The 62,058-nt window shown below is 39.2% G+C and overlaps 4 protein-coding genes across 5 annotated transcripts in view; 3 read left to right on the top strand and 1 right to left on the bottom strand.

Annotated features, from left to right (window-relative positions):
• Positions 1–15,062, top strand: part of arid5a (AT-rich interactive domain 5A) — a 23,843-nt gene extending 8,781 nt beyond the window's left edge. For both annotated transcript variants that reach the window (XM_057832139.1, XM_057832140.1), the window contains exons 3-7: positions 5,562–5,721; positions 5,814–5,866; positions 11,744–11,841; positions 11,907–12,060; positions 12,135–15,062. In XM_057832139.1, coding sequence (XP_057688122.1) covers positions 5,562–5,721; positions 5,814–5,866; positions 11,744–11,841; positions 11,907–12,060; positions 12,135–13,190 — 1,521 coding nt within the window. In that variant the 3' untranslated portion in view covers positions 13,191–15,062. The remainder of the gene's footprint in view (positions 1–5,561; positions 5,722–5,813; positions 5,867–11,743; positions 11,842–11,906; positions 12,061–12,134) is intronic.
• Positions 15,063–19,858: 4,796 nt separating this feature from the next.
• gins4 (GINS complex subunit 4 (Sld5 homolog)) lies at positions 19,859–38,383 on the top strand. The gene is made up of 8 exons (XM_057832560.1): positions 19,859–20,133; positions 20,227–20,313; positions 26,767–26,880; positions 26,965–27,062; positions 27,485–27,573; positions 27,658–27,748; positions 27,836–27,940; positions 35,033–38,383. Exons 1-7 carry the CDS (start codon positions 20,041–20,043, stop codon positions 27,930–27,932), a joined length of 669 nt encoding a protein of 222 aa, XP_057688543.1. The 5' UTR covers positions 19,859–20,040; the 3' UTR covers positions 27,933–27,940; positions 35,033–38,383.
• Positions 38,384–38,482: 99 nt separating this feature from the next.
• On the top strand, positions 38,483–40,089 carry ppp1r3c2b (protein phosphatase 1 regulatory subunit 3C2, duplicate b). The gene is made up of 3 exons (XM_057832558.1): positions 38,483–38,550; positions 38,622–38,691; positions 38,830–40,089. Exons 2-3 carry the CDS (start codon positions 38,636–38,638, stop codon positions 39,662–39,664), a joined length of 891 nt encoding a protein of 296 aa, XP_057688541.1. The 5' UTR covers positions 38,483–38,550; positions 38,622–38,635; the 3' UTR covers positions 39,665–40,089.
• Positions 40,090–40,223: 134 nt separating this feature from the next.
• LOC130913736 (phytanoyl-CoA hydroxylase-interacting protein) lies at positions 40,224–56,355 on the bottom strand. Its single transcript, XM_057832557.1, has 5 exons — positions 56,209–56,355; positions 48,402–48,571; positions 42,298–42,472; positions 42,000–42,117; positions 40,224–41,923 (listed from the first exon to the last, which is right to left on the bottom strand). The coding sequence occupies exons 1-5, from the start codon at positions 56,333–56,335 to the stop codon at positions 41,377–41,379; spliced, it is 1,137 nt and encodes a 378-aa protein (XP_057688540.1). The 5' UTR covers positions 56,336–56,355; the 3' UTR covers positions 40,224–41,376.
• Positions 56,356–62,058: the final 5,703 nt, after the last annotated feature.

A 62,058-nucleotide genomic window follows, 5' to 3' on the forward strand; every position in this document is an offset into this window, starting at 1 on the left:
ATACTTATAAAGTGTACCAAACTGCACTGCAAAACTTATCTACTTAAAACCATAGGCAGAGTTTGAGTTTTGGGGCAGGGGGGGGCACAACATGTTGATGACCCCGAAACGCTGTGTCAGCAATAAAATTAACTTACAGAATATTTATAATAATAAGTTGAAAATGAGCGTTGTTTTTTTTTTTTGTTTGTTTCCCATCATTCTTGAGGGGAATTCTAAATTAAGCTGCTTAGGCAATACTTTTCGCCAAGATTGTCATCCATTGAAGATGGTAGGCCCGCTGGTGTCGTGCCAAAGTAGTTGCCTCAGTCAAAAATTGTATCCCCTGGGCGGAGCCATACAGTATGAAGGTAGATTTGTGTCTTTTATGTGTCATTATTCGATCCAAAAAAAAAAAGTTGCTTCAATCAAAAAAATGTGTTTGAGTGCAAAAATAAATTTGAAATTCAAAAAATAAATTTCAAAGTTATTTGTATTTGATTTTTTTTTGGATTGAAGTCAATATTTTTTTTTTTTTTTTTTTTAAATTGAAGCAACTTTTTTGATTGAAGTAATGTTGATTTGTGTTTGGGCCACGCTTTGTGTCTTTATTATTCAATCAAAAAAATTGTTTCATACAAATATATATATATTTTCATAAGAAAAATCACTTCAGTCAAAAAAAGAAAAATTTCAATCATAGACAAAACATTTTTGAATGCGAAAAAATATTTGAGACTCAAAAATTTGCATTTGAACACATACATTTTCATTAAAAAAAGTTTCGATTTTAGCAATCATTTTTGTGTTTGGGCCATATTATGGGTAGGACATTTGTGTCTAAATCATTCAATCCCCAAAAAAGTTGCTTCAATCATAAAAAATATTTTCAATGAAAGAAAAAAATCATTTGAAAAATAAAATTGCCCTCCCCTATTTTTTTATTTTTTATTTTTCAAAAACAATATGCAAAGCAAATGACCGAATAAGGTGCTAGTCACATGATCTGTTTGAAAAATAATTTTTATCCATTATAAAATTATCTTTTTTTGTTCATTTCATTCATTTTTGTTGTGTGTTTTCTTGCTTAACAACTTTTATATACCGTATTGGCCCGAATATAAGATGGCCTGATTATAAGACGACCCCCTCTTTTTCAAGACTCAAGTTTGAAAAAAAAGACTTTTTGAACACCAAATTAATTTTTATACAGAAAATAATTACAGTACATCCGAAAATAATGATTATAACAATATATTTGAGCGAAAAAGCATGTTATTTTGCCTCATTCAAATCTTAATATTTGAAGATTTAAATATGTAAACTAAAGTGCAATCACATTCGTAAATGAATGGCTTCTGGTTATTGAAATGTAAATAAACCAATCTATTGTGATAAAACAACAAAATTGCAATAACTGCATTAACCATCAAAGTGAAGTCTAACTGTAACTGTAGTCTTGAAACAAATCTGAATAAGGAAAAACATTGCAATAAATTAATGCAAACTGGTAAACTAAAAAGAGTAGCTGAGATCTGTCATGACAGAACATTGCTTAAATGATATCTGGCGCCATCTAGCGTTGTGAATGGGTATAATGTCTAGATCGCAAATATAAGACTTTTTCAGTGTTATTTCAATGCAAAAAAACATTGTCTTATATTCGGGCCAATACGGTATATAGGAAAGTCAATTACATGCAATGACACTTTTTGGCCCCCTTAAACTCCGCTTATGCTTAAAATTATTTAAATTCCCTGGTTTTCAGGAGACATCTACTAGAAATAAGTGAAATTATCTGCCAGTACTTCAAGTAAATTTTACTTGGATTTCTTGAAATCAGAAAAATCGCAGTCTTATTTTAAGTATTAAATTAGTATATTTAATCTTAAAGAACAGCTTGTTTGTCAGAAATGTACTGAATTCAATTTAAAGTTAGCGGAATAATCTGTTAACCAGTCTTTAACACTTGAAACAAGATCGAGAAAATTATTTGACTAGATTTAAGAAAAATAATCTGATTAAGACATTATAAATTTGCGTGCTTGCTTGAGTACAAGCATAAAAGCAGAAGGCACTGGATGCCAAGTTTTGTGCGACGCTTTCATAGGTACAGACAACTTTCATTTCGGATCACAAAGAGGCTGTATTTGAACACGTAGACCACCGATGCGTTCAAATAGATAAACGGAAAAGCTGGAAGGAGCAGTGCCGGGCAGATAAAGGGTGAGTCAGTTGGGGCTCGCCTGGAGGCCCGCACCTTCACTATTACTCACTATGCTGGCCGACTTCTCGGAACCAGGAACCACAGAGAGGAACTTGATTCAACATGAAACTACCTTGAGCTGTTTGTTATAGAACGGCCGCCATTACATTTTTTTTTTTAGGGAAAAAAAAGCATCTTCATGTGTTGAGTCAAATGAATATATCAACTGCGTCCATTGTGGTTTTTCTTATACTTTCAATCTAGTCAAAGAGATGGTCTGATTGTCAATGTGAGGTTTCATGTTTGAATATTTGCCCTGACTCATTATTATCCTTTAAAAAGGAGCAACTGCTTACTTCAGCTAGCATTTATCTGCCCGCTAACAATAGTTCACACTCAATGTCATGTGCACATAAAATACTTTTAATAGCAGCTTCTCTTCTTCAGCATGCCACTCAACTTCTCTATATTAGACACATTTATGCAAACGCTCATTGTTTCATTTCTGCATGCTTGCAAATAGCCAATAGTGACATTATCCATTTTGAAATATCAGAAAGGTGTCAAATATGCAATAACCATTTGTGAAATATTTCCTAGAATCATTTTTAAAGCATTGTTGATCCATTTTCAAGAATTGTGAAGTACTTTAGATATTTCTGTCCTTTAAAAAAGAAATGAGTGCAGACTTGCATTTCTACCACCAATGTCGTCATTAACGCAATACTAAGTAACGTGTTACTCTAATCTGATTGCTTTCTTTCAGTAATGAGTAACCTAACACGTTGATTTTTCCAAACCACTCATTTGAATAAAGTTAGTTTCCTTAGTGTCTCCGCGTTACTATTTTGTTTTTGCCCCATAATGTATGTAGAATGAAGAATATTGTAGACATGTTCTTGTCCATAGTAACCGCTCATTGTTACTTCCTGTTTTGGGCTTGAGTCACAAGCGCTAAGTGTTTTGTGACTGAGAAAGGCGTGTGCCAGCGGGGGTGCACATTTGAGCCACCTGTTGAGATGTGTGAGAGAATGTTGATCTGTGTGCGTCCATGAATGAACGTATTTTTCCTTGATTCTGGAGAGTTCCAGCGATAGAATGGAACCCCTATATGCGCGGCCGTTTCGTAGCTTAGCGGTAGCAAAAGCAGGTAGTCGTCGCTCCCGCTCGTCCTCGCGAAGTTGGCGACCATTGTTTACATCATATTCGTATTGCACAATAATGCCGTGAGGTGACATGTTAGTTAAGCATCTTTGGGATGTGTTGTAAGTCCGACTGAGTGTAAAGTGCTTAATTGCGGCCATGTTTTGTGGCCAAATGGAAAGTGTGTGTGTTCAGTGTACTTCCGGGTTGTGCACGCGCATCTGCGCTCGCCGCCAGCCCCCATGTTTGTGTTTATTGCCATGTGCAATTCATTTGTGCCTTGTTGATTATTGTGCAGTCAATTGGCATTGTTTTACATTGGCACTGATATGCTGTTAACCCAGGGGTCAGCAACCCACGGCTCTGGAGCCACATGCGGCACTTTGATTCCTCTGATGCGGCTCAGTTTTAAAAATAAAACATGAGTATTTTGTTGAAACATATTATGGCGCTTTCGAGATTTAACAAAGGAATTTAGCTTCCCTAAAGTTGGCAGAACAAGTCAGACTCACTTTCTTTGTACGTTCAGAGTGCCACCATGACTTTACATAGTTGGGGATTCCATACAACTCCATGACTATTTTGTAAATAAAGGTGTATAAAAAATTAAGCCTGACTTGTTCTGCTAATTTCCTTTGTTAAATCTCACAAGCACCACAATGTACAGTTGGGAAGATAAGTATTTAGTCAACCACCAATTGTGCAAGTTCTCCTACTTGAAAAGATTAAAGAGGCCTGTAATTGTCAAAATGGGTAAACCGCAACCATGAGAGACAGAATGTGGAAAAAAAAAAAAAAAACAGAAAATCACATTGTTTGATTTTTAAAGAATTTATTTCCAAATTAGAGTGGAAAATAAGTATTTGGTCAAATACAAACAAGATTTCTGGCTGTCAAAGAGGTCTAACTTCTTCTAATAAGGTCTAACGAGGCTCCAGTCATTACCTGTATTAATGGCACCTGTTTTAACTCATTATCGGTATAAAAGACACCTGTCCACAACCTCAGTCAGTCACACCCCAAACTCCACTATGGCCAAGACCAAAGAGCTGTCGAAGGACACCAGAGACAAAATTGTAGACCTGCACCAGGCTGGGAAGACTGAATCTGCAATAGGTAAAACACTTGGTGTAAAGAAATCAACTGTGGGAGCAATTATTAGAAAATGGAAGACATACAAGACCACTGATTATCTCCCTCGATCTGGGGCTCGTCCAGGCCCGTCTGTGGTTCGCTAGAGAGCATTTGGATGATCCAGAAGAGGACTGGGAGAATGTGTCATGGTCAGATGAAACCAAAATAGAACTTTTTGGTAGAAACACAGGTTCTGGTGTTTGGAGGAGAAAGAATACTGAATTGCATCCGAAGAACACATTACCCACTGTGAAGCATGGGGGTGGAAACATCATGCTTTGGGGCTGTTTTTCTGCAAAGGGACCAGGACGACTGATCTGTGTAAAGGAAAGAATGAATGGGGCCATGTATCGAGAGATTTTGAGTGAAAATCTCCTTCCATCAGCAAGGGCATTGAAGATTAGACGTGGCTGGGTCTCTCAGCATGACAACGATCCCAAACACACAGCCAGGGTAACAAAGGAGTGGCTTCGTAAGAAGCATTTCAAGGTCCTGGAGTGGCCTAGCCGGTCTCCAGATCTCAACCCCATAGAAAATCTGTGGAGGGAGTTGAAAGTCCATGTTGCCCAACGACAGCCTCAAAACATCACTGCTCTAGAGGGGATCTGCATGGAGGAATGGGCCAAAATACCAGCAACAGTGTGTGAAAAGCTTGTGAAGTTACAGAAAACGTTTTGCCTCCGTTATTGCCAGCAAAGGGTACATAACAAAGTATTGAGATGAACTTTTGGTATTGACCAAATACTTATTTTCCACCATGATTTGCAAATAAATTCTTTAAAAATCAAACAATGTGATTTTCTGTTTTTTTTTTCTCCCCACATTCTGTCTCTCATGGTTGAGGTTTACCCATGTTGACAATTACAGGCCTCTCTAATATTTTCAAGTGGGAGAACTTGCACAATTAGTGGTGGACTAAATACTTATTTGCCCCACTGTATATTATACAATAATGGATTATAGTGTAGGTTGTGTTAAGAGAAATGAATACATTTGAATATGAATAATATTGGAGATGTCCAGCCTTTGGTTTACCTTAAACAGTTACCCTCAAAAATCTATGTACATGCCTCACTGTCCATATTGTTATATACATTAGGCACCTCTTTCAGTCACTGAGGTCCAGGACAACGGCAAGGAAGGATTGCAAGTCAGCCTGCTTCATTTGAACGAGAAGTCATTTCTATCAAGTCTTCACTCCTTCATGAAGGAAAGGGGCACTCCCATTGAAAGGATCCCACATTTGGGCTTCAAGCAGAGTGAGTATTTTGCTTCTTGGCACTGTAAAAAAATATAATGACTTGCTGTCAATGTACTTTAGTTCTGACATGTGCCTTTGTTTTCCTACCAGTTGACCTTTGGATGATCTTCAAGGCAGTTGAAAAATTGGGTGGATACAATTCAGTAAGTAAATCTACTTCATGAAACTATTCATTATTCATTTTTTTGTGCAAGTAATTGATATTTATCAAATGTAATAGAATCATTTGGCACATCTACTTCAGTATGAGCTGTGCAATTCATTGTCATTATTTGCTGACCTGTTTGTATAATAACAATTTTATTTTTGTCAGTTACTTCACCATTATTTTGTAGTCAAACTGACCTACATAGAACATGAGAATATGCGCCGCATGCAGGAAATCAATTTAAATTAGCTTTTTTTCCCCCTCAGGCAGTTCTTCAAATGAGTCAGCATTTTTGTAATTATATTGAAGACTTGATAACATCATTATTTTCTGACTACAACAGAATAATAGTCTAACAGCTTATTCCTACTGACTTCATGATGCTTGTATCACGCATGAAACAAATACAGCTACTTTTGGTTCTTGAGTACAGTGCAATGATGCAAAAGGTTACCAGGGTGAACTGAACTTTTGTAATAATAAATGTTTGTTCATCAAAGTGAAAACGCTTATCATTATGATAGTTTCACATAATTATCAAGAGTTATTTAGACAAGTTGAGAAACAGATAGAAATCAGTAAGTGACATATTTTGATACACGCACTTCCGTAACATTACTACGAATTCACAATGTCCAGTCACTTGTGGCCTACCTGACATGGGGGGCACCTGGTTCTTGAGTGGTGACCCCTGTTCTGAAGCAACTTTTGACAAGAGCATCAAACTTATTATTGTCTCAGGCCGCATCATTGTTATGGTTGCCCTCAGAATGCCGTTCGCAAACCATGTAAATGTATACGTAATCACCTCATTATATTATTACATAATTGCTCTTCCATTTGGTTATTATTATATCCTAGTCCAGACATGTCCAAAGTCCGGCCCGGGGGCCAAATGCGGCCCGTGGTCAAATTTCATCCGGCCCCCAGCCTCTGTCATAAAATCAATAACGTCTGGCCCGCACGCAGACTTGATAAATTGGTCAGCAGTACTGCTACCAGCATATGAAGTTGCTTACACACTAAATGCTGCTCCTCATTTACCCACTAAAAGGCAGCAGCACTCTGAGCAACATCACCCCATGTGACCCTTTACTTCCAATTTTCTAAAATGGCGACAATCAAAAAAAAAAAAAAAAAAGTTGACTGCGACGGCCAACGCTACAAGGATAGGTGGAAATTGGACTATTTCTTCACGAAAACACGCAACAACTGTGTCTGCCTCATTTGCAAAAAAGGCAGTCGCCGTTTTTAAAGAGTTCAATGTAAGGCGATATTACCAAACAAGACACGCTGACATGTACGACAAGATTACAGGGAAGATAAGCAACGAGAAATTGAAGTAACTTGAAGATAGTTTAACTTCACAACAGCAGTATTTTGCAAGAGCCCGAGAGTCGAAAGAGAATGCCACAAAGGCTTGTTGCGAGATTGTTAAAATTATTAATTTATTTAAAAAATAAATAAAGCAAATTTGGCACCCAGAATGGCTTGCTAAAATTTGCTTAAATATATTGTTCTACGTAAAGGACATCAGTCAAGGTCGACCCCCCACATTTTTACCACATCAAATCTGGCCCCCTTTGCAAAAAGTTTGGACACCCCTGTCCTAGTCCTTCTAAAAAAATTAGCATGTTGTTATGAAGTTCATTATTTTCTGTAATGTACAGATAAACATTAGACTTTCATATATTTTAGATTCATTACACACAACTGAAGTAGTTCAAGCCTTTTATTGTTTTAATATTTGATGCTTTTGGCAAAAAAAAAAAGTCAAGAAAATCTAAAAATCCCTATCTCAAAAAATTTGCATATTTCATCCGACCAACACAATGGTTTTGGCAAAAAAAAAAAAAGTCAAGACAAACTAAAAATCCCTATCTCAAAAAATTTGCATATTTCATCCGACCAAAACAAAAAAGTGTTTTTTAATACAAAAAAAGTCAGCCTTCAATTAATTATGTCAGCTATGCACTCAATACTTGGTCGGGAATCCTTTTGCAGAAATGACTGCTTCAATGCGGAGTGGCATGGAGGCAATCAGCCTGTGGCACTGCTGAGGTGTTATGGAGGCCCAGGATGCCGGGCTTAACCTCATCCACGGTGTTGGGTCTGGTGTCTCTCAACTTTCTTCACAATATCTCACAGATTCTCTATAGGGTTTATGTCAGGAGAGTTGGCAGGCCAATTGAGCACAGTAATGCCATGGATCAGTAAACCATTTACCAGTGGTTTTGGCACTGTGAGCAGGTGCCAGGTCGTGCTGAAAAATGAAATCTTCATCTCCATAAAGCTTTTCAGCAGGTGGAAGCATGAAGTGCTCCAAAATCTGATAGCTAGCTGCATTGACTCTGCCCTTGATAAAACGCGATAGACCAACACCAGCAGCTGACATGGCACCCCAGACCATCACTGAATGTGGGTACTTGACACTGGACTTCAGGCATTTTGGCATTTCCTTCTCTCCAGTCTTCCTCCAAACTCTGGCACCTTGATTTCTGAATGACATGCAAAATTTGCTTTCATCTGAAAAAAGTACTTTGGACCACTGAGCAACAGTCCAGTGCTGCTTCTCTGTAGCCCAGGTCAGGCACTTATGCCGCTGTTTCAGGTTGAAAAGTGGCTTGACTTGGGGAATGCTGCACCTGTAGCCCATTTCCATTTCCACCACTCCAGACTCAGTCAACTGTTTCTGCAGGTCCCCCAAGGTCTGGAATGGGCCCTTCTCCACAATCTTTCTCAGGGTGCGGTCACCTCTTCTGGTTGTGCAGCGTTTCCTGCCACACTTTTTTCTCCCCACAGACTTCCCACTGAGGTGCCTTGATACAGCACTCTGGGAACAGTCTATTCGCTCAAAAATTTCTTTCTGTGTCTTAGCCTCTTGCTTGAGGGTGTCAATGATGGCCTTCTGGACAACAGTCAGGTCGGCAGTCTTACCCATGATTGATGTTTTGAGTAATGAACCAGTCTGGGAGTTTTTGAAAGCCTCAGGAATCTTTCGCAGGTGTTTCGAGCTAATTCCTTGATTCAGATGATTAGGTTAGTAGCTTTTAGAGAGTACCTTTTCATGATATGCTAATTTTATGAGATGGGGATTTTTGTTTTTTTCTTGACTTTTTTGCCAAAATCATCAATTTTAAAACAATAAAAGGCTTGAACTAATTCAGTTGTGTGTCATGAATCTAAAATATATGAAAGTCTAATGTTTATCAGTACATTACAGAAATGCTATGATACAGATATGCTAATTTTTTGGGGAGGACTAGTACTTTAAAAACAAAAAAAAAACTATTTATACTTCAATATTGTAAGATTAGAAAAAAGAAGGTGAAGAGAATTGCAACGTTGGTGCAGATTTTTGGTCCAAAATATATGCTACCTGAATTAAAAATTATATCAATACCCTCGTCTACCTACTGGTGACGGAGCACCAGGAGCAACGTGGGGTTCAGTGTCTTGCTTAAGGATACTTACACAAGTTCATCAAGATGGGGAATCGAACTTGCAACCTCTGGGTTGGGGGCGACTACTCAGTCGCTGAACCACACACAGCCTCAAATGCACTGTTTTCGATGTGACGTTGGACATAAATGAAAAGCAACTTAAGAACAAGCTTGTAGCAGCAATGACACAACTATATTTCATTTTCCTTCATTTAATCATTTATGTTTTTGGCGCAAAATTTTCGGTCTAATATTTTTTTTTTTTTTACAATGTGTAAACCAGATGTGTTATTGAATTGATTGTATTCAGTTATATTAAATGAGTCGACCAGCGGTGAGGGATGCCGTCAAGCTGAAGAAGGAGGCCTACCAGGCCTTTTTGGCCTGTGGGACTCCTGAGGCAGCTGACAAGTACCGGCTGGTCAAGCGGACTTCAGCTTCAGCGGTCGCCGAGGCAAAAACTCGGACATGGGAAGAGTTTGGCGAGGCCATGGAAAAGGACTACCAGACGGCTTCGAGGAAATTCTGGTCCAACATCCGGCGTCTGAGGACAGGAAAGCAGTAAACCATTAACACTCTGTATAGTGGAAATAGGGTACTGCTGACCTCGACTCGGGATGTCGTGAGTCGGTGGGGAGAATACTTCGAAGATCTCCTCAATTCCACCGACATGCATTCCTTTGAGGAAGCACTGTCTGGGGACTCTGAGCCGGGCTCTCCTATCTCTGGGGTCAAAGTCACTGAGGTGATTGGAAAGCTCCTCAGTGGCAACTGGCAAGGCCCTGGGGATCAATGAGACCTGTCAAGAGTTCCTAAAGGCTCTGGATGTTGTGGGGCTGTCGTGGTTGACACGCCTCTATAACATTTTGTGGACATCGGGGACAGTACCTCTGGATTGGCGGACCGGGGTGGTGGTCCTCCTTTTTAAGAATGGGGACCAGAGGTTGTGTTCCAATTATAGAGGGATCACACTCCTCAGCCTCCCCGGTAAAGTCTATTCAGGGGTGATGGACAGGGAGGGTCTGTCACGAAGTTGAATGTCGGATTCAGGAGGAGCAGTGTGGTCTTTTCGTCCCAGCTGTGGAATAGTGGACCTGCTCTACACCCGCAGCAGGATCCTCGAGGGTGCATGGGAGTTCGCTCAGTCAGTCTACATGTGTTTTGTGGACTTGGAGAAGGCATTCGACTGTGTGCCTCGGGGAGTCCTGTGGGGGGTGCTCCGGGAGTACGAGGTTCCAAGCCCCTTGGTAAGGGCTGTTTGGTCCCTGTTCGACCGGTGTCAGAGTTTGGTCCGTATTGCCGGTAGTAAGTCGAATTCGTTCCCAGTGAGGGTTGGACTCCACTAAGGCTGCCCTTTGTCACCAATTCTGTTCATAATTTTTATGGACAGAATTTCTAGGCGCAGCCAAAGCATTGAGGGTGTCGGGTTTGGTGGCTTCAGCATTGCATCTGTTGGCTTCATCAAGCCGTGACCTCCAACTCTCACTGGAGCGGTTCGCAGCCGAGTGTGAAGCGGTTGGGATGAAGATCAGCACCTCCAAATCCGAGACCATGGTCCTCAGCCAGAAAAGGGTGGCGTGCCCTCTCCGGGTCGGGCATGAGATTCTGCCCCAAGTGGATGAGTTCAAGAATCTTGGGGTGTTGTTCACGAGTGAGGATAGGAGCGAGCGGGAGATTGACAGGCGGATCGGTGCAGTGTCTGCAGTGATGCGGACTCCTCATCGGTCCGTAGTGGTGAAGAAGGAGCTGAGCCGAAAGGCGAAGCTCTGGATTTACCAGTCGATCTCAGGCCTCCTATGATCACGAGCTGTGGGTCGTGACCGAAAAAACAAGATCCTGGATACAAGCGGCCGAAATGAGTTTCCTCCGCAGGGTGTCCGGGGTCTCCTTTGGAGATAGGGTAAGAAGCTCGGTAATCGGGGAGGGACTTGTTGTTGAGCTGCTACTGCTCCTCGTTGAGAGGAGCCAGTTGAGGAGGCTCTGGCATCTGGTTCGGATGCCTCCTGGACGCCTCCCTGGAGAGGTGTTACGGGCATATCCCACCGGCGGGAGGCCACGGGGACAACCCAGGGCACACTGAAGGGACCATATCTCTTAGGCTAACCTGGAAATGCGTTCGGATCCCGCCGGAGGAGCTGGTTGAAGTGGCTGGGCAGAAGGAAGTCTGGGCTTCCCTGCTAAAGCTGTTGCCCCTGCGACCCGACCCCGGATTAAGCGGCAGATGATGGATGAATGGATGGATGGATGGATTATATGAAATGCTCACTGTGAGCATTCATTCCCACGAGATAAATTTGAGAAAACCACTCTGGTCTCGATTGTTGCTGATTCCCTTCTTAGATATGTAAATGGGACATGAATAAGATCTCATCTTATATTTTGCTTTGCCATGGGAAATGTGTAATGTTACAAAGTGACATTGTCAACAGGTGACAACACGCCGCCTGTGGAAGAAAGTGTACGATGAACTGGGAGGGAGTCCCGGAAGCACCAGTGCTGCAACTTGTACTCGCAGACACTACGAGAGGTAGAGCCGTTCATCACATCAGGTATCAATCGATGCTTAGGCTTACAATGTGGCTCATGTTACAGGCTTGTGTTGCCCTACGAAAGACATCTAAAAGGAGAAAATGATAAGCCTCTTCCTCTCAGCAAACCAAGGAAGCCTTATAAGCGCACTTCAGAGGGGAAGATGAACAAGGCGGAGTGGAAAGGGAAAAGGAGCAAGTCGGAGAAAGATTCGGAGGTATGACATCATGCTGGATAAAAGCAGCTTCCTACATTGATTATTCAGATTTAAAATGTTTTTTTTCTTTGCAGAGGCTGCTTTCAGGGGCTGATATTCAGATTGAAGCAGCGATGCTTCCTGGTTCCGCTCTCTGGTCTAGTACCACTGACAGGCAGCAGCCACAGGGGCCAACGGCTCCTGACCTATATGCATATTCTCACATGCTGCATAGCCCGGCAGTAACGCCTTGGCCAGTGAAAATCTCCTCAGCTGTCGGAGAGGTCATCTCTCCTCTGGAGAAAAAGAAGCGCGTCGCACAGGCGAGCCTCCGCGGTAGCTCTCAAGTTAAGGAGAGAGACAGGCCTTCTGTTATTCGCCGCTCCGTCTCTCCGGCTTCCGGCAGCCACAAATGCGACTCTTCTGAAAGCTCGCCTCGCCCTCTCTCTTCCTGCTCCATCTCCTCCAGGAGCGCATCCCCGGCCTCCATCTCATCAGAGGACGACAATAACTCAGAACTGAACTCAGACTTAACGACCAACTGTTTCAACCAAAATGGTAACACACCAATGAGGGAAATTTCAAAAGAACAAGCCGTGGAGTACAAAAACAGAGATCAAGTCAACCTCTTAGATGCTAATAGGAAGCCCAAAGTTGCATGCAAAGACCTCACACATCCTGTTCATTCTTCTACCAAATTTAAATCTGACTGTGTCCCAACATCTTCCTCTGGTTTCGTCAAAGTTCCTACAAAATCTGCACAGCTTTTGCGGCCCGCTCCAATCCGGCCAGGTCACAGGATCCAATATTTGACGCATAACAGCAAATCTTTCAAAGATCCCCCTTCGCACCCATCACCTTGGGAAACATTAAGGTCCCTGCCAGCAAAGTTTCCTCCCACCCAGCAGAGGCCAAGCCACGAGCAATCGTATAACCTTTCAGGTAGAGACTCTCATCTACGGAGCATGTCGCAGCAACAGGTGCTCCTCCCCAGAATGAGAATACCACAATCTCAGCTAACGTATCACCATTTTCCTTTCAGTACAGTTCACTCTGCGCTTGTCTACCCAAACCCTTACTCCGTCCCTATGTGGGGTCCTGCATACACAATCCCCACTGTAAGCACGTTTTATACTCCAGACAAACTGTGATTTCTCAAATGTATCTCTAGTTGTCTGCAATCTACGTTTATAGATTTTATTACCTTTTTATGAACTGCAAAACCGTTCGACATTGTAATATTACAAAAAATAATGAATCTTTGTTCATCTATCTATGGCGGCCATGTATAGTGACAGATACAAAAAATAAGTCTTTCAGTGCCATTGATGATCATAGTGGTCCAATCATGTATCAATTTTGAATCCTTCTGCTGTGAATTAAAATGAGATTGTCACTAGTAGACGTTCAATCCATTTGAAGTGGGAGGGCTCACAGCAAATGAACATTCTCGAATGGAGTGGCATCTGTCGCTGTGACTGGCAGTCGATGAGTTAAATGCCCTTCCAACAGATGGCAGAAGGGACAATTAAACCATGTATCCACCTGATGCAATCCATACGTCATAATAGTTTTGCCACTATAAAGTATATGGCGGAAAACACTCAAGTGACTTGAAGTTTCTCTCTGAGACCCCCAATTTGGCCAAATTTCAAAATTGTCCGATATGCATGTGTGATACATCATTGGAAAGCTTAAAATCTCAATTTTCTGGGGGAAGAAATTTTTTGAACAGGAGAGCATTTAAAAAAAAAAAATTAAACCGCAAAACCCTATCTGAAGGTGAGAGCACGCGAGAGCAGAATTACAGACACCGTGACTTTAACGTGATATTATCGCGTACTTACCTTGTTTTGAGCCAAAAACTCCATGTAGTATGTATCACCGAGTGTCAAGACATAGCTGTGAATGGCCAGAGCCGTTTTTTGGGGGAATTTTATGGGTGAAACATGGTAATATAACAAGGGTCTCGATGCAGAAATCACAGACATCAAGGAGTGGTCGAGATTTTCTTTTTCATATATTTACCCTTTTAAACATGTTTTTTTTTTTTTTTCATTTTTAATTTGTTTGGATCGATTATTTAGCATCTAAAATATCGGGGAAAATGCGACAGTAACAAAAAAAATACCATCAAGCGATAGTTATGAGGTAGATATCCTTGACTTATTTACAGACACCATTTTTTTCATTGTGACGTAATTTGTTTAAAAGTTTAAAATATGCGACTGAATAATTTTTTAAAGTTTTTTTTTTTTTTTTTTAACTAAATATTAGGCATCAATTAATGATTCCAAGCTAAAAATGAAAGACATTTTGAATAATAACTATAATTAATTACCTTCTTTTTATGGCTGGGTTGAAACAAAAGCGGTTGTGCTACGTCTGTAAACGGGGGTTTCTTGGGTAAAACGAACAAATTAAAAAGAAGAAAAATAAAAATAAAAAAAGAATATGCTATGGCAGCATATAGACATATTGTTCTGTCAAACACAACAGTTATTTTGGCTTAAAATACAGCAGTTTATTTTAAAGAGGGGTGCAAGAGCAGAAACTGCTTTTTCAGCCTTGTCTGTGTTTTCCGCCATATACTTTCTGTGACATTTTTGTTGGCAGTGGACCATGATATATTTATCGTGAAAATGTATGTCTTGGCTCAATAATGGCAGGTGTCACATTTGTAAAACAAAAATAAATTGTTCCACCTATCATTCACACACTTTTTCCTGATTTTCGTCACAGCCTGAAGCATATCACATTTGCTTTTGAGTGAGAAGCAGGCAGGCTGGTTGCATTTTGTAGACAATCAACCAATCACTCATGCTTGCATTCACAACTGAATCTGTTCTAGAGTCCTTTACTTAACTAAAATACAGTGGGGCAAATAAGTATTTAGTCAACCACTAATTGAGCAAGTTCTCCCACTTGAAAATATTAGAGCGGCCTGTAATTGTCAACATGGGTAAACCTCAACCATGAGAGACAGAATGTGGAAAAAAAAAACAAAATCACATTGTTTGATTTTTAAAGAATTTATTTGCAAATCATGGTGGAAAATAAATATTTGGTCTATACCAAAAGTTCATCTGAATACTTTGTTATGTACCCTTTGTTGGCAATAACGGAGGCCAAACGTTTTCTGTAACTCTTCGTCGTTTTTTTGTTTTTGTTTTTTTAAATATCAACTTTTTTTTTTTGTGATGCATGCTTTTATTTTGGCACAGGAATCGTAGAACAGGAAGTGAGTGCATGTACAGATGCGCCTGCCCACCCCAAGCACGCACACACAGAGCAGCCGAGTGACAGAGGAAACAGCCTGCGCGCACATTTGTTGCTTGTGAAGCATCCAGAGGCGATGGCTGTATCTAACCCCTTTTGAACTGTTTATTGTGCGTTTTCAATTGTGGTTGAATACTTGGGGCGAGTTTATGTGATTGTTTTTGATAATGTGCGGATGCCAACTGATACATGCTAACCCCAAGGGCGTAGGTTTGCATAACACTACCAACTTTTCAGGAAGCTCAAATCGTCCCCACCATCTTTTAAGCCACCTTATTTGCATTATACCATGAGTTCAGTTACAGTATATGAGTAATTTTGATTGTCTTCCGGTATGTTGTAAGGATAGAATAGACCCTAGCAATATTAAGTGAATTATTTTCATTATGTTGAGACTTACATTTATCCCTTTTCTCTTGCTGAATGTGCCGGTCCTTTTTTTCCCCCTCAAACACACGTTTGATTGCCTAATGCAGGGGTGTCCAAACATTTTGCAAAGGGGTTCAGATTTGATGTGGTAAAAATGTGGGGGGCCGACCTTGACTGATGTCCTTTACGTAGAACAATATATTTAAGCAAATTTTAGCAAGCCATTCTGGGTGCCAAATTTGCTTTATTTATTTATTTTTTTTAATTAATAATTTTAACAATCTCGCAACAAGCCTTTGTGGCGTTCTCTTTCGACTCTCGGGCTCTTGCAAAACATTGCTGTTGTAAAGTTAAACTATCTTCAGGTTACTTCAATTTCTCGTTGCTTATCTTCCCTGTAATCTTGTCGTACATGTCAGAGTGTCTTGTTTGGTAATATTGCCTTACATTGAACTCTTTAAAAACGGCTACTGCCTTTTTTGCAAATGAGGCAGACACAGTTGTTGCGTGTTTTAGTGAAGAAATAGTCCAATTTCCACCTATCCTTGTAGCGTCGGCCGTCGCAGTCAACTTTTTTTTTTTTTTTTTTTTTTTTTTTTTGATTGTCGCCATTTTAGAAAATTGGAAGTAAAGGGTCACATGGGGTGATGTTGCTCAGAGTGCTGCTGCCTTTTAGTGGGTAAATGACGAGCAGCATTTAGTGTGTAAGCAACTTCATATGCTGGTAGCAGTACTGCTGACCAATTTATCAAGTCTGTGTGCGGGCCAGACGTTATTGATTTTATGACAGAGGCTGGGGGCCGGATGAAATTTGACCACGGGCCGCATTTGGCCCCCGGGCCGGACTTTGGACATGTCTGGCCTAATGACTTGACAGCCCGCTTCCTCATCCCGCCAAACAGACACACTCAGACTCACACAACCTTGCCGACGGAAATCCAACATGCCGCCTCCCCCACCCCCTTCGAAGATGAGGGATATGAGAAGTTTTTTTTTTTTTCGGCCAGTACAAGCCACTATAAGTAATATAAAAAGTCTTCAATGTTGTGGAGGTTGGGGAAACACCACTAATTTTGAAACTAAAAGTCTGACCTGTATCAGAGTTAGCATAGCATTAATCTGTGTGAATGTGATAACCTACAAAACAACTGTGGGCAGACCAGCCTCCACAAGGAACAATCTATGGGCGCTCCAGTGTCCCCCAGAAGTTGACTTATTCTTGGATAGCTCCTCGTTTATTTATTTATTTATTTCAATCAAGGCACTTCAAAATGTTTCTTTAGTAGTTTTTGAAAACAAAGGTCTTGTTAATGTCCCATTCCCAGCAAAAAGTATACATGCAGGTTATACTGTTATATCGTCCCTACCAATTTTGAGACCAAACCTATGCCCTTGTGCTAATCCTTTGTTATTGCTGTATCAGCAGCTACTTGTAAACTCAAATTTGAATTGCTGTTATTGAAGATGAGACTGATTTAATTTATTTTATTTCAGTTTCATTCTGCAAGTGTTGATGTCATGAGCAGCTGAATAAAGTCAAACTTTTGGAGCTTAGCTCACTGTCTAGCTAGGACTTAGCTCCAACGTCTTGGCAAGGACCCTACAATGAAGTATAATACATGTTTTTGGATAGTTTTTTTTTTTAGGGCGTTTTGAGGTATTTAAAGGGTTAATTCCGATTTACGCGGAAATTCGGGTTACATTGCCAGGGCAGGAACGGAACTCGTTCGTAAACCAGGGACTACCTATATACAAACACGGACGGAATTTACGGGTGTGTGACTGCACCCAGGCCTAATTTGGGAATTATCGGGAGAGGGGAGGGTCAAACAGAAAGGTAAGATAATGTGTGGAACAGTAATAAAGTATTTAAGTGTTAAAGGTGCACAATGTAGGATTTGCACTTAAATTATTCATGAAATGGCCATTATATTACAATAAACACCAAAGAATGAGTTTTTAAAATACTTCTAAAATGGTTCTCAATGGTTAAGCAGAGCTTTTCCCATTTGAAAAGACAATTTGCGCATCACAAATTTGGTTCTCTTTTGCTTCTGTGTTCATCATCAGCCAATCACGAGACCAGTTTCCAGTCTTCATCCAGGTTGCTGCACCCCCCCCCCCCCCCCCCACACACACACACTTGGCAGGTTGTCTGGAGGGCCTGCAAAAAAAAAAAAAAAACTCACTCACAGTGCACACTGGATGGTCATCTTGAGGGGCCCTCGAAAGTGTGGATGGTCCCTTGAACAGGGGTGAAAGTGGCTAGAATTTCTTGCCGGAACTCCCTGATGTGAAGCCATGGAGCCAGAAATTGTATTTATGTATTTGTGTATGGGGGTGGGGGTCAAACCTCTTGAACTACTGAAATGCAAAGAAAACTTTTAGCAGTTATTTCTATAACACATACAAAAACTGATTTTCATTCAAAATTGTATTTTTTTTCAATGATTTGCAAAATAAAAGTTGACGAAAACAGCAAAAACCCCAACCTCCAACTCCTAATTTTAAATTTCCCTCAAATTAAAGTTAATGTAAACATTTCCTTTTTTTTTTTTTTTTTATAACCAAGATATATATATGTAACATACATTCAGATAAATAAGTACAAATGACATATTATGCAGAGTGAAATGGAATATATTTTGAAGCTCGCGCAAACATTGACTTTTTTTTTTTAAATCATAAGGAAATGAATAATTAGCCTAACATAAATGAACAGTCCAAAGTGCACATTGACAGCGACAGCTAAGATGTACTGAACCTCCCCATCAGAGCAAATAAAACTAAATATGATAAATAAGCATCCTCAATTATTTCGTTGCTCTTAAAAATTTGATCCATTTTCTGTTGCATTGCTTTTGTTTTTTTTGCTGTATCAGAAAACATGCACATTTGAACCAACCAGAGCTAACTATCTCTGCTGATCACATGTCAGCATGTCATCCAATTGAACGTATAAATGAGTCCAGGCGTTTTGCTTTGCTGCATGCATTCGCACATTAACGTGACTCATCATCGTCAGACTCGGATAACTGCAGCAGCTGGGGAAACTTCCACGCCGTCCATGGAATAAAATAAATAATAAATATTGGTGGAAAAAGATGACTCTAAACAAGCACTTTATTATGCTTGTTGTTAACACTTGTGTATGTAAATCTGATGTTGGTTGATTGTTTTCTTCTTGGAGATGAAATGCATGTGTGGCAGCTAAGCATTTAAAAAAATATATATAGCTTTTTGACAGTTGGCGTCATAATTTCGGAATCAAAGCACCATGTACCGGAACAGCATTCCGGCCCTGAATCTTATGCCGGAACTACGTTCTGGCCCTGAATCTGGCCCACTTTCACCCCTGCTCGTGAATAATTGTCACCTTGCACCCCCACCCTGTTAGACGGTCCACTCGGGGTGGGGGGTCCCGTTTATGCTCATCGCAACCGGGCTCTGTTCACATTTGTTCAGCCACTGTATACAAAACAACACATGACTAATAACTCTGCACATATCCAAGAGAAGGAGAAGGACAGAGAGAATACAGATTGTAGTCAGGTCAGATGAAAGTCTTTTGGGAAGAGGCGAGGGATGAGCTTTGGGCTCATGCCAAGCAAGGTTTGGGATAACAATACAGAGATTAGTGGCAATCTTACAGGGCATTAGACATTTATTTTGTTTGTTTGAATATTAAAAGGGTTAGTAGTTTGGGCCTGAACATCAGGTGCCAATCGCCATAAACTCGAAAAAGAAGCCTTTGTTTTGGTATTTTATGTTCCCGGAGTTTTATTTTTCTGTACATATGCGTTTAAATGTGCGGAAATAAAAAAAACGTAATCTGATAATTATTAAAATCCCCAAATCCCCCAAATATGACAGGCAAAATTATGCGTTGACGCACATGGTAAAACTGGAAGTTACAATTTATGCAGTGGCCGGCGAGGAAATAGCTTAAACCCTGGTCTATGACTTTCAGGGATAATTATCTCCCACAACAACTGAGAATAAGGACATTTCCAACAATTATTTCAAACACTTGTTTTAAAATTGCTGTTAAATAATGAGTTACACCATAAATTCCAAAATACAAGTTAAGAATCGTAGATAAACGGAACAAGCTCTGCCTTGCAGTCAAACTTAGGGTGATTATAAACCTAATATCTCGCGAGAAAAGAAGCCGCAGTGGCGCGAATTAACAAGTGGCTTTTCGTCATTTTGTTATTAGCTAACTAAACAAGTATCGTAAATTTACGTGGATATTCTGTCACTAGCGTTCGGATTGATAATTCGGTCCGACAACACACGGTTTACCGTTAGGATATCTTCATTTTGGGGACATCTTCGCCTGGAGGAAAAATAATGTCGGACTCGCTGTCTGAGAACGACATCAGCCGAGAAGAATGTCAGGAGGATGACATGACCCCGGCCGATTTAATCGCCAAACTGGAGGAAGTGAGATCGCTTTTTTTGTGGTATAATGTATAGTGCAACACTGTACGAATAATGCACTTATTGCCCCACTCGTAACATATCTGTCGATTGCAGGCTTGGCTAAATGAAAAGTTCTCACCGGAGTTGTTGCCCAACCAGTCAGAAGTGGTGGAGTGTGTCATGGAGCAACTCGCACACATGGTACACTGACACCCCAGACTACTTTCAAAGAATATAAATAAACAACAACACCACGGAGGATATCCTCTAAAATGTAACTTTTTACACATTTTGACTCAACGATGTAACCGTGGTAACCAGTGTCCACTCCAAATCAAAGTCCAAATCTACTTCCAACGTGACAGTGTTTAGTTTGCAGATACACTCAAACTATTATGACTTTGTTGACGATTGCCCCATCGTATTATCAATCACCTTTATTTACACACTCGAGGTTCAGGTGTAAACAAACAATACACAAGCTAAACCAACGCATTTTTGATTTATTAAACACATTCAGCAAATCCATCAGGAAAAGCTGTATGATGCCTTAACATACGTACACATGCAAATATATCGTGTAAGTATTGGCAAGATACTAAAATTTTCAACTCTATATCAATACTCAAAAAAACTTGTTATATTTTTGATACTACATTAAAACATATCAATATTTATTATTTACTAGGACAACACTGTGGTTAGTGGGTTGCATGTCCGCTTCACCGTTCTGACATTGAGGGTTCGATCCCGGAGTCTGGCCTTCCTGTGTCGCGGTTGCTTTTGTTTGCGTGAGTTTTTTCCTTGTTCCCCAGTTTCTAGTAACGGCCAAATGAAACTTCATGAAGCAATTGAGCATTGCAGGCAATAGCGTACCACATGTAACATGTCACCTTTGCTCATTAATATCCATGACGTTAGCAACTGTTGCTAGGGGGGTCAAACTCGCGTTTGTCGCTCATGCTAGATGCATGTAAATAGTGTACGAACGTGATGTTTACTGAGCTCACCCTACCAATTCTGTACGAAAATGATGTCCCTGGTGCCAAATTCACTGGTAAAGATTAGGGTTTGGAATCTCTGGCATGAAGCCGATTCGATATGTATCTAGATACACAGGTTACGATTCGATTCAAAAACGATAAATTTTTATGGCCGAGCGATTCCATATGATCCGATACAGTTTAAGAACGATACGGGTCGATACAGAGTGAAAACGATACGATAGTAAACATTTGTTGTGTGTGTTCGTACAGTATTTTAAACATATAAAAAAGACCACATTTCAAATAGCAAAATTAGACAACAAAATTTCGTACCAATGTTATGTTTTATATTTCTATGAAAAAAAAATTAAGGCCTACTATATGACCGTCATTTTGTTGGATGGGATTGATAATAAAACTCCAGTGACAGACAACAAAGTGCAGTAATTCAATTACTGTATTTCCTGGTGTTTTGAACACAAGAGGTAAGTAATTTAAGTGCAAACTTTCAACGTAAACATCTTACAAACAAAAAATACTAATTATATGCAGCAGCTCTAGAAAAAAAGAATTAAACCTGCTAGTGTTACCATAAATAAATAATAAATTATGCTTTACCACTGGTATAATTGGGGGAATAAAAATATGGAATTTTAGACAGACAGGTCAATAATCATTACTTTAACCTTATACACAGCAAAGTCTTTCACTTATGCCTGTGTTTCCACATTTTTTACTCCTCATCACTGTCCATATATTTTTTGAAGGGCAGATTTCTTCTTGAGGAAGATCAACTAATCCACAAGTTCATGTTTAAGTAGACTGCACTTCGTGGGAAAAAAAATCTCCAGAGGGTCGTGCTGCCCTTTCCACCATTGCAGTGGGTTATTTTTCAGGGTTAAAAACTCACGATCTCTGTACCGCTCCACACTTCACACTAGCTCTGCCCCATGCGAACAGATCTGGCTGCCTTCATCACTTCAAAGTCCGACTTTTGTTTTCCTGGGTGCGTTGAAAATCAGTTGCTGGACGTCGCTGGCGTCGGTGCTCAAACTGTCTATTGTTTTAGCATGTTGCTTCGTTGCCACTACTAGTTTCGTTTTGGGCTGTGAAGAAAACGCTATGGAGCGTGCGTTACAGTGGTTTTGTTAGCTCTCGCGTTGTTATGACACGCCCGTGACAATCGGGTAATGACGGCGACTAGTAGCGGTTCTGCCGAAATGCATTGGAAGTTGAGGCAACCACGACCTTGAGTTGTGTTTGTCCGTATTATATTATTCGTACGGTCTTAATCTAAGTGTGCTGTGTACTGAATGACACGAGCGCAGCATATGAGGTAAAAGCTAAATTATTATCATACTAAGCAATGCATTGAACCAGGCATTAGAAGCTGATTCTTGTGCTCGCGATAGCCGAATTCTACTATCGGTTCATTAAATATTTAATGGATAATTACTGTCGAATGGTGACTTTACTATCGATACAGCTGTATCTCCCACCTGTAAAACAGGATATCCGGTCGTATCGGTTTATCGTTCTCAAGCTTAGTAAAGATGTGGAAGAACATACAAATGTTGAGTTGCCTTACGCCACTGACAATGATATTCTCCTGTTTCAACAAGCTATCCTTTACCAGAATATGCCCTGTCTTTCTTATATATTATATCCTCTGGTTGTCTTACGTCTCTGACCGTTCTTGGGGGTAATATATGTTGCTGTTTTTGAGTAGTGATCGCAAATGCTACTCAGTGACAGCCAACGAACACTTAATTTTTTCATTAATAACAAATATTGATTATATTTATTTACACTTCCCCCTTACTAAGGTTGTTTCTTTACAACAGAAAAGGTAAAGCTGTTAAATCTAGAGCCTACCTGTAGGTATGAACAGGCTTGCTACAAAAAGACCAAGGCAAAACATAGCTAATTTATTTAAATATCCAAATTTTAAAAGAATAGGCCTACATGACTGTTGTGATATATAAATAAGATTGTAATTTTTTTCAGGTCATTCATTGTCAGACAGTAGCAGCATGGCAAAACACCACAGTAAAAAATAAGTAAACATATCAAAATGGCTTACCTCTTCAGGGCAGACTGGCAGGCAATGATCAGGATTGTCATCTGTAGGACAATGGTCCCCAACAAAATGTTTACTCCATATGAAGGTGAATGGCTTCACCTTGGTGGCGTTAAACTGGTCTTTTGGATGTCTGCACAAGTTGATCCATTGTTCACATTTTTTCCTCTGAGTTTTTGGCCTCGGGAAACGTATGAAGAAAGCATCCTTCATGTGTGGGCGGTCGTAATGTCTAGAGTCGTTTCTACAAGTTCCATAGCAGCAGTGTTTAATCGGCTATGTTGACCCGCTTCCGGTTTACGATGGTGATATCACGCAGCCTTGTGGTCTAAGAATAGCTTTCGTGCGGTACGCTATTGATTTGTACTTGGTTTAAAGCTTCATGGTGCTTCATTTGCTCTATGGCGCCATCAGTTGGTCTAAAAAACCAAGGGGTCAAGAGCGTTGAGAAGAGTGACTATTTGTTTAAGACAGTGATATGAATGTGCTGTGTTACTATATGAAACAGATGCAACAAGTACTATCAGGAAAAGGTTTTATCCATTTTTATTTTGAAATAATGGCTTTCCCATAGTGTTTGGCTTTAAACGTTTTTTTTTTTTAATTTATTATTTTTTATTTTTATTTTTTATAAATAGTCTTTCACAGCCCGATATCCACAATATGTGAGATGACAGGCCATCACCATGGTGTTTTGCAGCCATGTTATACTGTGGTCTGTACTGTATTTGCCAAGAGTTGTTTTTCGGAATTAATAATTGTCAACCCAAAAAAATAATTGCTAGATTATATAAAAAAAAATTGTTAGACTAATTGACGAATCGTAAGGAAAGCCAATAGATTCGTCGGGAGAAAACTAATTGTTTGGGAAAAGCTCTACATTCAATATAAAATATCTATACTTGGTGTAGGATTTTATAAAAATATTCCTCACCAAAATGTGACTCATTCCATTGCAACTTATGTTTTTTCGAGGTATGTCCCGTTCGTTTACTTTTGCATCAGAGGCGAGTTACCTGATTTTGAGAATCTGCTGATACCCCGAGTCCCGATCTGATACTGAAAAAAAAGTTTTTTTTTTTTGTTTTTTTTTTTGTTTTTTTTTTGTTTTTTTTTTGAGAAAAGTTTTAAACATGTTACTGTCCTACCGTGCCGCCTTCAAAATGTGAATTATTTAAAAAAAAATAATGTAGAAAAATGCTTGTCTTTATTTAATGCTTGATTGAGTGAGTCCACTTAAATCCACTTACGCTGCTGCGAACAGCCTCTCACTTACACAGTGAGTTGCCACAGCAAACTACCACTAGTGTGTAACAAGCTAAACGATGATTGACAGATTTGCGCCTTTGATCCTAAAGGTACCAAGCTTCTCTGGCAAGATTAAAGCTACAAACCTGTCAATCATCGCTGCTGTAATTTTTGCACTATAAAGCGCACCTGACTATAAGCTGCCACCCACCAAATTTGACACGAAAATGGCATTTGTTCATAGATAAGCCGCACTGGACTATAAGCCTCAGCTGTTCTCAGTGTATTATGAGATATTTACACCAAAAGATATCTACCGGTAACACTTTATTTGACAACGGCATCATAAGACTGTGATAAAACCAAATTAACCACCATAAATTGCTTCAAGAAGCTTCAATTTGGCCATCACTGTTCTCTTGGAGGAGACAGTCAACCTCCGCTGCCACCTCCTGTCAACACTGTTGTCGTCCAACATGCCTCCTAGCATGCATTGCAGCGCTACGGATGTACGGTATTGGCCGAATATAAGACAGTGTTTTTTTGCATTGAAATAAGACTGAAAAAGTGGGGGTCGTCTTATATTCATGGTCTAGACATTATACCCATTCACGACACTAGATGGCGCCAGATATCAGCGAAGCAATGTTCTGTCATGAGTCACAGATCTCAGCTACTCTCAAGTTTAACCAGTTTGCATTATTTTATTGCAATGTTTTTCCTTATTCAGATTTGTTTCAAGACTACAGTTACAGTTAGACTTCACTTTGATGGTTAATTTTGTTGTTTTATCACAATAGATTGGTTTATTTACATTTAAAAAACCAGAAGCTATTCATTTCCGAATGTGATTGCACTTTAGTTTACATATTTAAATGTTCAGATATTAAGATTTGAATGAGGCAAAATAACATGCTTTTTTCTCAAATATATTGTTATAATCATTTGTTTCAGATGTACTGTAATTATTTTCTGTATAAAAATTAATTTGGTGTTCAAAAAGTCTTTTTTTCAAACTTGAGTCTTGAAAAAGAGGGGGTCGTCTTATAATTAGGGCCGTCTTATATTCGGGCCAATACGGTAAATGACAAATCAAAATTCATGTTTTGTGCCTATTATTTTTTCAGTTACTGTTCTAGTTGGTTCATTAATTGCTAGTTATGGAATTTGGTAACATTTTTTTGACAGTGGTGCCATAAAACTGTCATAAGCCCATCATAATTATGACATGACACTGCCATGCGCATTAATGAATGCTTATGAAAATTATGAATTACTTCCATTTTGAATGAATGTAAAAGATCCAAGCTGGACATAAATGAAGTTTGTGACATAATTTGCCGGATGACACCGTATGACATCTGTCATAAGCATTCATTAATGTTCATGATAATGTCATGTCATAATTAAGACGGTCTTATGACGACGCTGTCAAATAAAGTGTTACCTATTAACGCAAATAAATCAGCAAATAAGCCGCGCTGGACTATAAGCCACAGGATTCAAAATGAGGGGAAAAAGTAACTGCATTAGTCCAAAAATTATGATAACTAAGTAGCTAACTCCAGGGCACTGCTGACCAAGAAAAGCAGCAGGAAGGAGAGTGGGAGGCTGTACGAGCATGAAGCAGAAAAACATATATTTGTCTAATAAAAAACCCGATCCTTTTCACCCGATTCCGATCCTCTGAAAAATGGCGCGATCGGCCTGATTTCCGATCACGTGATCAGATCGGGACATCCCTAATGGTTTCTCCTTTCTCCCATTGCAATTTATAGTCCGAAAAATGCGGTACTTAAAAGATTTTGAAAACAAATGTCTTTGAAAAGACATGAAAAACATACTAAAAAGTATACGAATCCTGATCTAAACTTAACTGTATTTGGAATTAAACAGATATGTGCTTTAGGGCTGTCATGATTAATTGACTATTAGACAAATAATTGGGGAACAAATTAGTTGACAACTATTTTAGTAATTGTTTTGAAACATTGTTTTACTTAAAAAAAAAAAAAAAAGAAATCTAAATCCTCTTCTTCAAGCCTCTTAATTATGATTTCTGTAGTACTTGATAGCAGAACATCAAAATAAGATACTTGTAAACATCTTGCGTATGTATTTAAAAACTGGTCATTGCTATTCAACCACATACCATTTTTTTCATGATTGAAATTTAGTTTTTTTCAGTCAGGTTGGTGAGGTTGTTGGTGAGAATGATGGAACGAGTTACAAAATGATCTTAATCTCTGGCATTTGGCATTAGGTGTTCAGACTTTATATCCACAGTATTTTAACTCATTGTATTCTTCACTCAGTCAATTTGTCCCTTCCTTTCACTAGGAAGCAAACCTGCTGAGGGTGAAGAAAGGCGACGCCAAGGCCAGCATCCACCGCATGGAGATTGACCGCATCCGTTTTGTGCTGTGCAGCTACCTGCGCTCGCGCCTTTTGAAGGTCAGGCAGTTCATCAAATGTTAGTGCACCTCCGTGTTGGTTCATAAAGTTTGACACCTTAGCCTTGTGTTTGTTTGGGTTTAGATTGAAAAGTTCTTTCCTCATGTCCTTGAGAGGGAAAAGTCTCGCAGTGATGGAGAACCGTCTCTGCTGTCACCTGAGGAGTTTGCCTTTGCCAAAGAGTAAGCAGAGTCACCTGCATTGGAACTTGTGAAGTACTTGCATTCGTATTCTAGATTGAATACTATGACATGCAATATTCGTTTACTATAGTTTTATCATTAGCGTGTGCAGTAGTAATGTTTAAATTAGTTTTCATGTTGGGTTACAGTAAAATGCGTTTTGATAAACACTTTGGTAACAAAATGGTAAAGTATTTGGTACATGGTGTAAAAACATTGATAGCTATACGTTTACTATCCTGTATGTTGAAATTGGACCTACATTAGTACCCGTGGCATTAATACTTTTTATGGCTTATGTTACTGCCATCATTTTTAATGACTAAAATCGTTTGAAAATATGAAGTCTACTTGCTTCCCAGAACACATTTTGTTGGGGTGCAATTCTATTGTATGTATGTACTGTATGTGTGCGTTGTCAGGTATGCTGCAAACACAGAAGGCCACATAAAGTCTGTCGCGCTGAATCACATGCCCCCCATCCTCCAAACACTTGACATGCTCAAAGCAGGTGCAGTCCTCTTAACATGATCTAGTGCTCAGAGCCTCCAGACTCTCGTGAATACTGATTCCATTCATTCTTATGGAAACTCAGTACCGACCCCCTGCCTAGACTCCTTTGTGTTCCTGAGGGTGAAGGAGAGCCAAGAAAACATCTTAGTAGAGCCCGAAACAGACGATCAGAGGTATTTCACATTTCCTTGCAAGTCAGAACTTGATTTTTATTGTTGTTACATCAGCACCAACACTGATGAGCTCATCTCTTGTCCCAGAGAATACGTCGTGGATCTTGAAGAGGGCTCTCAGCATCTCATGCGCTATCGAACCATAGCGCCACTTATTTCAAGTGGAGCTGTGCAGTTGATTTAAATGTCAAGGTAAGTAAGCCTCAAGTCCACGCTGGCCCTCAAGCCCATGCACAAAGTCGCCTTTTTCCCTGCACGTCTTATGTAAGCAACTGCTTTGTATTGTCATCTTGATTATTTTTAGCTCTGAGATTTATTCCCGCATAGTTTCTTGGCAACAGTTTGAGAATGTGGTCTAATTAGTGCAGCACAGTGGCCTAGTGCTTTGCATATTTGCTTCACAGTTTAAATGTTCAGGGTTCAAACTAGGGCTGGGCGAGATGGCCTTAAGTACTTATCACGGTAAATTGAGCAGATTTACCTCGATACCGATAAATGACGATAAATTCGCCCAAGCCGACTGTTATATAATTTGAAAATCTGAAGCAATGCATGAAATATAAATTAAGCGTTACCCGTTGATTTACCAGCTTTTTAACAATTGTACATGCAGTGTAAACATTAAGCATAGACTTCAAAATATATATTGATGCGACACGGGGCACGGGGCCGATTAATAGGGGGGCCTATCTCCGTCAAAGCTGGCCTAGTAAAGACACGGACAAAGCTTTTTACGTTGAAAATTCTTGTGAATAAATGCTTAAATCCCTGAATTCTTTATAGATATGGACGTAAAACAGTCTCGATTCTTGGTTAAAAGGAAAAAAAAAAAACGGGCAATTAGCATTTATTTTACGTAAATACGTTGAATGTGCTGCTAGTCTTTAAGCCACTGTGGCGCCGCCTTATCACCACAAAGAGCTTTTTACATTGAAAATTCTTGTGAATAAATGCTTAAATCACTAAACTCTTTATAGATATTAAGGGTGTAACGGTACATGTAATAGTATTGAACCGTTTCGGTACGTGGTAGTCGGTTTCTGAACGGACGCGTACCGAACGAGTTTCTGACGTAATATAACCCTTACTTTTCGAGGCTGAGTCGATCGGGTTACAGTTTCTTTGTGTAGATTATATTTACTCCGTCTTCTCTACTATAATGAGGACCAACACTGTAGGACAGTCCAGAAACGTCAACAGCGCGACAACGTGGCCGCCGTGAGAATGCTGTGAAACGCGGGCGTTAGAGTCAATCAGCCAATGCACACCAGTCGCAGTGGGGCCGCGTGTTAGATGCGTCCCAGAAGCGGCTCAACGCGACGCATGCGAAAAGAACGGCAGTTTATTATTTGACGCGAGACGCGGCCCTCCTGCGTCAATACTACTAGCTAGGATCGGGCCGGACGTCACTCATGTAATAATACGGTGGATCCGGTCGATTTTCAAACTAATATGCAATCGTAACCTACTTTTTGAGTCCATCAGATCTCTTGAGTGGTAGATCGGGGTGCAGTTGACTTGTCTTTGTTATTTACTGCTGTCTTCTCTGCTATAATAATAACCAACACGGCCCCGTGTTCAATACAGAACCATCCTATCACAACAAAACAAGTAGGAACTAATATTTACATTGAAACTAAAGTTATACAACATAAAATATACAATATAAATGAATACTACATCATATTTGTAAAATATGAACATATAATAAAATAAATAATAGCCCATTTAAATAAAATAAATTGAAATGAGCTAAAACACCTGTAATTAAATAATAAGAATAATACACACATCCTGCTTACACGATTAAATGTATTAATTTCTGTGTGGCGCTTTAACTTGAGAAAATCCACCAATAAAGCTTTTGAAAACCGTTCATAAGAAAAAAAAATGCTTCATTGAGGCATTTCATTTGTAAAATACATGGTAAAATCTTTGTCATTGGGATTGCTTTTCTCTTTAGCACAGGGCTTCTTCTTTCTTTCAGAAAGAAAGCTGACGAATACGCGGGGTCTGAAAGGCAAATTGTTGTTGGATTATCTTTAAATACCCGCTACTTTTTGAGCAGAATTCTAGCTTTGTATAGGCTAATGTTCCTATTGTTGAAAGCACAAAAGTGTGTAATAAACAACTAGCACATTTGTATTTTGCATTTTGTTTTTTTACTGTACCGAAAATGAACCGAACCGTGACCTCAAAACCGAGGTACGTACCGAACCGAGATTTTTGTGTACCGTTACACCCCTTAATAGATATATACGTAAAACGGTCTTGATTCTTGGTTAAAAGCAAAAAAAACAGGCAAATACCATTTATTTTAGGTAAATATTGCGAATTATGACGCCAATGCCACAGCGGTCAATTTCTCCAATTGATTTTTTTCCCACAATGTTTCAAAATGCAGGCATGGTACGAAAAATATAATTAACTTGAATCCTTGAACAAATCACTCCTGAGACAATCCTTCCTGTTTGTATGCGCTACAGCTTTCGTACTTTTTCAACCTAAATCTGGTGTTGGATCGCTGCATGTGTTTGAGAATAACTGCGACCGACTAAAGCGGAGTGTGGGACGGCCCCCTACTTGAAGGCGTGGCGCAGTGTCTGGGTAATGTGTCCCGTCAATATCATGATGAAGTCTATGCATTAAGTGTATAAAAATATCTTGTAAACAATAAGAAATCAAGTATAAACATTTATAGCTGCTTGTATGACTTAAACAATGTAAAACATTATAAATATCAATATGACCACTGTGCAAAAATGTCACTGTAACACAAATGACCTAAAGCAGGAGGGGCTTGAACAGTACACTTCAAACAGAGGACCGAGTATCAGACAACTTATTGTTAATGGCTGCTGTGACACGATTACTCAACACAAGTGTTTACTTCAAGGTTTCAGGCCCTCCCCCCCAAGAGCATTTTGTGAAATACACGCACGTACACATGCACCCTCCCCACACACACACATTAAGCTATACTGCTCTAACTCTTATGCCAATGAAACAAACATTTAAGATTTTATGATGGCAGTAATGACACAGAATAAAGCAAGCACATACATAAAAAAATCACTGTGGCCATTAAACGGTCATATTATAGGTTACACTATTGGACACTCCTTTATGCTGACTGCTGTACCATAACGCAACACACTGATTGCTAGATGCAGTCCGTGCCCAATCTACTCATTAAGTTCAGCTGCTTCGACAAGGTTAGAGCCGCTGTCACAGGTGGTGGTGGCGACTTCTTCTTTCTCGAATCCAAAATTTTTCCAGACATCCAACGTCAAGTTCTTTCTTGGCAACAACACCACACTATGAGCGTCGACTAATGCTTTACTTGAAATGCCTGTGGCCTAACAGTATCCGTTTCACTATTATCTGACTCCATCACGTTCACTTGTAGCGTTAGCTGCTAACATTAGCGTGACTTCCCACGTAAGCACACTGGCTGCTTTCTTAAAGGTGAATAAGCATAGCCAAACAACACATACTCAAAGCGGACTGAAAAGACTTAATTTTTTCGTTTCCTTAAAAGACCGAATTTACCGACATGGTTAAAATTTTGTTTGGCATCGTGAGCCATCTCGTTAACTGTAAATATTCGGTAAACCGCCCGGCTCTAGTTCAAACCTGAGTGAAGTTTGCATTTTTTTTTTCTCTCTGGGTTTTCTAGGTTCCTCCTACATTCCCGAAACATGCACGTTATGTTTACAGAAGACTCAAAATAACCCATTAGTGGAAAAGTAAATGTTTGACTAAAGTCAGCTAGGATAGGATGTAGCACAGTCAAAAGCCTAATATGGAAAAGCTATGAATGTATGTTCCAAGGTGGACTTGTATGGGGCTAGATCAGCCAACAAATACGCATTGTACGATTCGTAAACACATATCACACAAAACAAAACACGCACACATTCATCAAATGTGTGGCTTATTATTAATTGTCTTACGCTCATTTATAATCAGTGTAGTTAATAACGGCGTTAGAATATAACGGCGTTACTAACGGCGTTATTTTTTTCAGTAGTGAGTAATCTAATTAATTACTTTTCTCATCTTGGCAACGCCATTACCGTTACTGAGGATGGAAAGGTGTGCGTTATATATTGGTTGTATATTGGTTGTATGACGCGATAAAAGTCTGAGGGAGATTGACTCACCGAGACGACAGAGCAGCGCAGGAGTGGGGAGGAGGCAAAAAAGTTGTGACGCAGAGCAAACGCGGTGCTAGGTGGCTCAAATGATACCTGACTATAGCCGATAGCCTACAAACTACGCCCACATGATATGGTAGATATGATAGACATGGTAGATATCACATATATATAGAACTAGATGTGAATTGACAGCCACTGGGGCGTTAGCAACATGTACAGTATATGAACTAGATGCCTTAGTAAACAGCCGCCATCTTAAAGCAGTAGACTTCTTAGGAAGGCTCTGTTGTAGAGAACCTTCCTACCGAACCTAAGTAACTTTTTATCTAAAATACTCCTAAATCAGCAAAATCGTGACTTGAATTTAACTTTCAATGATGAAACAGTTTTATAACTTCCACATGTCAAAAGTCGACAGAAGGGAACTAATGCAATAATGCGAGCAATTTTAACAACTTTTAACGGTTGATTCAGGGTAAAGGGTAAATTAAGGTAAAGAATTGGGCTAGGGCCAATTGTCCCAAAAACCTTTTCCACTTCACATAGTATGACCCTTTTTTTTTTTTTTTTTGAGGGAAAAAAAAACATGAAAATTATCACCAGTTACTTTGCCAAGTAACTAATTACTCTTACATTCAGGTAACTGGGTTACTAACGCAATTATTTTTTGGGAGAAGTAATTTGTACCTATAATTAGTTACTTTTTTAAAGTACGATTAACAACACTTTATAATGTGCATTTATTTTGAAATTCCCACTCATGAGTGTGTTGATCTTTTTGAGACTCATTTCGCATAGCCGAGAAACACACTTGCATTTTTTCTAAACGGAGCTCGTCTGCAGACAATCAGAAGTCTCCCTCTTCAACAACCAATCACCCCGGCTGGGCTGTTTTGTTACGTCACTGCTGTGCACCTTCGAGCTCAGCACGAGAAACTGTGTCTGGCTGGCAACTTCGGTGAGGTTAGCCGCGTTTTCTAAATAAGTGGTCGAGCCAGCCGCATTTTATTTTCAGTCGTGTTTACCTTTCAATTTTTATAAGCCTGAGACAGACATTGCATGAAAATCATCACCTAGTTGTTATCTGGTAGTGTGGTCCAGTGGTATGAGCAGTTGACTGTCACCCAGGAAGCGTCTGTTTGAATTCCGTTACAGACTATTTTCATTTACTTGTATTTTCCGCAATAAAAAACATGAATTATGGCTACCCGACAATTAAAAACAATATCATTCATTTATGTTATCATTCAAATAGCCACTCATTTTACATTTTTCCTGTAAATATTAGTACAAATTTATTATAATCTGTCAATATACTTGAGACAATTATACGAAATGTGTGCATAATTCCCTTGCTCAGCAATGTTTTTAAAAGTCAGGCAGCCGTAATTCATGTTTTTATTGAGGAAAATACAAGTAAATGAAAATAGTCTCTTACTGGACTCGAACCGAAAGCTTCCTATGTGACACTTAACTGCTTTACCACTGGACGATACTTACTTTAAGAGGGACAGGTCTGGTTGGCTGCAGACGGGCTCCGTAGAAAATATGCGTGTGTTTCTCGGCTGCGCGAAATGAGTCTCAAAACGATCAACACACTCTTGAGTGGGAATTATAAATTAAAAGCACGTTATAAATGTGCGTAAGACAATTCACACACACGTTTGATGAATGTGTTTGTGTTTCGTGTGATATGTGTTTAGGAATCGTACGATGTGTGCGTGTTTCGTGTTAGATGCGTGTGTTCATTATGAGACTGATCTAGCCCCATAGACTTGCAGTTTCCTTAATTTCACTAAATTATCATTGGGGTGTAACGGTACACAAAAGTCTCGGTTCGGTACGTACCTTTGTTTTGAGGTCACGGTTCGGTTCATTTTCGGTACAGTAAGAAAACAAAATGGAAAATATAAATGTGCTAGTTTTTTATTACACACTTTTGTGCCTCAACAATAGGATGATTAGCCTATACAAAGCTAGAATTCTGCTCAAAAGTAGCGGGTATTTAAAGATAATCCAACAACAATTTCCCTTTCAGACCTCGCATATTGGTCAGCTTTCTTTCTGAAAGAAAGAAAGAAAAAAGAAGTCCTGTGCTAAAGAGAAAAGCAATCCCAATGACAAAGATTTTAACATGTATTTTACAAATGAAATTCCTCAATGAAACATTTTTTTTCATATGAACAGTTTTCAAAAGCTTTATTGGTGGATTTTCTCAAATTAAAGCGGCACACAGAAATTAATGAATTTAATTGTGTAAGCAGGATGTGTGTATTATTCTTATTATTTAATTACAGGTGTTTTAGGTCATTTCAATTTATTTTAATTAAATGGGCTATTATTTATTTTATTATGTGTTTATATTTTACAAATGTGATGTAGTATTCATTTATATTGTATATTTTATGTTGTATAACTTTAGTTCCTATGTGAATATTAGTTCCTACTTGTTTTGTTTTGGTAGGAGGGTTTTGTATTGAACACAGGGCCGTGTTGGTTATTATTATAGCAGAGAAGACAGCAGTAAACAACAAAGACAAGTCAACTGTGCCCCGATCTACCACTCAAGAGATCTGATGGACTCAAAAAGTAGGTTACGATTGCATATTAGTTCGAAAATCGACTGGATCCACTGTATTTTTACATGAGTGACTTCCGGTCTGCCCGATCCTAGCTACTGGTAGTAGTATTGACGCAGGAGGGCGCGTCTCGTGTCAAATAATAAACTCTGCCGTTCTTTTCGTGTGTGTCGCTTTGAGCCGCTTCTGGGACGCACTGTGACTGGTTGGCATTGGCTGATTTACTCTAACGCCCGCATTTCACTGCGTTCTCGCGGCGGCCACGTTGTAGTGCCGTTGACGTTTTTGGGTACTGTCCTACCGTGTTGGTCCTCATTATAGTAGAGAAGATGGAGGAAATATAATCTACACAAAGAAACTATTACCCAATCGACTCACAGCCTCGAAAAGTAAGGGTTATATTATGTCAGAAACTCGTTCGGTACGCGTCCGTTCCGAACCGAGCACCACGGACCGAAACGGTTCAATACTATTACATGTACCGTTACACCCTTAATTATCATAGAATGTTGCTAATACACAGTATATTTTGTGTGTTTCAGGCTTGTTTCCTTTCAGGGTTCTTTGGCCTCCAACAGGCCATGAAAAAGCAGCAGGCCGTTTAACATGTCTGGGCACAATTCAAAACTCGTGCCCACCGCGTGATTCGTGACCCACTAATGGCTCATACACACGGAGGCCCATCTAATCTCTTAATATTGATTCCTGTTGTTGCGTTCGAATGATGAAAAGGATTGGACAGTTTCCTCTGCTGCATTGAAAGCCTTTCAAGGTAAACTTACCATGGTGTTTACTAGTCCAAAGTACAAACACGGCACGTTTGTGACAGATGTTTGTTTTGAATGGAGTAGTCTGATGCTGTTATTTTTCCCTTTGCAGTGCTATTGCAAAGATTTACGATTAGATTTTTCATAATGTTTAGTCTGTATTAAAAAAGTGACTCCTGCCTATATACGGTATATGCCTCTTAATTGATGAGAACAGCTAGAGAATCTATTATTGTTTATTTGCTAGGTGTTTTTTTTGTCTAGTGGTTTAGACATTTTATTTTAAACAAATGAATTGGTGGAAGAAATACAAACTTCATCATGCATTTCTTTCTTTTTCAAATCTTTTCACATACACACACCACTGAGTTGAATTTACTATATTTTTGAGGAGTCACGTGTGGAATATGTGTGTTCTTGTCATTTTTGCCCTCTAAACGCTGCGTTTCCATGTCTTCCCTGGAACATAATTGTTCTAGCAGTCTAGTTATGTAATTTGCAACGAGAGCAATTTCATCGGGTGCACTCGCTCTAATTGCCGAATAATTAGACCTGATAAGGGAGCAGTTCTTATTAAACTCAACTGAAAGCCATTATCCTTCTAATAAATCAATGCAATTATCCAGTGTGGTCATATTATCGTATTCATAATGGTAAATGTTTACTCCAAACAAGAAGATCACTTATGTGAATATAAAATATGACTATAAATACCATACTGTACATGAATGATAATGCCCTCACACCATTGCCTTCAGATTCTTCTCACTACCTGCATATTTTAAGGTCGTTTAATTTCCTCTTGCAGTTAACTTGAAAGCTCAGGATAGCTGCAATGGAAATGTTTATTTTTGTCCGAACGTGTCGGCACGTGTTTGGTTGTTGCTACACACTTTCACCCACTTACTGCAGTCAAGGCTGACAAGTTACATGACAGACGTGCTGAGAGTGGCTTGTAATCCTGCGTCACAGATGCCAACATAGTCTCACACAACCATCCCTTCAGGACACGAGCCAGCTAGCAGAGTGCTGCATTTTACAGATGACACATGTTGGCTCCTTTACCACTTCCCCAGCAACTCTTTAGAAGGGGGTCGGTATGCTACGATTTATGATTGTATCTTTGATATCCTGTTTAAGGTCTATGTTCTGGAACACTTTGTGCTCATTAGTAGGGACATAAATCACCAATATCATGACAATACATTGGACAACGATGCAATATAGGTATTTGCTGATATAGTCCTCCACAACTTGATTAGATTCATGGGCTTTTGATTGATTTAACACAATGAATTACATTTCACCTAAAGCAATAACAATGTAAAGTAATTTTAATGTTTTTGACAATTCTGTAGATCAAACATTTCATACAATTGAATGGGGGGAAAAAACTATTCTTAACCAAATGGCATACTAGAAGATGTTGATTGTTGTTTTGTGTTGATTTGATTGGATTGTTGCTTAACCAATCAATGTATCAATCAAGATCAATGTATTGTTACACCCTTTGCATTGAAAGCCTATCAAGGTAAACTTACCTTGGTGTTTACTACTCCAAAGTACAAACAGCACGTTCGTGATAGAGGGAATATATAAACATGAATAATTGTACGTATTCATTCATTGCTGTTCTGTTACGGTGTAAAAGAATTGCTCATTTAATATAAAATTCAACCCCACTTGGCATTTGACGCCGTTCCCCAGAGAAGCCTTTTTCTCTGATTCCACCGATGATGGAGAGTGAGGCCCAGCAGACTTACAATTGGACTTCCTAAAATGATTCTTTCCTGTCTTATTGTTCTCATTTAATTTGATACACGTTTTATCCAGATTTCTCATTTTACTTTATGAATTGTGTGTCATCCTCTGTTCACTGAAGAGAATTAAAAAACCTGTAAAAAGAGAAAATCGACTTTTTTCTTTAACCATTACTCTTTAGTAAGACAATTAAGTTAAAGCCTTTCTCAAAAATCTTGAATCTCCTGAATTTTGAACGAAACTGTCAATGAACTTTCAACATTTATTGGATGTCTTTAGTATTAATCTTAATTCATTGGCTCCAATGATTGTCCAATCAATTTCAACTGTGAGTTCTTGCTGTAAATGATCATGTTTCAGCGCCGCTGACGATTTAGATGTACTATCCATTTTAAACTGGACGGGGCTGGCTGCTGGCATCACTGATCACATTTTTGCCATACAAGTAATGTAGTTGTGAAAAAAATGTTTGTAATAATTCAGTGCTTGTGCATTGAGTTGACCTAATAGTGACGACACTGAGCACACGAATAAATGACTATAAAAATGACTAAACTCAAATACGAAATTTAGTCACAGGCAAAGGCTAAACATTCCATTCCTCACTTGAATGCTAGGGCGTAGGTTATGTCTCAACATTGGTAGGGACGATGTTATCGTAATGCACATAATGCAAACAATGATCCAAATAAGGGACGGCTAGCTTGACTTCGTTGTTACTTGTGGAGGCTGTCCTGACCGCAGTAGTTTTGCAGGTTAGCAAGTTTTATGTTATACTAACCAATGCAGGTGGGACTTTCAGTAGCAAAATTTGTGGCGTTTCCTCCACTTTCACAACATTCACACCTTTTTACATTACTTAAAGTGGCTGCTGCTGGCCCGAAAAAAACTTCTAATATCCCTTCTCTCTAAGGGGACGGAGGAGGTGGCATGTTGTCGACATGAATTTGTCAGGATGTGTGAGTATGTGGGTGCATGTGTGCGTCTTTGTGCTGGGACAGGGAGCTTCAAGTCATCAGCCAACCAAATATTCGTTTGAGGGGGGGAATGGAGCGGGCCATTCAGCAAGTGAAAAGGGATAAATGTAAGTCTGAACATAATGAAAATAATTCACTTAATAATTGTAAGGTCTATTCTGCCATTGCAACATATGGGAAGACAATCTAAATTACCTATATAACTGAACTCTTTACATAATGCAAATAAGGGTGCTTAAAAGTTTGTGGGGACAATTTGAGCGTCCTGAAAAGTTGGTAGTGTTATGTCCCTACCGTCCCTATGCAAACCAGTGTTATGTCCCTACCGCCCCTATGCAGACCTACACCCTTGCTTGAATGTAACACCTCAGTGGCAGTTAGTGCAAAATTGTTGGGGGGTTGGGGGGGGGGTTGCCACCAACAAACTGGTCAGTAGAGCAGAGGGGGCGGAGTACAAGAAGATAGCTGGGAGAGTATAAATAGAAGCTCACACAAGACTGCTGTGGGTGAGGGGAACACAAGCACCTCGCAGGAGCACTGGCTGTCCACCATTTTGTAAGTAAGATGGGATGTTGTAAAGTTTGATGTTTACTAACACTGTACTCACGGTTTTCCTCTTGTTTAAGCCGTGTTCGCACACATGGGTACTTTGAATCCCTCATTCTGCACCACCAACATGGAGACATCCGGCACAACGTAAGAACTTAATATGGAATATATGCATGCACTTGTGAAAATGGAATTGCAATTAATTTGGGGTGATATCGTCTAACTGCATGTAGAGAAAATCTTGATCATTATGCCATTTTTTTTTTTTTTTTTTACAATTTTCAGTTTCCTACCCATATTTGGCCTTGGCTCAATGGCACAGTCTGCGGGACTAGTAGAGATTGCGGTCAGGCTGTGTTTGAACCAACGTAAACAATTGTGTCCACATGTTTGGGTGCCCATCCTGAAACCTCTGCGACCTTGCATCCGCTCTGCACTACCAAAACACGAGTCATCTGTCATCCTGAGCCAAGTCAGCTCAAGTTTCCTTGAGGATTTGGATTTTGATGACGATGACGTTGTGGCCCCAATCAAGAACAAGCATGTGGTTTTCGCTGACTCCAAGGGGCGCTCTCTGGCAGATGTTCGAGTCTTTTCCGACGAAGAAGACCATTCCGACCTGGAGCCCCTGCCGTCCCTCCAGGGTCTTGTCAGTACGACAGAAGCCGGTTACAGCTGCACGGTCAGCACCTGCTGCCCAGGAACACAGCTCACGCTTGGCTTTCCACAGCCCTCAGCTAATTTCCAAGCCTTTCGTGCCAAGCTTGCTGAGAACATGGTCATCTTGGAGAACTGCACGGTCACTGAGCAAGCCCTCAGAGGCACCGTCCGAGTCCAAAACATCAGCTTCCAAAAAGATGTGTGTGTGCGTATCACCTTTGACTCCTGGCAGAGTTACAGAGATGAGCCTTGCACGCACCTGCAGCAACGCTTTGGAGGGCCACAAACCGACATCTTTGAGTTTGACATAGACATTCCAAAAGTGCTTGATGCAAAGAGGAAGATTGAATTCTGCTTAAGATATTCACCAGGTGGGCAGAGTAATACTTTTTGGGACAACAACAATGGGCAGAACTACGCAATTGATGTGTGTGTGAGCTCACATCTTTGTCACAGATAGGGAGGTTGAAAAATGTAATTGCAGCTAATTTTATGTAAAGCAGAAACCATTTGAAATGATTCTTTTGTTTTAATGAGTGTTGTGCTTCTCTCTGTCTTTGCTGTATTATAATAATAAAAGAACTCATCGTTAGTTTTCACTGGACACCAGTCTTTTATTTGTGTGTCGACACTACACACTTCATTTTTTGTTTTATTAAACTCATTCATCACTGTTGTATAACGGAGAGTGTGGGATTTCTTTTACTTTGGGCATCTCTGGGATTCACAAATAGGTCACAGATTATCGTCAGGGACAAATCCAGGCCCCGAAGCGGGATACAGGCTAATCTTAGCTCAGGCCTGTTGAAGTAAACTGAAGTAAACTCTGACTGATGATAACAGGGGACTTTACGAACCCATTGTTCTTATCACATCTGTAATTGGTAATCAAACGTCTAGTCTGATGTCTAGAAACACATTTTCAGACAAGGGAAGGACTCGCAAAATTAAACACAAAGGTAGGCTACACGTTCAGTTAATTAACAAAAACTGTAGAGTGGGCCAGGGCTATCAGTCCCTTTTTTTTTTTTTTTTTTTTTAATTAGTGTCTTCCACCAGTGCAGTATTTCTTAATAGGGCCACCTTACTTCAGTACCAAAACATTTTCTTACTAGTCTATGTGACAGGTCACGAGGCCAACAAATGAAGCCCAACATTGTAGCTCACATAGCTGGCTTTTGCCAGGACCTTGGCTGGAGGGTGGCAACATGAGTACATGAGAGTTAAATTATAGGGAAAGGTCAAATGGGACAGCCAACATTGTCAAGGTGCCTGTTGCTACTCAAAATGACGAGTGCCACTATGAATTCTACCTACTCATTTTATGTAGTAGTAGTTGTAATTTGAGACACATTAGCTAAAGCCAATTCGAGCTAACTGGAAATATGCTGTAGATCAGGAGCGGGCAAACCGCAAACTGGTCCTCAAGGGCTGCTGTAGGCCCTGGTCTTTGTTACAACTGATCCAGCACAGGCGGTTTAACCAATGAGGGGTCTAGGGAAACAAGAAACACTTCACTGCAATCAACTGATTGCACTTGTAAGACATCAGATTGGTGAAAAGGTGTCCTCATGATGTGCTGCAACAAAAACCCGCACCCACTGTAGCCCTTTGTGGAATAGTTTACCCACTCCTGCTGTTGATGAACAATTGTTCATCACATTTGTACCTCTGGTCAAATTACAGCCTTCAGTTGTCCTGACATGCATATTTTGGGAGTCCAGGAGGAAACTGGATTAAACACATAAGCGGGAAACATGCTATAACTCCACAACGGAAGGCCAAAAATGAAACCCCAAAATGTTATAACCAGTAGTCCATTGAGCTCATGTACTATTTATATTTTAATGCTGTATTTTATAATTTTGAATTGAAATTCTAAGTAAGCACCTGAAATGTCTGCACCATTTTTACCATGACAGTACACCACTAACTAAAACATACAAAATACTATCAAGAAACCAGGGATATGTAGTCTTTTCCACAGCTGTGAATATAAATAAATTTTCGACTGCCCATAATAGACATCTGTGGTTATATTTCTACTCTAGCCAGGGAGGGAGGGAGAAGCGAAAGCAGCATGCACACTCCCGTCAAGTGTTTTCCTTTGAGTTTTGGCCGACACGCTGAGCTGCGTGTCTTTTAGCCTCGGACATGAGCTTATCAGCTGCCTCAGCGGCCCACACTGATGTTACACACTTTGCAGCTCGGGTCTTTCTTGGCATTGGCTGTGGTCAAACTCATGAGCTGGTGGTGTCCACTGATTTGCTCCACGGTTCCCTGATCCAAACTGACCGGCTCTGTGAAAAGCACCTCGAGGATGACGTCGCTGGCATGGCAGTACAGCGGCTCCTCTCCCGGTCTCTGGGGAGCGGTGTATGTCAAGAAAGGGTTGTTCGCCAAGTCTAACATGGGGAGGCGGGTTCTGCAGAAGTGGTCTCCCTCTGTGCCTATGGGGGCCAGCACCAGAACCACATAGTGGTAGGCTGTGTACATGCAATAAAAGTCAGCAAAGTACAGGGAGATGTTGGGGTTGAGCAGGTGTCCAGCCGGGATCTGGAAGCGGAGGGGTCCGTATGGAGAGTCTTTTGGGGGGAGTCCTGTATCGAACTCAGTGTTGCAGCTAAAGAAGACTCCCAGCAGTTTGCCATTTATAGGAGAACCATGACTCCCACTCGTGTCTTTAAGGGCAGGACGCATCACACCGGCACACTCCTTTCTAAAAAATCAACCCGACAGAAAGCATACTATTACCATCAGTACTGTTCCATTAGTCATTCTTATGCCCTACATACCTGACGCATTCAAAGTAATTTGGATGCTGATTGCGATAAAACGTAGAAAATTTCAGAAGCCTTCCTGCAGAGCCTTTGGCCTTGTCGAGAAGCTGCTGAAGGTGTTCTATGGCGTAGTCTGCAAAGTTAAAAGGAACTTAATAATCATTTCAAAACTGCGGTGCTTTCAAATGCTAATGACCATATGCCCAAAGAGAATTGTTTTTTATGCAACTTCACACATCAGTTTTTTTTTGTCTTCGCTTATGTAACTTCTCATGGCATACATTAGCATCACTTGAGATGTCAGATGCCTCACCTCCCGTGCAGAACTCCACCACTTGGCTCCACTCTGACACGAGGTATTCGCCATCCAGCTGTCGGACTGCAGTTTGCACGGCCACACAATACTCCGTGCAGGGGCTGAGGAACCAGTGTCCTCGAACAGCCATGGGCAGGGGCACAGCCTTTGCCACCAGTTTGGTTGGTACATCCTGGAGTGTGAAGCAACAATAATAAATGGATCCTCTTCAATTCATTAGCATTTCAAAGGAAATTTTAATGGCTTTGCAAATCACGCCCTACCCTCTTTAGGATTTGCATCATTACCATGATATTGCTTTAAAACCTAAGCGGCTGTAACTAAGAGACGCTCGAACTGGCTGCTTTGTTTTGACCAAGGTGTCTAAGAAGTTCCGCTAAACACTCAAGAGGCTCACATAGCCATGGTAACACGATGCTGTAACTGTTTTGCTCTTTTATCTCTGTCCAATGAAAATTCCTAATCCGTTGTCACTTTACAAAAAAACGTGAAGTTCAGCGTGACCCCTTTTGCCAAATTAACAATTTATTACAACATGATAATGCTGCATGGTTAGTACATTGAATCATATCAGGGCAATTGTTAACATTACAGTACAAATGTTTTAGTTGCTGGTAAGGAAGAAATACCAATATGATTCAATCTTTTGTTCATGCAACAACTGATTTACTGTGAAATTGGTGCTTTGACTTACATGTGGTCCAATTTATCATATTCCTAAGTTTTGGGATGTGGCTTTTAAGCAGGGGTGAAAGTGGCTGGAATTTCTTGCCGGAACTCCCCGACGTGAAGGTCGCCACGGAGCCAGAAATTTTGTAAGTTTATTTATTTATTTATTTATTTTCATTTTTTGGGGGGTCAAACAGCCTTAAACTACTGAAATGCAAAGACAACTGTTTTGGCACAGTTATTTCTGTGACACATACAAAAACTGATTTTCATTCAAAATTGTATTTTTTTAATGATTTGCAAAGTAAAAGTTAACAAAAACAGCAATAACGCAAACCTCCATCTCCTAATTTTTATTTTCCCTCATTTGCTCACATACTAAATGCCAAATCTCAATTTTAACTGCTTAAGAACATAGGATGTATAATAAAATTGAAGTTAATGTAAACATTTACATTTTTTAAATAATAAAGATATAAGTAACATACATTCAGAAAAATAAGTACAAATGACGTATTTTATGCAGAGTGAAATGGAATATATTTAGAAGATTGCGCAAACATTGACTTTTTTTTAAATCGTAAGGAAATGAACAAGTAGCCTAACATAAATGAACAAATATAAGTCCAAAGTGCACATTGACAGCTAAGATGTTCTGAACCTCTGCATGAGAGCAAATAAAACTAAATATGATAAACCTCCTCAACTATTTCCCTGCTCTTAAAGATTTGATCCATTTTCTGTTGCATTGCCCTTTTTTGTCACATCAATTCAACAAACTTTTTTTTTTTTTTTGTGCTGTTCCAGAAAACATGCACATTTGAACCAATCAGAGCTAATTATCTCTGCTGATCACATGTCACTATGTCAGCCAAATGAACGGAAAAATGAGTCCAGGCGTTTTGCTTTGCTGCGTGCATTCGCACATTGACGTGACTCATCGTCAGACTCAGATAACTGCAGCAGCTGGGGAAACCTCCATGCCGTCCGTGGAATAAAATAAATAATAAATATCGGTGGAAACGGATTACGCTACACAAGCACTTTATTACGCTTGTTGTTAATACTTGTGTACGTAAATCTGATGTTGGTAGATTGTTTTCTTATTGGAGATGAAATGCATGTGTGGCAGCTTAGCATTTAAAAAAAACATTTTTTTTACATAGCGTTTTGACAGTTGCCGTCATATTTTCGGAATCAAAGCACCGTGTACCAGAACAGCATTCCAGCCCTGAATCTTATACCGGAACTACATTGCGGCCCTGAATCTTATACCGGAACTGCGTTCCTGACCATTCTGGCTCACTTTCAACACTGCTTTTAAACCAACGTTTGGGTTATGAGCAATCTTTAGACATGCTCGTTGCTCAATAAAGTGAAAGAAAATAGTGTAATTGAAGTAGTGGAATGCCCTCGCATGTTAGTAAGAAAAGCTACAGTTTACATTTACTTGCACTAGAGGGAGACGGTATACCTGCACACACTCTAAAGAACACAAATTTAATCCCAATAAATTAGAGTACAATTATGCTGTTGATTTTCCTTGGCAACCTGCCATATTTATAGTGATTTAGTTAGCAATCACTTATATATATATTTTAAAAAATCTAAACTGGTTCTTTCAATCAATGGGACTAATTTGTTACTGTGCCTAAGGACACACTTGATTACTTTATATCGTGTCCTATTTTTAGTGATTTTAGGTCATTTCTTGACAGGGGCGCTGGAAGTCACTCACAGCAGGGGGTGCTGGGGATGTATTTTAGTTTTCACATCCAAAAATAGCCATTTTGGTCCAAATTTGTCATGCTCGCACGTTTTCTCCATACAAGGCGTGCACGATGGCAGTACACACGCATGACAGATAGTTTACTTACTACTACTACTAGGCTACTACAAAAACAGAGTTCTATTTCACCTACTGTGTGTGTTGGATTTCTGGTATTGGAAATAAAAGTGCCGTGTATTATAATGCAAATCCCCGCAGCTAGGCGGCGCAAGGACACACGAACACATGTGAAAACTGAAAGGTCCAGTAAGCCTCGGTTTAACACCCCCTTTTCACAACACTAAAATAAATTGCACCCGAATAACCAACAGCGCTCTGCTCGGTGGAAGCTCAACAGCAATAAAAATCAAAATAAACAGCAATAATAATATGGCTACAAAACATATCCTACCTATTTGAAGACACCAAAGATAGATTTCCTTTCTGGACTCCACAGTCTAAATCTGCCGCTAACTTTTCCTCACTGGGCACTATTGTAGAACTATCATCATAAGCATTTTTATTTTCGGCCTCGAATTTCACTGTTTTTGGAGAGAAAAAAATCGTTTTTGCGCCATGGTAATGCCTCCTCTGTCAACAGTTAAATTTTCCGTTCCAATAGCGCCTTATTCATTGTGACCTGTGTAGCAAGCAAGGTGCCAGGTGGTGACCATGTTATACCAAAAACATTTTCAACACATAAATCTCCAAAGTTAATTACACAAACATTTCAGTGTGTTTTATTCACAGTGATCCCTCGTTTTTCGCGGTTAATGGGGACCAGAATCCACCGCGATAAGTGAAAACCCGCCAGGTAGTGCCCCCCCCACCCCCAAAAAAATTTGGGAGGGGTTTTTGGTGTGTGTTCAATGTCTTTATTCATATTTAGCATTGGAAAGAGATACATATAAGACATGTTTTTTCACTTTTTTCCCCAAAGCATAATTAAAATAAAAACTTTTATGTATAAAGGGTACCCGCGGGTTATTAAAAGTATTAAAAAAGCATGGAATTTAGTTTTCCATTACTATAGGTATTAAAAGTATTAAATTAGCTGTCGTAATTCTGGAATTTTTTCACCGTGGTTTTAATTTTGAAGAACATCTCAGTGCAACCTAAATTATATCCGTGACAAAGTTGTTGTTTTTTTTTCATCCATAACGAAGATGACGCGTAGAATTTTTATGATGCACTGCACTACAAATCATAATGCACCTCGTGCGTGCGCGCTGTTAGCACCATTAGCATCAACATCACAACAGCAGGCAATTGCACAGTACTGTGTGCTAACGTAAGGAACTGCTCTGATGCCTTAGTTGTTATGTTCGACGAAAGCTTTAACAAGACAACCAAGTCCAAACAGTTGGACCAGCATGTGAGGATTTGGATCGGCGAGCAAGTCGCATCCAGATACTTTGGGTCGCAGTTTATGGGTCATGCGAAGGCAGTGGACCTGCTTAACATTTCAAAGTAAGTTGCCAATTTCTCCAATTAAAATGTGTTAGATGCAGTAATGTATTTCTGCACGGTTTGCCTTTCGAATGAATGTGAATTTCGTAGTTTTAACTCAAGAGTTAGCCATGTATTGGCAGGTGCACTAGCCTTAGCATGGATAAACCGGAGTCGTAGATCCACCATCACCCTCTGATACACAACTCGGATGACACTATTATTGGAACGAGTGCGGGGTAACTTTGATCTGAATAACATGGCATGGTGATAGGCAAATTATAATGTAGGTGATAGTAAAACACCTCCTGGTTTATTTAAATGTTTTTCTTGATTGAATAAGAGTATGGATTTTCTCTGTCTGATTAAAAGAAATGTCTTCAATAGCTAACAAAGGATCAACATGAGTTTTGTGTACTTCTTGTAATGTGATTAGAAAAAAACAATTGCCAAGGGAAATGGTCATGTGTAGCTTTTTTAATTTGTGGTAATTAATTGTAAACGACTGCCATTTAGTGGCTGTTTTTTAAACTTTCACTGCCAATTGCAAGATTTTCCCAAGTACTTCACAGTTAAGGTGACCAACTTGACAGTCACCAGTTAAGGTGACCAACTTGACCAATCAGCAACCTACCACCTTGGCTAGGTCCTCTTAAAAGGGAAACCTGTTGTATTGCAAATGTAATTTCTGAAGTTGCTTTACAAAAATAGTGTAAAATCCATTTTATCCTGGGAAAAAAAAATCTGAAAGACCTTATATTTAAATGTGTTTTAATTTTATCTTCAGTAAATGTGCATTCTTTTGTCAAACACACTTAGTAATTGAGGTTAAATTTGATGTTCAGTGCTTTATATTTTATTAATATGATCCAATATTATCTAAATAATGGGTGCGAGAAAAGTATTAATTTTCAGTTGAAATGGCATTAAAAAAGGTCTCAAAGTCTTGAATTTAGATTTATCAATCCTGGGGGCACCCTGGTATATGTATATTTTAATAAATGGTTTTCAAGAATTTCAAATGTAATAATTATTAGTTTTAAACATGTTACTGACCCACTGAATTATTTGAAAACAAGAATAAAGTATAAAAATGCATGTCTTTATTAAATGCTTCATTGAGTGAGTCCACTCAAATCCGCTCCATCTCCTCACTTACACACAATGAGTTGCCACAGCAACTGTTTAACAAGTTAAACAATGATTGACCCATGCACCGCTTTGAAGCTTTGGCTCTGCGGCAAGATAAAACCCGAACATCTGTCAACATCGTTAACTTTAATAAACAACTCCAGTGCAGTGCCTGACGTAGAAAGAGGGAGCGGGAGGGAAGGAGGGAGTGAGTGAGAGTGAGACTCGCGATCGGCTCGGGAAAGCTCGTCTGTATTTATTAATTTTTTTAATAGAAAAAAAATAATAATGGACTGAGGGATCACTGTATTTAGATATTTTTAACAAAAATTATATACCAAAATGTTTTTTCTCCCCAACACCAGTGGGTGCTGCAGCACCCTTAGAACCCCACTTCCCGCGCCACTGTTTTTTGACCGATATTAGTTCTTCCTTGTTGTTCCTTGTTCTTCCTCTGACCAAAATGCACCCTCCCAGCAAGTTTGACAACCGTATAATTAATAGTTTCCTAGTAAAGCCAGAGAGACAGATTCTGGCAAATTATAGCAACGATTATGTTTTGTAAAATCCAGTGAAGGACGAGGAGCAGCAAAAGTGTTTAGATTTTCAATTGATGTCGAATTTGAATGCATTTAGCAAATAACATTTTCTGTAAGGATTTTTGTGTATGGCCTGGCCAACATTCATATTAATAACATTTCCATGTCTTGCCAACTTGGTGACTAGATCTGCCTAAAATTAGTTAATGGTGTGCATTAGAAGTAATTACCACAATAACTGGTCTGTGTTACTGGTTAGAATAATGATATTTAAAAAAAATAAATAAAAAAAAAGAACAAGTGAGTCAGAGGCCCAGAGCTCTTGAGTCACACGCTCATTTTCCCTTTTGCTTCAATTGGAACAGACTGAAAGGGCACAGCCGCTACTTTCCGCACTTAGATTAGTCCAGAATTTATGTTAACCTTACCAGACCCTTTTGAATTTTGACTTCTTATTTAAGCCTTTTGCTGTCATCTCAAAGGAGTTGTATGCAAACAGTTTCTCCCAGGTAATAGAAACACAGGGTGTTTCGTGGTTGTCTCACCCTGTGTTTAAAGCGGTTGGGATCTCTGCATTCCTTGCGACTCAGGTCAATGAAGAAGTGTGTGGCTCTGGCCGTGTCCTCGGGAGTCATGTCCCACACGATGCGGAACGAATCGCACGTCACCTCACATATTTGGATGTTGCACGGGGTGGCGAGAGGAGTGTCCATTTCTGTCGGGGGATAAAACAGGACATTTGAAAGCCAAATGACAGCATATCCTTTTTGAAAATACTTCCATTAAAATCACTGTCACTTGCAAAACATAATCTCTTGAGCCTTGTGAATATTTTAATGTGCAAATAACCAAGCTCTATATATAGAGTCCAGTAAATGCAAATAAATACACTATTTGCTGATGTAGTAGGGAACTTTAAACACTAGTTGGAATCTTATCAATTACCTGATGAGTTATTAATTTACCGCTTTTTAATGCATTTGACCAAACACATTATTCATTTAACGTCTTGCTAACCTAATACACAGATCAAGCTGTTTCTTTTATTAATACATGCATGATAAATAGTCAAGGATTAAGGGTGTAATGATACATCGATCTGAATCGATACATCGGTTGGTTAAGTAGCAATCATATTTGAGCTTGTAACTGAACACAATTAAAGTAGTTTGATCCTAGGTACTTAATAATATTTCTTTGTTCTTTATAAAATGTTAAACTGAAATATGGAACAGGAACTTTAGTGCATCATATCATGATGGAGATACAAAGATATTATTGAAAAGGTACTAAAAACTAACACGATAATATCTCTAAAGCAGAGACAAATTAAACTTTCATTCATGGCTCATCTTTCATTTTGTCCCCAAGTCTCTTTCCCCTTCTATTTGGTGGCCTTATCTGACATTACCCATCATTATGCAACATGAGACGCTCCCAGATGACTCCATGCCTTTTATAATCACCTCCATCAGTCTCCCAGCAACCATGTGTCACTAGCATCCCTCCATCTCCTCAATTCTAAAACATATTTTGTACCGCTCATCCTCACGAAGGTCATGGGTGTATTGGAACTTATCCCAGTTTATATGTGCTTCCAAGGAGCATATACAGTGAGGAGCAGAAGTATTTGCACCCCTTGTGATGCAAGTTCACCCAATTACGTAGAAAATAGGTAGAGGTCTGAAATCTCAATCATAGATGCATTTCCACTCATAGAGACATAATCTAAAAAAACAAAAAACAAAAAAAAAAACAGAAATTGTATGTTTTTTAATCAATTTATTGCTAATTTAGTGGGGTTCATCAGTATTTGTAACCTTGAGAAAACGAGTGCTAGTATTTAGTGCAAAAGCCTTTGTTTGCAATTACTGAGGTCAGATGCTTTCTGTAGTTCTTCACCAGGGTTTCACATATGGAAACAGGGTTTTTGACCCATTCCTCCACACAGATCTTCCCTAGGTCTGTCAGGTTTTGGGGCTGTCGTTGAGAAACATGAAATTCCAGCTCCATCCAAAGATTTTCGGTTGGATTGAAGTCTGGAGACTGGCAAGGGCACTTCAGAACCTTGATATGCGTTTTACGCAGCCGCTCCTTGGTCAGCTTGACTGTGTGCTTCGGATCATTGTCATGTTGGAAGATCCACCAAGGACTCATCTTCTAGTCTCTGACAGAGGGAAAGATATTGTGGCTCAAAATTTCACGATACCTTTCACCATTCATCGTCTGCTTTATACAGTACAATCGTCCTATCCCCTTGGTCCCCTTTGCTGAAAAGCAGCCCCAAAGCATGATGTTCCCATACTTCACAGTGGGGATGGTGTTCTTGGGATTGTACTCATCCTTCTTTTTCCTCCACACACGATGAGTAAAGTTTGCACCAAAAAGTTTCTAATTTGGTCTCATTTGACCACATGACTTTCTCCCATGAACTCTCTGCATCATTCAGCTCGTCCCTGGAAAACTTCAGACGGGCCTTCGCATGTACTGGTTTCAACAGGGGAACCTTCTGAGCAATGCATGCTTTTAAACCATACCACCGTAATGTTCTACTGACAGCCGCATTTGAAACTGTGCATCCAGCTCTCTTCAGGTCATTGACTAGCTTCTGCCGTGTAGTTCTAGGCTGAGCCCTCAGTTTTCTAATCATGAGTGATCCCCCACGAGGAGACATTTTACATGGAGCCCCAGCCCAAAGTAGATTATCAGTCATGTTTAGCCTTTTCCATTTTCTAACAATTGCTGCAACTGTTGATTTATTCTCACCAAGCTGCTTTCCAATTGTCCCATAGCCTTTTCCAGCTTTGTGGAGCTCAACAATTTTGTCTCTGGTGTCTTTCGAAAGCTCTCTGGTGGTCTTGCCCGTGGTAGCAGTTGGATTATGATTGACTGTGGAGTGCACAGGTAACAATAATGAGCTCAAACGGGTGGTGGGTGGGTGGTTACTCATGGGGTAAAGGTGGACTTTATTTTATTTTATTTTATTTGTTAAAGTAGACTGACAACACTTTGAGTGTCATAATTATTACTGATTCTCTGGGGTATAAATACTTTAAATAAATTATTTTAAAAAATCATACAATGTGATTTCTGGATTTTTTAAGATTATGTTTCTATGAGTGGAAATGCATCTATGATTGAAATTTAAGACCTCTTCCTTTTTTCTAAGTGGGTAAACTTGCAAAATCACAAGGGGTGCAAATACTTCTGCTCCTCACTGTACAGTATATGCATCTCTGCTGTACTGTCAACTGTTCTGTTATACTGCAAATTTTTGGGCAAAATAGTGCAATTATTATAGCCTGGTACACCAGACTCACCGCTGTTCCAGCTATTGAGTCTGGCCACCATTCAAGCGGATACAATTTCCAGGGCGGAGTCAGCCACAGCAAACAGACAGCGGAGTGGACCAATCAGCAACGGGCAGTGCAGACGTCACGTTATTAAAGCGACGAGAGCAGGACGAGGGACTTGCGCGCGGAAGTAAACGTACGAGGAGAGCGGAGTTTATTCAACTTGGCTAGCGCGGGACAGACTTGTCAATGACTCGTGTCGATGTGTTTTTGGTCATTTAAAACTGATTTTACCGTGGATTGGAACATATTCTCGGCTCTCCTGTTCAGCTTTGTTGTGGAGACGACTTCCGACGCGCAAGACTGACGTTGCTCGTTAAGAGCACGTCACGCAAATAAGCGAATCTGATTTGTCGATTGATTTTGTACCTGCTCGAAAAGGCTGTTAATGGGATGGTTCCCAGACTATTTCTCTCAGTGTTTGAAAAATACAGGGAGAAAAGTCTGGCAGAGCCAGGCAACAATTATTACACTGGTGAACAGTTTTTGTCACTTTGGTTTGATATGTGTTTTTAACTAATTCTTGGGTGGGGAATCCAGAAGTGATGTCAGTTTTTCCCTATGTCGTCAAGTTTTTTTTTTTTTTTTAACTATAAGAACCTTGTTTTTCTTTTTTAAATACATTGAAATACTGTATACAAATTACAAAATAAATACTCGACATGTGGGTGTTTTATATAAACATTCAAATTTTGACATACCACAAAATATGAAAGAAACATACGGGCAACTCATATGCATGTAGACATTGAGAATAACCTTGATAGAGGGAAAAAAAAAACAATAAAAAGAACAAAGAAAAACAGGTCAGTTTTGGATTCTACACCCAAAAAATAGCTGTCAGATCAAAAACAAAATATCAAGTTTTAGCTCAGTGTTATTGTACTTTGACATTAATATAGTGATGATACCAAACCGTGAGATTCGAATATTGTTGGATCTCTCTTACTATATACAGTATATACACTATATATATATATATATATATATATATATATATATTTTTTTTTTTTAATGTTTGCACCTATTGATTCTTGTGTTTTTTCTCACATCACTTCTTTTAATGTCTGACAGGACTGGACAATCTGAGAGTGTGGAAGGTGATGAATCACTATTCGTCACACTTCAGCCATTTGATCCACACCACTGCACAAAGCCTTGAGTAGCAGACTAGGTTCAGCCACTTTTTGATATGTGTTTCATTTGCTGTCTGCCTTACTTCTCCGCAGTCAACCACATTTATCGGGGTATCGTTCGTTCCTTCCACATCTGTTTTCAAATCCAAAATCGGAAAATGGATAACGACTTATTTCTCGTATTCAAATCAAAAATCGGAAAACATAACGGCGGTCTATTTTTCACTGTTTTGATTTTGTTTTGAAATTAAAAATAGAATATAAGAGAATGTAATTATGGTATTTTTGTTCTATTTGGTTTTGTTTTGTAATATTTTCGATGTGTTGTGACCCGGAAGTTGTTGACTTTTTTTTGTGAGCACAGTCTAACCGCGCAGATCTTGAAACCTTCCCCTCTTTAAAAAGCACATACACGCCTGCCATACTTGACAAAACATTAAGTAATAATTATGGCTGTCAAACGATTAAAAATTTTAATCGAGTTAATCACAGCTTAAAAATTAATTAATTGTAATTAATCGCAATTCAAACCATCTATGAAATATGCCGTATTTTTCTGTAAATTATTGTTGGAATTATATATTGGATATATACATTCAACATACTGTACATAAGTACTGTATTTGTTTATTATAACAATAAATCAACAAGATGGCATTAACATTATTAACATTCTGTTAAAGCGATCCATGGATAGAAAGACTTGTAGAATTAAAAGATAAATTTTAGTACAAGTTATAGATATTTTATGTCATAACCCCTCTTAATGTTTTCGTGTTAATAAAATTTGTAAAATTTTCAATCAAAAAATAAACTAGTAGCTTGTCACTGTTGATGTCAATAATTACACAATGCTCATGGTGCCGAAACCCATCAAATCAGTCGCACCCAAGCGCCAGCAGAGGGTGACAAAATACCAAAAAAACCACAAGTACAATTGGACATGACACTGTGCTGTCATTTTAATCTGTTTGAGCGGGGCATGTGCGTTAAATGCATCAAATATTTTAACGTGATCAATTTAAAAAATTAATTACTGCCCGTTAACGCAATAATTTTGACAGCCCTAGTAATAATGTTAGCTATCGTGCTACTTGATTCACCAATCAATTGAATCACCGGGTGGAGACTGACTGACCTTCCTCAGAAAAAAAGTCAACAATTTCCGGGTCGCAACACATCAGAAATGTTAAAAAAAAAAAAAATGAATAGAACAAAAATACCATGATAGTTCCATCCTCTCATATTCTATTTTTAATTTGAAAACGGCAAAAAGGAGCTCGCCGTTATTCGTTTTCCGATTTTTGATTTGAAAACGCAAAATTAAATAAGTCGTTATCCATTTTAGGATTCTAAAACAGCTATAGATTGAACGAATGATACACTGACATTTTTTATTTGAAAACAAGAAATGAAATTACAAGTCATCTGATTTTTTATTTGAAAACGAGAAATAAAATGAGAAGTTATTATCCGTTTTCCAATTTTCGATTCTCAAACAGATATGGAATGAACAAATGATACCCTGATAGAACAGGTGGGTTGTAACGCGTTACATGTACTCTGTTACATTTAGTTAAGTAACCTTTTGAGAAAAATGTACTTCTAAGAGTAGTTTTACTAAGCCATACTTTTTATTTTTACTTGAGTAGATTTGTGAAGAAAAAAACGCTACTCTTACTCCGCTACTTTGGGCTACACAAGAGTCATTATTTGTCCTCTTTATACTACATATTGTTTTTTTTTTTTTTTTTTTGCCAGCGATGCCATTCCCAAGAGTAGCGCTACTAATTTCACCAATGAGACGTCGCAACAATAATCACATGACTCCCTAACACCAATCAGACGCAAGTTTGCCTTTCTATGATCATGCCAGCCTGTTCAATCCTATGGCGACTTTAAAGCACTGTAATAAATGAAGTATTTAAAATAGAGAGCTGCCCTCAAGATGGCGCGAAAGCGTGGGTTTAAACCTCTCTTCCAGTTTTTATTTGGCACCGATTGACCACGAAAAACCGCATGTATGATCCTTTTAATTTCTTAACAGTATCTATGAAACAACTACAGTATTCGCTATTCATACTAGGAACTATTTTCTCCACTAGAGGGCACTTATGCTCTTGGGACGAATAATGCTTGATTTCTGTTTTCTTTTTCTCTCTTGCTGGAATTCTATGATTTTTTTTCTTTGGCTTAATGTGGTTATGTGATGGGGTTTGTATGGTATCATTATAACAACAATTCATGATTAGATAAGTTTGTGCTGAGAGAAAAAAAAATACCATTGTTTAAAAAAAAAAAAAAAAAAAAAGCTGTTACTTACAATGTTACACACTACTTGAGTATTCTTTTCAATGGATACTTTTTTTTTTGTACTTGTACTTGAGTACATTTTTTGTGGCTTCTCTTACTTGAGTAATATTATTTTGAAGTAACGCTACTCTTACTTGAGTAAGATTTTTGGCTACTCTACCCACCTCTGCCCGATACACATTGCATGTTTCTTTTAATTCAACCACTCCGTCCCTCTAGCACTAAGTATTTTGCATATGTGTGCCTAAAATAACCTCAGTAGCCGTTTAGGATGCAACCGTAACACGCTCATAATGCTGCATTAGACATTGACAAAGATGCTTCCATGAGCAGACGGTAAAGTCTGCTGAGGTGTTGTCCAGACCTTCACTGATGGACAGGCTGCAGTAGCTTATTAAAGCCTGTGAACTGTGAAATTTGCACGTTAGCCCATTCTCGCTGGAGGCCGAGGAGAAAGCCGATTGCACGTGTATTTCCACGCTGCTTTTGCTCACATTTCATCTCTAAAGTTTCTTTCAGGAACGTAAACTGGGCCAACAATAAATTCTCACAGGACACTCATCAAAGCCTGCTGTCTGTGAATGTTCCATTGGAAGATCCAGTGCATGTGAGCACAGTTCAAATGCAGGTTTCCAAATCACTCACACATCCCCGTTGCCCTCATTTGTGCATCAGTCTATGAAAAAAAGAGCCAATTTTCTCCGCTGCAGCGTTAATAGTAATAGCCAGCTGCTCGAAATCAGGCAATTTGGGTCTGTCTGATGGATCTGACAGAAAAACACCTCATTAGTTTAATTATTTGTGTGTGAACCAGCCACAGATAAATATCAAACAACAACACAAACACACAGATGCAGCATGAGCAAAGATGCCGCATTCATGGACCACTATAAGCTCTATCAAAGCTAGATCAAAGTATTATCTTTTGCTTCTGAAATTATTGTTTGCTGCATCTAGGTTACATTTGCACTACTTGCTTAATTCCCCAGCTAGTTCATTTATTTTACCCATGTAGATTAATGATGCTCACCATGAGCAGCATAGATGAACATACTGTGTTATCCTTAGTTATATTTTAAATTAAAACAAAAGCAACACTGATATGCATGCGTGAAATGATTGTTTGAAACTCATCCTTCCTGCTTGGTTGTTGTAAAATGACAACAAAGTTTGATTTGAGCCAAGAACTCTGAGGATTCAATCTATATTGCTCTGTATGTCATGACAACATTCGATGTGAACAAGCCACTTCATTCTGAGAGCGTAAGTGTACACACCTGGAGTAAGCATTATGAGAACAATATTAGGCGTACACAAACTGGTAAAAATGGAAAATACTCAAATCTTCATAAAAAGGCTAAGAAATGTTCTCAACACTTCCAACTTTAATGACAAAAATTACATAAAATCTCAATTAACGCATAATCTGGAATCATTGCACAAAATATGTAGAAATATCAGGTAGTATTTTCCCAATCTCAAATATGCTTGCATAATAGAAAATAAATCCTTCCTTGTACAATGTTAAACTAATTGAAGATTTTACTTGCCGTTTCCCTGGTTCAGTCCCTTTAAATGCAGCAGTCCCTGATAGATCGCCTTGGAAAACTGATTAGGAGGTGCAACGAATGTACTGGATCCTCTCTCTCGCGCGCTCTCTCCGTCTGTTTCTCTCATCTGTGTGTGTGTATATGTGCCACACAAACACTCTCACCCTTCGCCTCTCCATCAGCTCCCCCCTCCTGGTCTCATTTTTGCTGTGGGCTTTGAACATGATGTTTATTTGACTCTTATGCAGCTGCAAAGCCCATGATGCGTTCAGAGCTAAAAGAGGTGAGCCGAAAAGAGAATTGTCAAACACTGCAAGCTCATCAGCATGTTGGTACACAGCACAGCATCACTCCTCCAAAGTGTTGCCTCGAGGCACTTTCATATACAATACAGTGAACTCTGCTACAATAGTAAATGTTACCTTTTACGTTTAAGTGACAATGTGAAGTCAGATAAAAAATCAAAACACATTAATGCTGAAGAATATTCAAAAGATACCGGTTGTGATGTCCCGGTAAATAAACTGCACTAGTGCCAACTGCAAAGCCATATGGACTTACTCCACAGGGCATAACCCCCCCACCACACACCCCTCCAAGCCCACCCTCAGGCAAGTGATGCCACAAATGTGAGCCCAGAGTAAGCAGATTTGCACTGGCATTAGTTGTATGGGGGATGTTTTGCATTGGTTCCATGGGACAACATTTAGGATTTTACCAGAGATTAAAAAAGTAATGTCAAGAGACCTCTTTCCCGATTAATGGATATAATCTCCTTTAAAACAATGGGAATGGATTTGCAACAAACATGACAATAATAAAGGTATTGACAAAGAGTCTTATGTACTATCTTCTCAAACACACAAGATATAAACAAACAATCTATTCAGTATACACTATATTAAGTGTGAACTGTAAATTCATGTTTGTATCATGTATGACACATACACATTGCTATTTTTAACCAATCAGATGAACCACCACTCTTTTCCTTTTCGTTGACTTTAAGACTGCATTGTTACATCTTCTGCTTGGTTAGTTAGCAATTTTATTTACTGTCCTTACCAAGAAGAAGAACAACAGAGCTAGAACTTGAGACCTTCCTCCAGGCGGTCTAAAAACGACATGACATGTGAGATTAGGACAGCCAAGGATTTTAGCAGCAACTCCACAACAACAAATATCTCATACTAATGAACAGAAGGATATATTTTCCCTATTGATAAAAAGTGTATGAATAACATGCATTTTTACAGGTTGCAGGCCTGTCAAGCCACCACCTAAGTAGTAGTAGTAGTTGTTGTTCTTTTTCCTCTTATGGACACAAATTTTTAAGTCCTACTCCTCTGTCATTTAGTAACCCATCATCTTGAAACTTGGTAGGGATATAACATGGGCCAACATCAATCCATCTTCGGGCAAAAATTTATTATTATTTCTTTTTTGTATCAGGCTGACTAATTTAATGTGGATTTATTTTTTCTGTAGGTTGTGGTGTTACTAGGGCTGTCAAAATTATCGCGTTAACGGGCGTTAATTGTTTAATTAATCACGTTAAAATATTTGACGCAATTAACGCATGCACTGAATGACCCGCTCGCACATTGCCTCAAACAGATTGCAATGAGGACGTTTATGGACATTAAGAGTGAAGAGAATGCCACCGGCCGCTTGGAGGCAGCGCCGTTCCATACAAATGTTATTTCTTCTAAACGTGGGAGAATTAGTAGTTGTGAGATGTTCATGCTGTATGCAAAATGCAATGCAAATTGCTCCACACATATTTCGGTAAGTTTTCTTTCTTTTAGTGGCAATTATGTCTCTCTTGTTGTATTTTGGGTAAAATATGTACAGAGATATATATTTTATAAAGGCGAGTGGACACAGGCGTTCTTTGGACCGCGCCGTTTATTGGCATATATAATACATATATATATAATGTTCACAAAAAGAAAAGCACTTCAGTCTATAGTGATGAGGCCTTATTCTGACACACAGTTAAACAACAATGCAAAATGAACTGGCATTCCAATACAAAATAGCTATGCAAAATACACGTAAAACTCAGACTTCGGTCACTCTATTTTTATTATTGTTATTTTTATTCTTATTATATTAACTCTACTTTTGATTTAAAATTTTACAAATTTTACTAAAAAACATGAAGAGGGTTTTTAATATAAAATTACTGTAACTTGTAAGTATTACATTTATCTTTTAAGAACTACAAGTCTCTCTATCCGTGGATCGCTTTAACAGAAAGAATGTTTATAATGCCAATTGAGGATTTATTGTTACAATAAACAAATACAGTACTTATGTACAGTATGTTGTATGTATATATCCGCCTTGTGTCTTATCTTTCCATTCCAACAATAATTTACAGAAAAATATGGCATATTTTAGAGATGGTTTGAATTGTGATTAATTACGATTAATTCATTTTTAATCTGTGATTAACTCCATTAAAAATTTTAATCGTTTGACAGACCTAGTTATTACATAACGATAGAGCCCCTTTTAACACCGTTAAAACCCGGGATTTAAACGGGTAGCCTTTAGGAGTGAAAGCAATTTCCCAAGTCTACTGACATGGAGATTACGCGGACATCTAACGGGTCGCGTCTTAGTATTATGTCACCCACTTCACCTTACACAGGAATTTACCGAGATATATGAATTGCTACAGTATCTTGTTGTATTGGTTTTGGAGTCTACTGCTTAATCCAGGGTCGGGTCGCAGGGGCAGCAGCTTTAGCAGGAAAGCCCAAACTTCCGTCTCCCCAGCCACTTCAACTAGCTTCTCCAGCAGGATCCAAAGGCATTCCAAAGCCAGCCGAGAGACATAGTCTCTCCGGTGTGTCCTAGGTCATCCCCAGGGCCTCTTGCCGGTGGGACATGCCCGGAACACCTCTCCAGGGAGACGTCCAGGAGGCATCCGAACCAGATGCCCGAGTCACCACAGCTGCTTCCTCTCAACGCGGAGGAGTAGCGGCTTGACCCTGAGTCCCTCCCGGATGACCGAGCTTCTCTAAGGGAGACCCCGGACACCCTGCAGAGGAAACTCATTTCAGCCGCTTGTATCCAGGATCTTGTTCTTTCGGTCATGACCCACAGCTCGTGACCTTAGGTGAGGGTAGGAACATAGATTGACTGGTAAATCGAGAGCTTCGCCTTTTGGCTCAGCTCCTTCTTTACCACAACAGACCTGTACAGAGACTGCATCACTGAAGATGCTGCACTGATCTGACTGTCGATCTCCCACTCCCTCCTACCTTTACTTGTGAACAAGAGCCCAAGATACTTGAACTCCTCCACTTGGGGCAGAATCTCATCCCCGACCTGGAGAGGGCACGCCACCCTTTTCCGATTGAGGACCATGGTCTCAGATTTGGAGGTGCTGATCTGCATCCTGGTCTCTTTACACTTGGCTGCCAACTGCTCCAGTGAGAGTTGGAGATCACAGCTTGATGAAGCCAATAGCACCACATCTTATGCAAAAAGCAGAGATGGAATGCTGAGGCCACCAAACCGGACCTCCTCAACGCTTCGGCTGTGCCTAGAAGTTCTGTCCATAAAATTTATGAACAGAATCGGTGACATAGGGCAACCTTAGCAGAATCCACGCTTTACTGACTGGCGAACAATTTATGGTTTTGGAGTCCTGGAGGTCATGAGTGAAACCAAATTACGGTGTAGTTTGCCTTTCACCTGAAGTTAAGTGTAACAGGCTCAAGCACCCTGAAATCCTGAATAGATGAAGCGGTGTTGACAAGGAGAGCGTGTGTGAGTGAAGGTCATGTATTGGAAGCCAATGGTTTAACCATGTTTTAGTTGTTTAAAAAATATTATTATTAGGGCTGTCAAAATTATCGCGTTAACGGGCGGTAATTAATTTTTTTAATTAATCACGTTAAAATATTTGACGCATTTAACGCACATGCCCCGTTCAAACAGATTAAAATGACAGCACAGAGTCATGTCCATTTGTTACTTGTGTTTTTTTAGTATTTTGTTGCCCTCTGCTGGCGCTTGGGTGCGACTGATTTTATGGGTTTCGGCACCACGAGCATTGTGTAATTATTGACATCAACAATGGCGAGCCACTAGTTTATTTTTTTATTAAAAATGTTGTAAATTTTTTTTAAACGACAACATTAAGAGGGGTTTTAATATAAAATTTCTATAACTTGTACTAACATTTATATTTTAAGAACTACAAGTCTTTCTATCCATGGATCGCTTTAACAGAATGTTAATAATGTTAATGCCATCTTGTTGATTTATTGTTATAATAAACAAACACAGTACTTATATACAGTATGTTGAATGTATATATCCGTCTTGTGTCTTATCTTTCCATTCCAACAATAATTTACAGAAAAATATGGCTTATTTTATAGATGGTTTGAATTGCGATTAATTACGATTAATTAATTTTTAAGCTGTGATTAACTCGATTAAAAATTTTAATCGTTTGACAGCCCTAATTATCATTTTTTTAAATCCTCAAATACCATTTGGTGTTTAACACCTCGTATAATGGTGGTTTTAAAACTGGCCGAAATGCACTATTCGTCAAAACACATGTACATGTGTGCATATACATGTACTATATAGGTATTTATATGGATATATGTATGTAATGTGTATGTGTATGTCTATGTACGATATGTGCATTTATATGTAGATTTGTGTGTATATGTGTGTGGATAGGGTGGGGGAGCGGTGGGTGGGTGGATGTAGGTTTTCTTTCTTTGTTTGATATTGTTATTATTTTTTTTTTTTTTGGCGGAAAACACTCAGGTGACTTGAAGTTCCGCTCTGAGACCCCCAATTTGGCCAAATTTCAAAATAGTCCTCTATGCATGTGTGATACATCATTGGAAAGCTTAAAATCTCAATTTTCTGGGGGAAGAACATTTTTGAACAGGAGAGCATTTTGAAGAATTTTTTTTTCCCCAAACAGCAAAATCCTAACTGGAGGTGAGAGCACGCGAGAGCATAATTAAAGACGCCATGATTTTAACGAGATATTATTGCACACTTACCTCTTCTCGAGCCAAAAACTCCATGTAGCATGTATCACTGAGTGTCAAGACACAGCTGTGAATGGCCACAGCTGGATTTTTGGGGGATTTTATGGGTGAAACATGGTAATAGAACAAGGGTCGCGATGCAGAAATCGCAAACATCAAGGAGTGGTCGAGATTTTGTTTTTCCATATATTTACCCTTTAAATTCTTTTTTTTAAATCAATGTTTCTTTGTTTGGATCGATTATTTACTATCTAACATATCGGAGAAAATGTAACAATAACAAAAAAAAAAAAAGGAAAAAAATACAACTAAGCGATAGTTATGAGGTAGATATCCGTGACTTATTTACAGACACCATTTTTTTCATTGTGACGTAATTTGTTTAAAAAATTATTCACCCGCAACTTTTAAAGTCGTTTTTTTTTTTTTTTTTTTTAAACAAAATATTAGACATCGATTCATGATTCTAAGCTAAAAATGACAGACATTTTGAATAATAAATATAATTACTTACCTTCTTTTTATGGCTGGGTTGAAAAAAATAAGCGGTTGCGCGATGTCTGTAAACGGGGGTTTCCAGGGTAAAACGAACAAATTAAAAATAGTTCGGGGGCTTAATGCGCCATGAATCTGCTATGGTAGCATATAGACATATTGTTCAATCAAACACAAGTGTTGTTTTGGCTTAAAATACAACAGTTTATTTTAAAGACCGATACAAGAGCAAAAACTGCTTTTTCAGTCTTGTCTGTTTTCCGCCATGTGTTTTTGGTGGTGATGTGAGCAGTGGTGTAAATGTTTTGCATGGAGG

Source organism: Corythoichthys intestinalis, chromosome 3 (assembly GCF_030265065.1).
Source record: "Corythoichthys intestinalis isolate RoL2023-P3 chromosome 3, ASM3026506v1, whole genome shotgun sequence".
Lineage (NCBI taxonomy): Eukaryota > Metazoa > Chordata > Actinopteri > Syngnathiformes > Syngnathidae > Corythoichthys > Corythoichthys intestinalis.

Excerpts from the sequence above, each read along its gene's own strand:
- gins4 (XM_057832560.1), top strand. The coding sequence starts at position 20,041 with ATGTCGGACTCGCTGTCTGAGAACGACATCAGCCGAGAAGAATGTCAG. Across the intron at positions 27,063-27,484 it reads GAGTTTGCCTTTGCCAAAGA|GTATGCTGCAAACACAGAAG; the intron begins GTAAGCAGAGTC and ends GTGCGTTGTCAG. Across the intron at positions 27,749-27,835 it reads CCCGAAACAGACGATCAGAG|AGAATACGTCGTGGATCTTG; the intron begins GTATTTCACATT and ends CTCTTGTCCCAG.
- ppp1r3c2b (XM_057832558.1), top strand. The coding sequence starts at position 38,636 with ATGGGTACTTTGAATCCCTCATTCTGCACCACCAACATGGAGACATCC. Across the intron at positions 38,692-38,829 it reads ATGGAGACATCCGGCACAAC|TTTCCTACCCATATTTGGCC; the intron begins GTAAGAACTTAA and ends TACAATTTTCAG.
- LOC130913736 (XM_057832557.1), bottom strand. The coding sequence starts at position 56,335 with ATGAGAGAAACAGACGGAGAGAGCGCGCGAGAGAGAGGATCCAGTACA. Across the intron at positions 42,473-48,401 it reads CCAACCGCTTTAAACACAGG|GATGTACCAACCAAACTGGT; the intron begins GTGAGACAACCA and ends TTCACACTCCAG. Across the intron at positions 42,118-42,297 it reads GGTGGAGTTCTGCACGGGAG|ACTACGCCATAGAACACCTT; the intron begins GTGAGGCATCTG and ends TTAACTTTGCAG.